A 72,089-nucleotide genomic window follows, 5' to 3' on the forward strand; every position below is an offset into this window, starting at 1 on the left:
AATGAATAAGCTTGTCCTCGATCTGGGCAAGATCTTCCACATTCAACTCATTCAAAACCGAAATGGTGGACATGGAAGAGTAGGACATGGATTTTATAGTAAGATCATCCATCACCATATACTTACTCGTCCCTTTCACATAACCTCCTTCAATAGGCCTTGCTTCCCCAGTGCCATAAACATAAGTTGAATTGGTAGTCATGGATCCACTGCATCTGGGACATTATGTGCCATATGTACTACTAATACTGGGACAAATGGTCTGGCAATGACCACTACATGAATAATAGGCCTTTGGGCTTAGGAGATTTTGCATATGCCGGTTTGGTTCAAAATAGTTGATGTGGTTCAAGGCGTCGATGCTACGGTAGAGATTTGAGAGGGGGCCAGGCACCATGGCTTGATCCGTGGAGAGAAGCTTAGTGACAGTTCCAACAGGAAGGGCAAGTACAGTAAACAGGAAGTCGATGAATTCCTTGTCGGCTTCACCTTATAGAACCCTATTTTCTTTCTTGTCTATCACAAGCTTCAAACTCACCTTCTTTGACATCACTGTTCTCTCTGCTTTCTGTGTCGCCATTTTTTTTTCTTTTTAACTCTAGAATACTTTTTGTTTCTTTGACGTTTCAATTACAAAGAATCAGAAAAGGCTGGAAAACACATTGTATATATATGTGTGTGTTATAGTTATACATATGTCATACTTATTTTTTATTTTATTTATTTATTTTTTTTGTAAAGGTATTGTAATTAAAGTGTGGAGTGGAGGAATCGAATCTTAGACCACGAGGTTGATAGTATGAACACTATGTCAATTGAACTACGACCTTGTTGGCATGCCACATTTTATGTTAATTCAATACGTATAACATCATTTAATGCCATTGACGGTCAAGTTTCATTCCAATAATGAGGGTTGTACGTAGACTTGATACTCGATTGTTTAGATAATCTCAAGCTATCGTCCAGTATACTCGAAACTATTGTATGGTCTCTTGATTAGTAATTTGATAACTTAAATCCATTGAGCTACCAAGTCCAATATACCAAAGTGATAGGTTTGTTGAGTCGGCGATCTGGCTACTCCCACTCATGCAAATCAAAGGACCACCTTCATAGGCAAGAGTTCACAACTCACTCAAGATTAAGGTCATGGTACCTATGGTCATCCTAGTGAAATGAAAGTCTCAATTATGAACGACGTTATATAACTAGACAAAACATTTCGTGGTCCGGTCTTATACAAACTTCTTTGTATAAAATATCTCCGCTCGCATGTCTAATATATGAATGATCAAGATCAGATCATTTGTAACACTTTACAACATTTGTAACATCTACAAAGCGGGTCATACTCGTAGTGTCACCAGGATAAGGTATCTCTCCTTATCCATATACTATAGACCTTTTAAGTTATCACTTAAAACACAATCCACTTGTATGTCTCCACATACATGTTTAAGTTACAACGATAACTATGGATCTTAGTTTATTAGTTTGTGCTTAATGCAACTAAAATATCTCATATTTCATAGACTGAAGTGAATAACATATCATATATTATAAATCACAAAATGTTTATTCATACAAGTGTTTACAAACTACAGAACCCTATAAGATTTAGGGCATCAATCCCAACATACGTGCTTGACTTATCGTTCTTGATCCTTGTGCTTTGATGTTTTATTAATTTATTTTTTTAATTTCAAATATTTTTAATTTTTAATCATCTAAATCCTAGATTCAAGCTGTGTTTGGAATACCTTATAGACGGTTTGGTTTAAGGTTTTTAATGATGTTTGAGAATAGAATAAAGTTGCTTGCAAACATAAACTTTTGGGTCAAACTAATTGTAAATATAGAATTAACCAAAAAATTACAAATATGGGCAAAGTTGAGTACAATCATATAAAAAGACTAAAAAGCCCATAAAAGGCCATGACCCACGATCCATAATCCTTCTTCCACGATACTACTTTTGTATCCTTCTTCCATGAGCCCATTGTCGATTTCCCTTACAGCAAACCAAAACGATCGACGATTTCTCTTCCATCACTAATTGGGATTTCCAAAAACAATCGCCGACTCGCATCCATCAGTAGTATGTTTCCCTCCATCCGTCGTTTAGTTTCATCATTTTTTGTTTTTGTTTTTTTGTTTTTTTGCTCAAAAACCCTGGCCCAACGATCTTCTTCAAAACCCTAAAATCTGCAAATAAAAAAACCTATTGATCATCCATAAAATATATGTAGATTGACGACAATCTTCTTCCAGTGAATGTGTTCCTGTTTCTGTTCAAATGTGTTTGGTTGATTGATTATTGTTTCATTACTATTTTTTTTCAAAGGTAAGAAAAAGCGTAGTTGCATGACTTTTTCTTTCTCCTTTTTTGTTATTTAGTTTATTGATGATTCATTTGTATGCTTTAAACTTCAAATGTGTTTTTTTGGGTCTATCGGTGATAGATTTCTGTCACCAATAAATTTGAAGAATGTTGAATTTGATTTTTTTTTTCATGAGTAAATAAATGCATTGGTTTACTATTTTTTCTTTGATGTTGTTGATTGGAGTCTATCAGTGATAAGTTCTATCACTGATATACAAAATGGATGTTAAATGTATTTTCATGCTATGTAAGTAAATGTACAATTTCATTGTTGTTTATTATTATTAATTTTTTTGTTGATTAGAGTTTGTTATTGATAGGTTGCTATTACTAATAGACTTGGAGCATGTTAGATTTATTTTTAAGGAAAATGAAGAAAAATTATATTTTCATTTCTATTTATTTGTTGTTTAGTCGATAGACTATTGCTAGCCTGCTTTTAGACTTTAAATATGATGTTAATTAGAGTCTATCGATGATAAGTTTCTATCACTGATAGCGTCACACACCGTTCATGATTTTCCTTCTAACCTAGAACGAAGCATGAAGACGTTAAACATCATTTCTCTTTATGACATCTAATGTCCCAATTCTTAACATATCCTGTACTCAAGATCAAATTGAGACTTCCAAATCCATTTTAAAAAATAATCTATATTTATTGATAGAGTTTAGGAATTTCATTCAGTTTAAATCACAATACTGTTTAAAAAAAATTACAGACCAACAGTGCGGATTATTTTGAACAAAACCTCACATGACATGAAACTCACAAGTTTTAACTGTTATGGAATACTCTCAAATACATGCACAAACAATACCACAGATGTTTAACAACACTAGTGGTCATTAACCACTCAGCAAGCACCATGAACTTTGTCGCTACCTGGGGGTGAGGAAAAACATAAAATATTGAAAGCATAAGCTAAAGCCTAGTGAGTAGTAGTTTAATATAAACATAAGCTATCGCTTTCTAAATCATCAATAAAGTTTACAAAATCAATCAATAAAACATTGGCAAAGTATAAAAGATTCAACAACATCTTAACTACTTGCTAGTAAAATAGTGGCATGATCAACTCTCATAAGCATATTATAAAACGTTCAGGCGTTATTAGAAAACCACATCAACTCTGTACCCAAATACTCGTTTACAACGACATGTTACTCTAGACAAAGAATGCCCAACGTGGTGTAAACTGAATCATAAGGTCATACGTGCACGTAGAGCTGCCTCAAGGCTAAACATAGATACACACCACAAGCTCAGGTTACTTTGGACTCCCCGATATACTCTGGCCACATCTAACCCCGATGATAGCCCCTTGATAACTTGGGTGGCGCTACAAGCAGGTTCCTCTAGACTTCCCGGTATACTTTGGCTACATTTGACCTCGGTAGCCCCTTGATCGCCTGACCAGTGCTACTGAAACACATTCAAATAGCATAGAAAATTAACCATCTCTCGGGTACAAGAATCAGAAGTTTAAAACCATTTCCACAACCATTCAATAACTTTGATTCCACCATCATGAGGTTTTCATAAAAACCATACCGATCACAAGTATGTAAACTCTGATTCCAAACTACATTTGGATAAATCAAAATCATATAAAACCATCGAGAGTTTAGAAATCATGATTTAAACATTTTTTAAATATCGGACAAGTAAAATAGATCATGCCATCACATTTCATAAATCATAGCATACTATAATATATAATTAGTTTCTATATCAAAACATTCGAAAGTAAACCACTCACTGTTAATTGGTTGAAGGAACTCTTATTCAAGAGTACCTACGAGCGGAAGCGGATCTTTCCAATTCATTGTGATAGAATTTCCACATATACATTCAAACATACTAAAATGCATTCATAATGCTAAAATATTGACATGCTCAAAAGAACAGTAAATAAGAGATCGAGAGATCATACCAGTTGAAGACTTCTTCTTCACAGCAAATCTCGCTTTTGTTGAGACGGTAAGCTATTGCTCAGCAAAACCTAATCGTCTACCTCGAACCGTCTCCACACAAACAGATAGAAACGGAGATGACACCACCACGCAGAACCCTCAGTATTCTTAGAGTGAGAATCCAAAGGGTGGGCTTTGTTCGAACTTGATAGAGGGAAGGAGGAAGAAAAATTGTATACAATGATCAAGCAAGTGGGAGATAGGCTCGTCTATCGTATAGACAAAATGCTTGATTGTTTAGGTGAAGTATACGATCATGTAGGAAAAGGTAAGGGATCGTCTAAATGATCGTGTAGAAAAACTAAGCGATCGTCTATACGAACGTGTAGAAAAACTAAGCGATCGTCTATACGATCGTGTAAAAAAACAAAGCAATCGTTTATACAATCGTATAGAAAAACTAAGCGATCGTCTATACGATCGCTTAGTAAATATCAGATGCTAAATGATTGCTTACAAAAAGGTAAACGATCGTTTAGTAAATAGCGTACGCAGGTGTAATTGTTAAGCGATAGCATATCACTATCGTATAGGTAAGTGGTTGTTCAGGCACTATCATATAGGCACAGATTTTCTAAGCAGTGACACACTTCAACACAATGTCTGCGCATCCCATGCTTAACACACCGTGAGCTATTTATGCGTCTCAAAGTAACTTTCAACTTACTCATATGTTATTAAAACAGAAGAGACGCCGTCCCATTACCTTTTTAACCATCCAATTAATAGACAATGAATATGATCACATCATATTCATAACTTATAAGTTAATATCATATATTAATCATAGTATTTTTCCTCCACTAGATATAAATCATATTTATATCCAATTTCCTTCAAATTAATGTATCTCATACTAAAGTTAATTATATCATATATAATCGAACTCCCTCTTGTCAAATTGAACAGTTCAAACTAACCCAAAAACTGACTCTCAACTTGTATCCAGGCTACCAAGGGGACCTTATATCATAGATGCTTTTCCGCATCTAAAAATCATATTATTAATAGAAGAGTCCTTATATGTCAACTTCAAATTTCTCAAAAGGTGTTGCAAGCAAACACAATAATCAGCGGTTGGAAAAACGTTTTGAACACCTTTTGAAATACTTAAATGTCGATTAGATATAATAACTCTCATAAACTTCTCTTTATATTATTAAAAAACCATCTCCATGATGCATCATTCTCGAACTCTACAATACTAAAGGCAAGACCTAATTGTGACCATCAATTGTTGATGCCGTCAAAAGAGTTCCACCATATTTACATTTCAAAGGTATCGTCAACTGATATGTTTGGCCTACAATATTTTCATCCCTCAATACACGATCCAATTGCCATAAAACAATACTTAAAATATCCCTCAGAGTCAGTTTCATACGCAATGAATGAACCTACAGTAAGATAAAAAAAAAAAAAAAGATATATCAAAGAATAATTACATGTTGTTTTACAATAGATCTATCGCGGATAGACCAAACATCAATGATAGACCAATGATATGCTAGACCTTTCACTGATAGACCAATATCATTGATAGACCATATCAGTTAACCAATTCTATCAAATACTGATTACGTATTCAATGAAAACTTGATTGATGATATATAAAGGATAGAAGGAAAAAATTGATTGATGATATATAAAGGATAGGAGGAAAAAACAAACCTGGATTCATTTCTTTTAGCTTTGTAAGAAATTCTAGGATCAAGGCATAAGATTCCTTTGCATCACCATTCAATGACTTCATAATATATTCTTTCACCCTCCAAGCTTTATAGTAGCTAAAATTTACCCCAAATTTAGTATGCATGTGAATCATAATATCCTCCGAAGTCAAACGACCACAAGAACTAGAATCTTTTATCATACAATCACCAATCAATGATGAAGATGCTTGTCTATGAGAAGTTCGAATAGTATTTATAGAACAACTGTGATTAGCAATATATTTCCTAAGTTTTCATAGTTCCCCACCCTTATAATGAGATGCACGAATGTACCATTGACAATATTCTTGTGAGCACTTCAACACAATTGATTTAGAATTTGATCTCACAGTCTTGAACTCAAAGTTGTTCTCTATAGCTATGTAGTAAAAAAAACTTTATACTATTTCCTTCAAATCAAATGTAGAAGACAAGTTACTAATATAAACATCCGTTAGAATGTTAAAATCATTATTAATGGGAGAAAAGAAGACACAATACACAAAAAATTATCAAATCCACTATTGAAAACTCCTTTTAAAAAAATATCAGTGGCATAAACAACTAATGAATGTCTTGTACTTTGTTCTTTAATTAAATTCAAAAACCAAGCAACATCGTTATCTTCATGAATTTCAATCATAGTTTGAATGAGATTGATACAAAAATCCAATAAGATCGATAATTGTATTGAAGAAATAGATGCATCTAATTGAATTTCCCTTAATATCAAATTCACAAAATTCTGAAAACATATAATCTCATTGACCAATAAGCCTTTAGTCCTGTAATTCAAGTAATTATGTTTATCATCCCACTGTCCAATATGAAACACCACTACTTTAGGTAAAATTATAATATTATTATGGTTTTTGAATTTTGAAGACTCGACTTCCATCCATTTTTTTTTCATTTTATTATTTTAATATTTCACCTCCTTTTTTTATTTTATCATTTATGATATTCCAGCTAACTCACTTTGTTATTATTTTTTATCACCTATCTTTTTAACTTAACTCTTAGAAATATCATAAAAAATAATATCACATTCACGCTTTCTTCCATAATTTAAAAATAATAAAGTGTAAATTAAAATATTCATATTAATACAACTATTATCTCATTCATATAAAAATAATTAAAAAAATCAATGTGTCCCACAAAGCGGACATCATCGATTTTGAGCTTGTTGTTGTTGTTGACTTCGAACTAGAGATTGCTCTGGTTCCTCTTGATGTTGCTTTGGTACATCTGCAGATGCTTCATAATATAAATATTCATTACGCTCTCCAGACCACGACCTTGTCCATGCACGTATGAAGACGATGGACCAGCATCTAAATCATAATATCCTGACCCAAATACTGACATCACCATCATCGGGCTAACATAATCAGTTTGGCTTTGCGTTTGCATCTTAAGGGGCAATTCTTTCATATTATGGGCAACCTCATCGGACTCATCTAATTCTTCTCAAACAGGTCCTCTACGTCTAGGAGCTGGTGCATGAACAATAGGTATATCGTACATATAATGTATCTACTCCATATAGCTTTGGTTGTTACTGCATATAGCAAGAACCTAGTTCGGATCATTCGCAACATCATGGAGTCTACTGTTGCTCGATCTCTGTGAATTATAAAACAATTAGATAATATTTAAAATAAACTTAAATTAAAAATAATTAGATAATATTCATTTATTTACCAGATGACCCATAATTGCTCCCGAATGTACAACGTAGTGCCTTGTGATATTATTATACCAGTTGATGTAGTTTTGAGTGACATCCCAATCAAACTACTCAATAAAAACTTCTACTACAATAAACTTTACACGATAATGTCATCGCACTACCAAATATGCAACTTTTTCGTACCAATCTCCAGTTCTTAAGTCAATGTCATGCAGTAGGGGTTCAGTATTACAAGGCGATGAAACATCCTGCTGAAAACCAAATTGTCTTATCACCCTGTCAGAAAGATGCCACTCACCAATGTGAAAACATATGAAATGACTTATCATCTGCCACATGTTTTAACCATTTGTATAGAAATTATCCTCCTACACCCTATGGTGAGGAACATGATATCTAAATTTTGATTTTACGTCGAACTGCAGTTGTTTCACGCTGATAGATGGGTTTTCTCTTACGGAATCATAAAACTCTAATGCAATCATTGATGAATCCAATTACACATGATTTTGACTCAGTTCTGAATAAAAACATGTATGTTGCTCAACATACTTAGTGATCTCGAACAAGCCATGCGATTTTTCTTTATTACACAAAGTCCCCATTTGCAACCTTCTTTCCACTTCTTACACCTAATTTGCCAAATCATCGGTGTCGATTCCACAATCTCATATGGTGCGTGATATTTAATAGCAAAACATTTGACTGCGTGTTGTAGTATTTCTTTGTCTTGACAAATCATCTTCTTATACAATTGGGTATTGTCAACATCTACAGAGGCTACAATTGAGTCGTGTTCTCAAGTCCTATGTAGTGCATTCATATCCAAATCGTTGAATGTATCTGAAGGTAACTCATGTTCACGACCATCAAAATCCAACTCTTCAAATTCATCGTCCGTTTCTGTTCTGAAATCTCTATACTGATTGTTAGCCGCCATATCTTCATCATCACATGACAATGCAACTGATTCCGGATCAAGATCAATACATCGAGTTGGATCTTCAAACTGACTAAATGGTGCATTCAAGTTTATATCCAACTCTATCCTACTTACATTTACATACAAATGCACTAAATTCGGAAGTGACATCGCGATTGAGATCATCAAGTTCATAGCTTGTTCATTCGAAATAAGGAATGACATAAACCTTAGTGATGCTGATGGTTCTAGATTTGGATGTCTATATATTATTTCTAACTAACTTATTCTCATATCTACGCTAAGTGACATCCCAACCATTTCAATGTATTAAAATAAAAATACTAAAGTATTTAAACTATAAGCATCAACTTTTAAAATATAACAATAAACTAAATTTTTTTAAACTTTTTTTTTCAAAGTTAATATTAAAAAAACCAAATATCATAAGAAAATATTAAAAAAATCACAATAAATTTGTATTAAACTAAAAATACTAAAGTTTTTAAACTATAAACATCAACTTTTAAAACATAACAATAAACTAAACTTTTTAAAATTATTTTTTCAAAGTTAATACTAGAAAAATCAAATATATAAGAAATATATTTAAAAAATCACAATAAATTTGTATTAAACTAAAAATACTAAAGTTTTTAAACTATAAACATCAACTTTTTAAACATAATAATAAATTAAACTTTTAAAAACTATTTTAAACTATTTTTTCAAAGTTAATACTAAAAAAATCAAATATGATAAAAAATATATTTAAAAAATCACAATAATTTTGTATTAAACTAAAAATATTAAACTATAAACATCTACTTTGTAAACATAACAATAAACTATATTTAAATACAAACAAAAACAAAAAAAATATATAAACAAAATATTAAAAATATTAAAAACATTAAAAACTAATAAAAAAAAAAGCTTTAAACATCAAACTTAAATACTAAAACAATCAAATATTATAAAAATATATATTAAATAAAAAAACCACTACTACACTTTTTAAAATGCACTAATACTAACAAAATCTAATATTATTTAAAATGCAGAAAAAAAAACATTAACATGACAGGTTTAACATAATATAAATAAGATTAGTAAAATATATAGAGAAAAAACTACTGATATCAATATGTAAATATTATTGAATTCAACAACTACTAAAAAATTAACATGATAAATCTACTATATATATATATATATATATATATATATATATATAAACTAATAATAAATAAAAGTAAACTCACAAATTCAATAGCGGTTTTACTTTTTTCCCTCAAAGTGACAAATGGTCCCTCTCTTTTTTTTTTTTTTTTGGCTATTTGTTATCCCACAAGAAAAAACTACGAAAAAAAATATTATGAGAATATGAATCTATAACTTAGTTTTAATTTTTCTTAAGAAAACTTAGGAATTTTTTTGAGTGAATGTTATCTCTTTTCTGTTCTTTGTTTCTCAAACAACAACGAAAACTATAAAAAGAATATAATAGTATGAGAATAAGAACAAAATTTATAATTATTTTTAAAAATTGAAATTTTGTATAGTAAATGTACAAACTTCACAATTTGATGGATGAATGTGAGGAAGAATAAGATGTAGAACCAGAAAGGGAGAATCATTTTTTTATAAGTTTTCGAAAGAGAAGAGAAACTAATAGAGAGCAAAACTTTTGAGAAGTTTTTGAAAGAGAAGAAGATGGACAGAGAGCAATAGAATGCAGAGGGAAATTGTGATTTGAGAAGCTGAAGATGGAGTTTAAGAGATTGTAGGTCGAGTTTTGAATACTCGATCTACAGATTAATATGTAGTGGCTAACAGAGAACGTTGGGAATTAAAGACTGGAATAAAGGCGAGCGTTGGGAAGATTAAAATCACTGATGATGGGACAATTCAGGTGACTGATGGGACGATTCGCTGAAGGATGTCAAGGTTTGAACCCTCGACATATGCTTTAATTAGGCTTTAATTATTTTTAGGTTGAGAGTTCAACCCTCGACATAATTTTTTAACCTTTTTTCCCCACCTCGAAATCTTAAAACAAACACAAATTTCTAAATATTTTAAAAACAACCCTATTTCATTAATTAGTTTTTCAAACCACAATATTTAAATAAAACATCCAACTACTTAAGCCTTGTGTCTATATTGGCTTATGATACTTTGAAAATTATAGGTTAAGAGCCGTTTACGTCTTGTTTCAAAACATTTTTTTCTTTAAAAATATGCCTATAAACACACAACTTCTATATACCCATTAATTTCTACGTGTTGTAATCAATTTTGTATTAATGTTTTTAAGAAAAATAAAAAAACACGTTTTTGTTAAGTTTAGACACTAGTTCAGAGTTTTCAGTCATTTCATGAAAACAATATTGAAAAATTGAAATGAAACTAGCATAAGATTCAAAAAGAAAAAAGATTAAAATGAAATCATGTTTTTTCAAAATTTTAAAAATCCACTAGTCTACTAAATACATAATTAAAAATTTAGAGACCCATATATTTTTTTTAACAATAAACAATCAAAGATAGATAAGATCAGTAGATGCACTTGAACATCTCAACTAAATTAATATATTCATAACATTTTCATCATACCATAGTCATTTCATTAAGAAAAGAGAGTACAACGATAAATTTAGAGACCTATTAGACATGTCAATAAACATTCAAAAACATTAAAATAATAATATTTTTAATAATCACACACACTTGCCTCGGACAGACGACGGCGTGCGTGTGGAACGTCTACCAAACCTACATTGGTCTTTCTCCACACTCCAAAATATAAGCACCACTTGGGGCCCAAACCCAAAGCTCGAGGTTGGAGTATATAAGGGAGACTTCTAAATCAAAGTTTTACAACGTGAAATTTTCTAACCAAAGGTTGATTCTCTCATTTTTAAAATTAAATTTTCACCCAACAATATCCAAATAAACAACCTCTTTAATCATCCCCACATCATCTACTCCAAGCTCAGCTAGAATGGAAACAGTTAACTTGACCGAAAAGGCTCCACAGTCAGATCCTCCATCACCAGGTAATTAATAGTTTCTTTCACGTTCCCTCTTTTTGCTCATGAACTTTCTTCCATTATCATTCCATCTGATGAGGGTATCTGTCTTACCTTTCTGCTCATAACGGTTAAAGGCTTCGATGCTGCCGTAAAGATTTCGAAGGGGGCCAGCTATGGCTTTGTCGGGGATGAGAACGGAGATTGAGGCGATAGGAAGAGCGAAGATGGCGAAGAGGAAGTAGATGAAGTTCTTCTCATCTTCGCCGAACAGAATCTTTCGACGAGATTTGTCTATAAAAAGCTTCAAACTTATATCTTCTTGGGAATATCTTCTTCTTTTGGTTTGGTTGCTTTTTTGCAGTTGTGTTGGATATATATATATATATATATAATGTCTTGTTTGATGCCATGGGAAAATCAAAGAGGTGGGACGAAATACGATGTAGAGGGCGATGTATTACTCCATATGTCGCCTTAAATTTGGCAATATAATTTAAAAGGATCATTTAATTTGATGAGATATCATTTATCAACATTAATTTGGGCCCGGTTGGGTAAACATTTAGTTTTTAGTTTTCTTTTTTTAAAAAAAAAAAAAAAAATTAAGTCTATAGACACTATTTCTACCTTCAAATTTGTTTATTTGTTTTCTACTTCTCACCAATGGTTTAAAAAACTAAGCCAAATTTTGAAACTAAAAAAGTCGCTTTCAGAAAGTTCTTTTTGTTTTCGGGATTTGAGTAATAATTCAACCATTGTACTTAAGAAAAATGTAAATCAGGATAAGAAATGTGAATGATATAAACTTAATTTTCAAAAATAAAAACAAAATGGTTACTGAATGAGACCTTGGTTTTTAATTTTTAAAAATAAAAACAAAAAACAAAATGTTACCAGATGAGGCATTGGTTTTTGGTTTTTGGTTTTTCAAAAACTAGAATCCATACATGTTAGATTACTCTTTCTGAAAATATATCTATACTTTGTACTTTGTGTCAAAAAAAATTTCAAAATTTCCTTTAAACTTAAAAAAAAAAATCCCTTATTGTTAGTTTTGGATAGAAACCATTAGTGTTTTATATAAAAAAAAATATATCCTCAAACTTTCAAAAATATTAAAAATTCTCTTAAACATTTTTTTTTTTTAAAAAAAACACCTTACTATTAGTTTTGGACAAAAATCATTAGTGTTTTGTGTAAAAAAATATTCTTGAATTTTAAAAAGTTCAAAAAATATTCTTTAACTAAAAATACACTTAGAGTTAATGAACAAAAATTGTTAATATCTTTCTCCTTCTCCATTTTCCCTATTTTTTCTCATTTCCCTTTTTCAATGCTCTCTTACTTCTTTTTGGTTAAGCGTTTAATATTTGTTTATCTAAAAAATTTTCACTTCAATTGTAGAATAGACTATAATAAGAAAAGAAAAAAATAACGGAAGCACTAAGGACCTTAAAACTTTAATGTATTAACAAAGATCGTACGTTAATAGTTGAGTGAGTGTCAGTAGTGCAATAAATCTTTTATTTTATTTCATTTTGTATTTGACTATTTATCATTTTGGTAATGGGAGATTTTGACTTTGAAATTTTATGGAAACTTATGTTTTGTATAAGGGGCTTGGCTTATATTTGGTGGTTGAAATTTTTGTATAAAAATTAGACAAATAGGAGAAAAATGGGAGTTCAATCTAAATGAGAAAATAAAATGATATAATTGTTTTAAAATTGATACTTTTTTAATCAATAAAACTTCAAATAAAGTGATCACTATACTAACAATAGGAGCAATTTAATACTTTTTAAAGGATAAGAGTACTATTAATGCAAATTTTTGAAAGTTTAGAGTTATTTTTGCAACGAGGTATTAATGGTTTTTGTTTATATACTAATAATAGTAAGATTATTTTTTAACATTTTTAAGGTTTAAAGGTATTTTTAAAACTTTTGAAACAAACCACTAATGGTTTGCATCCAAAACTAATGGTAATTATTTTTTTTTTAACTTTTTTTTTTTAAAGTTTGAGGGTATAAAACATAAACATTTTTTTTTATAATCTAGTTTTTTTATTTTTTGTTTAAAAAAATAAAACAAAAATGTTTGGTAATTGTTGGACGAGGAATTTTGGACTAATCACAAGTTGTCACATCGTTTACTAAATTAATGACAAATTCCTAAATCATTAAATTTGGGTCCAATTAGAAGTTGACGTATGTCCCGAATTGAATTGAAGACAGATTTCGATGACGCTATGCGGTTGAATCAGATGAGATTAAATTGGCCCAATTTGATATTATTATTGGATATTATTTAGGTGAATTGGACCCAAATTTAAAACCAGACCCAAAACCAAACCAATTGGGCCCAAGGGCTAGGCCCATGGACCAACCAAGCCCAAGCCCACGAAGCCCACCTGAGAACTCTATAAATAGAGAAGTTTTATTCATTTGTAAAGGCAGCATTTTCTTCATTTAGAGAGACCAGAGAAAATTCATCAACAAGTAGAAGACTCCCAAGACTTCTGAAGCTGCACTCCTATAAGACAGAAGACCCTTGAAGACACAAAAGACTCTTCCAAGACTTCTACTTCAAGCTTCCAAGACTTCTACTTCAAGAACGTTCGGCGCTTTTCTTCTTCAAGTCAAGCACATTCACCCAACTAAGAGAGAATCAGAGGATTAAGTCACTACAAGAAAAACGCGAACTCCCGACGCCGTTTTAAGGTGCCGGGAGTTAGGTCATCAAGAGAGACGGTCTCTCCCGTCGAAGTAAAGGACCGTCAGGAGTTCCCCAAGAACTCCCGACGCCGTAAAGGTTCGTCGGGAGTTCTCCAGGAACTCTCGATGCATTAAAGCGACGTCGGGAGTTATGGTCTTCGGGCAGCATTAAGAGAGGGGTCTAGTTTAAACCAGACCCCTTCTGCACCGAAAGATCACTTTTTTCTTTAAACAAAAACCCTAATCTTCACCGAACGGATTTCCTTCTTCTCCCTTCACGGCCCCGCCCATCTTCACGCCTGCCCTTCCCTCTTCACACTGTCGTCCGCCGTCCGCCACCGTCCCCCTTCATTGCTTGCAAATTTGTTGTTTATTTTCAAGCTTTCATCAAGGTACGTGCACATCCATTTCATTTATTTTCTCTTATTTTGTATCTTAATTTAAGCCATTATTTTTAATTTCTAACATGTTGGTAATGTTTAATTTCTAGCATGTTGGTAATCTAATGTGAATTATGAATTATGGATTGTTGATGTTATTGTGGATTGAGCTTTTTTTTTCTTTTAATTCTTAAGGTTATGGATTACTTAATTTAGAAAAAAATATTGTACTTAACACATTTAATATTTTAAAAAAGTTTAAAGAATCTACTAGACATAAAACTAAATTTTGTGTCTAATAGAAAATTGATCTTTAAAGTTTGTGTCCAATAGGCTTGTAAATTTTAGAAGAGTTGAATAGATGAAAGACCTATATTAGACACAAAATTGAAAGCTTGGAGACGTACTAAATAAAACATTTGAAAGTTGTTAAGACAATTTAAGCGGTCTAGGGACCTATGTGTTTATTTTACCTTAAGAAATGAAAATTATGGAACTTAATGCTTAATAATACTTTGTACTTTGTCCTCTAATCCAGGTTATTGTTTTGGATTATAAGTTGGTCAGAAAATATTTATTTTTAAGGATGAATAAAGAATGGATTAAACTAAGGAATAAGTTATCAGTAGAGTATAGAGAAGGAGTACCACAGTTCTTAGATATGGCAAGGTTTCATGTAAATGATTCCGGATGAATAAGATGTCCATGCAAGAATTGTATGAATTCAATTTGGGAAAAGATAGATATCATGGAACGACATCTATTAACATATGGAATATCTCCCTCATATTGTGAATGGGTATATCATGGAGAACCAATAAACTTATCTAGAAGTCATACAAGTCATTCAATAGAAGATGTTGAAGTAGATAGTATAGAGAGTAATGCTGTCGAAGAAAATGAGATGTTGAATCTTATAAACGATTTACAAGTTCCAATTGAAAACGAAAATGCAAATGAAGGAAGGATTGAGAATGAAAGAGATACCACGAACTTATTCGATGATTTAATGGCCGAAGCACGTAATGAATTATACCCTGGGTGTTCGCAATTTTCGTCCTTAAACTTTTTAGTGAAGTTGATGCATATCAAAGTTCTGAACGACTGGAGTAACAAATCGTTTGACATGCTGCTGGAATTGTTAAAAGCAGCGTTTCCAGCTGACACCTCTATACCTACTTCCTTTTATGAAGCCAAGTGAAAATTGTGTGATTTAGGCCTAGGTTATGAGTCTATTCATGCGTGCAAATACGATTGTGTATTGTATTGGAAAGAGTTTGTAGATTTACAACAATGCCCTGTTTGTGGTGAGTCTTGGTACAAAGTTAATGATGGCAAGGGTAAAAAAATATCACATAAGGTATTATGTCATTTTCCATTGATACCAAGATTAAAATGATTGTTTGCATCAAAAGAAGGTGCTTCTGACATGAGATGGCATAAAGATAAGCGAGTTGAAACGGATGATGTATTGCAACATCCAGCTGATGCAGAGGGGTGGAAATATTTTGATCGTGAATTCCCTCATTTTGCTTTAGATCCTCGAAATGTTTGTTTGGGATTAGTTTCGAATGGCTTCAATCCGTTTGGAAATATGAGCACTTCTTATAGTATGTGGCCTGTGGTGATAATTCCTTATAATTTGCCTCCTTGGAAATGCATGAAGGAAACAAACTTCTTCATGTCTTTGCTCATATCTGATCCAAAATCTCATAGAAAGGAAATTGTTTACTTGCAACTGTTGATTGAAGAGTTGAAAGAGTTGTGAACAATTGGTTTGCGAACTTATGATTCTGTTGTTGGTGAGTTTTTCAACTATATGCTACCTTATTATGGACGATTAATGACTTCCTTGCGTACGGTGACTTATCTAGGTGGAGTACAAAAGGTTATCAAGCACGTCCAAATGCAAAGAAGATAACTCGTCCTTCGGGATAAGAGGGAAAATATCATTTATAGGACATCGACGTTATCTTTCGGAGAATCATAGTTGGCGTCGAAGTAGACAACATGATGGAAAAGTTGAACGTAGACCTCCACCAGTCGTAATGAATAGAGAAGAGATATTACAACAAATAAATACGCTAAACTTTTCTGTGCTTAGCAAACATCCATCGAAGCAAGATAAAAAAAGAAAGTGAATTCTAAACTGGACTAAAATTTTTTTTTTTTCCAACTTCCATAATTGTCCAGACTATTGTTACGACATAAATTGGATGTAATACATATTGAAAAAAACATATGCGACAATTTGGTGGGCACACTGTTAAATATTGAAGGAAAGACAAAGGATACAATGAACACTCGATTGGACTTACAAGATTTGAAGATAAGAAAGGACCTACACTTGATACAGGTCGAGAACAGATTTGTAAAACCACACGCAGCATACACATTAACAAATGGTGAACGGATTTCGTTTTGTAAGTATTTGAAATTAGTGAAATTCCCTGATGGATTCATATCTAACATATCACAATGTGTGAATGACAAAGATGGAAAAATATCGGGGCTGAAAACACACGACTGTCATGTGTTGCTTCACAGATTACTCCCTATTGGTATTCGAGCAAACCTACTGAAGAATGTATCCACTGCTATTGTTGAGTTGTGTACATTCTTTCGCGACTTATGTGCAAAGACAATATGTGTAAGTGATTTGAACAGACTACAAGCAGACATCATAGTCATACTTTGTAAATTGGAGAGAATATTCCCAGCTGCCTTTTTCGATGTAATGGTACACCTTGCAGTTCATCTACCATATGAAACCAAAATCATGGGTCCAGTTAGTTACAGTTGGATGTATCCTATTGAAAGAAATTTACGAACATTAAAACAATTTGTACGGAACAAAGCACGTCTCGAGGGGTCTATAGCGGAAGCATATGCAATGAATGAATCATGGAACTTCTGCTCGCGAGATCTAAATGGGATTGAAATGAGATTCAATAGAGATGAACGAAATGATGATAGCATTCTCGATCACGAGATATTTGGTGAATTTGAATTATTTAGGCAGAAGGTACGACCATTAAGGGTGTCAACTTTACGGACGCTATTAGCGGAGGAAAAGCATATTGCACATTGGTACATTCTCAACAATTGTAAAGAAATAACAGACTATCGCAAGTACGTTTCAAACGTTTTCTTTTTCTAAATTCTAGGGTATCTCCTTTGATATAACATTTAAATGATAAATATTGTAGGCAACATTTGAGGTTAATTCATCTTAAAGCTCAAAGCGCCTCTGACTTATATATAAAACATCAAAGCAAATTTCCTGATTGGTTCAGATCTCAGGTATACATAGTCATTTTGTAGGCAACGATTAAGGGATGATTCATTTTTTGTATTCATTTTTAATGATACGTAATTATCAGGTTCTACAACGGTGTGAGAGAGAAGATATCTCCGATGATTTCTTCTCACTTGCAATGGGACCTTCGTCTGAGGTGCGCTCTTACAATGGATGCATTGTTAATGGGGTACGGTTTCACACTGTAGAGCATGATAATCGTCGAGCTACACAAAATAGTGGAGTCCTAGTAGCCGGGGAGATCAGTGAGAACACAAGTGTGGATAACAATTTCTACGGTGTTGTAGATGAAGTATTAGATTTGCAATATGCGAACAGAAGACGCGTTTTCTTGTTGAAGTGTAGATGGTTTGACACAGATAATAACAAAAGTAATAGAACATATGTGGATTTAGGATACAAATCGATCAATACATCACACTTTTGGTATGTCGACGAGCCCTTCATCTTTGTTATCCAAGCACAACAAGTCTTTTACATTGATGACATCAAACATGGTAGCAATTGGAAAGTTGTTCAAGTAGTCCAAAATAAACGAATATGGGATGTACCGGAAGTGGATGATGTTGAAAACACACAACTAGATTTACTAGAAATTGTTGGTGGCATCGGAGTGGATGAATCCATTGAAGAGGTTACTTTATGCAGAGTTGACGTTGATCCTACAGTTGTGGAAAGACCAATTACTATACATGGCGATCATGACTTCATAAACGATGATGATGAAGAATAATTATCTCCCAATAACAGTTCAATTGCCGATGAATAATTTGAATTAGATTACGATGATGAGTAATGATGTATCTACTAAATTCTCTTTTTCTCTAGCTTACACGTATTTATTGTTAATTTAATATTGTTTTCTCTCTTTTGTGTTTGTATAGAAACGATGTTAACCCCTAATAATAATTTGAATTAGATTACGATGATGAGTAATCATGTATCTACTAAATTCTCTTTTTCTCTAGCTTACACGTATTTATTGTTAATTTAATATTGTTTTCTCTCTTTTGTGTTTATATAGATACGATGTCAACCTCTAATAATAATTTGAATTAGATTACGATGATGAGTAATGATGTATCTACTAAATTCTCTTTTTCTCTAGCTTACATGTATTTATTGTTAATTTAATATTGTTTTCTCTCTTTTGTGTTTGTATAGATACGATATCAACCCCTAATAGGCAACGAGAGGCTGATGAAGATTTCTAGGAGTTATATCTAGGTAACATGGTATCTTCTGTGGGTGATACTTCAGGTTAGTATATTTTGAAATATATTCTGTTAACTGAAATACATCATAAACTGTTTTAAATTTTTTATTCTTCAGATAGTGGCTCAGCATCCAATCGAAAGAGGCGAGAGCATTCGCGGAACATCCAGTTGGAAAAATACGTACAAAAACATGGGAAGATCACAATCGTCGTAAATGAGGGGGAGACGAAACCGATATCTCAACATTCAATTCGTTTTAGTAATGCGATCGGCGTCGCCGTGAGATCCGCATTTCCAGTTCGGTGTCATACTTTTGCTGAGGTTCTAAACGAGTTCATAGAATTGGTAAAAGTCAATTATTGGTAAGTAATTATAAGTTTATTCTTTTACAGTCATGGACATCATCTATGCTAATTCTTTCCTCCCTCTTTTGTAGGCTCATTTTGATCTTGATCTGTCCAGTCAACGACAGAACCGTTTCATAGAACATCAAATGCAGAACTCGTTCAAAGAATTTAGATCAGACTTGCACTGACATTATAGAAAATGTGAAGATCCTGAGCAAACACGTGCCAGTTTGCCTAATTGGCTTAAAAATAGGCCAGAAGACTGGTACTTTTTGTGTGACCGTTTCGAGAATGAAGCGTTTCAGGTACAATATTTATGGCGTGTATCATTTGCTGCATTTACTAATACATCACACTATTGACATATTTTTTTCCTTCAAATGTATGAAATGTCTGTGACGAACCAGAAGAATAAAGAGAAATTGCCATTCGATCACGTAAGTGGATCAAAGTCATTTCTGCAAATTCAGGCAGAGTTGCAGGCAAATGAGGGTCGAGAAATAGGGCGTGTTGATCTTTTTAGGGAAACACACTCTAAAGGTGGTATGTTTGTGAACGAGGCTACTGAAAGTGCACATGTAACCTTTTTTTCTTTCTTGTCGTGTTTTTTTTTTCACTTTTAACTTTAGTCGCTCGTTCTTACTCATTTAATTATTATGTCTAGCATCAAATGTTGGAATTAGAATCCAGTCCCACTGTAGAAGGTTCTCAACCACTAACAGAGGATGAAATATGTGAGATGGTTTTGGGTAGACGACCTGATATTCAAAAGGTCTAGGTTGGGGCCCTAAGCCTAAGTCAAGAAGAAGTACCATGTCATCAAGCTCATCATCTACTCAAGGAACGGAGGTGGGAGTGGATAAATTGAGATTCAATTTCCAACAGTCTCAGTCGAGGATTAAGGAACTCGAAGATGCTCAGAGAAGAATGCAAGAGGATCATGCGAGACAAATGGAAGAAATGAAAAAGATGATTGAAGACATGGTACGATCATAGAAAGGAGACCCATGAAATTAGGTATGATTACTACATTATTTAGTTGTGTAATATGTTGCTATCCTGCAGTTATGGTAGCAAAGTTTAGTTATGTCTTAAGTAGCTTTATGCAGTTATGGTAGCAAAGTTTAGTTTAGTTATGTCTTTAGTTATGTCATTTAAAGCTGCATTTAAATTAGGTTGCAGTTATGTTGCTATTCTGCATTTAAATTAGGTATGATTACTAAAAAGATAAGCATCCCACCATGTCTTGATGTCTCAAAAGCCCAATCACAGTCCCTCAGTGTCGCTCTCTCCATGTATCTCGCTCTCTTCATATATCTCGCTCTCTCCATCAGTGTTGCTCTCTCCATCAATGTCACAGCACATGTATAACTTCATTTGATCAGCTGAAGATTCAAATATTAGGCTTCAAAAGGGTGTATTTGCTCTGATTTGGTTGTAAATATGTGTCATTTAAAGCTTCAACACTCTCATACAAATTAGATAAGTATCCCACCATGCCTTGATGTTTCAAAAGCCCAATCATAGTCCCTCAGTGTCGCTCTCTCCATGTATCTCGCTCTCTCCATCAGTGTCATTCTCTCCATATATCTCGCTCTCTCCATGAATCTCGCTCTCTTCATCAGTGTCGCTCTCTCCATGTATCTCGCTTGCAAAGATGGCCTTAGCAGCTTCACACCCTAATTGACATCCAAAGTAATGACATCCAAAGATGCCCTCAGCAGCTTCAACACTCTCAACTGTAATTAGATAAGCATCCCACCATGCCATATCATTGAATTTTGTAATGTAAGCAACGAATAAGAAATTCTCAACTGTTATATTTAATTAAGATGTGTAATTAATTGTGCATTTCCTTTTCTTTTGATCTTAATTTTATTATTAAATTAGAGGGAGCCTTAACTTATGATAACAAAGGAACTAAAAGGGAGACTTAAGCAAATTACATAGCAAAAGGGTAGTTAGCCCAATGAGCCCCAACTATGGATTGGGCTAGAATTAAGGCCCATCCTATCATCAAGAGAAATTAAATGCCTGCAACAATTGTTGTTTCAATATTCCTAAGGCCCAAACTTGCATAAATGGATATGGATTTGAATTGAAAGCTCTCCACTTGGACCCATTAGAATAAAAGAAGAAATGGTGATTGCAATAAGTGGTACTTTTAGGGGTATTAATCAAGTGAACAACAATATATTTAAAGAATTGCAAAATAAAAAAATCTATTAGTAATAGGCCAACTTGTTTCCTTTTTGAACATGTTGCTTAGAAAGTCAATAATCAATTCAAAAGATTGCCATGCCTTGTCATGTCAATAAACTAAAGTTAGGTCACCCAAATCTTATTATGGTTTTTGTTTTTGTTTCTTTCCCCCTTCCAACAATGTTTCTTTACTATTATTCTACCCCATTATCCTATGCATGCACTAATATTATTTTGAGATAAGCTAGCCCTTCTTACATACTTCTCATGCAAATTTAATTTTTACTAGATTCCAATCTAAAAGATCATATAGGACTTTCAAAAATTGAAAAATAGAGGAAATTGAATTGTTTATCCATATAACATTTCAATGTATTTGTTTTTTTGTAGAATGCTGTTCGGAGATGAGCTGGGACAATTGTTGAAGATGTTGTGCTCGAGAAGTGTTCTAGATGTTGTTCTCATTTTAGTTCTTTTATGTATTTATGAATATAATGGACAAGTGTTCTAAAGTTGGGACAACGTTTAGATATTGTAATTTTTTACTTGTTATAAAATGGACTTCATTTTATTTTATGTGAATCTTTATTTGGTATAATATGTTTCACAGGATTTTAAATCAAATTTTAAAAAATTACAAACGATATATTAAATTTTATCCATATAGGAAATTGAATTAATTGTTTATCCATATAGGATCCCCCGACGCGGCATCGGAAGTTAGGGGGAACTCCGGACGCCTATGTGGCGTCGGGAGTTAGGGGAAACTCCAGATGCCGTTTTAAGGCGTTGGGAGTTAGGGGGAACTCCAGATGCGGTGTAGCCCGTCGGGAGTTCCAAGAACTCCCGATGACGTATACTAAGCGTCGGGAGTTCCCCCCAACTCCCGACGCCACATAGGCGTCCGGAGTTCCCACTAACTCCTGACGCCGTTCAAAAGTTCATCGGGAGATCCTCTCCCGACGGATTTCTCCTGAACAAACTCCCGAAGAATTTTCCACACTCTCTCGACGATATATGGCGCCGGGAGAAGCCAGAATTCCTGTTGTGAGTATTAGAGATTGAACCACATCGTATTAAATCAACTTCAAAATCAACACTAACTAAAGTTCAACTCCACAAAGTACGTTTCTCTGAAAGCCTCGTGTGAATAAATTGGCACGCCCAATGGGACATCTCTACCTATCATCACTCTCTTAGCATCCAAACAAGCCAAATGGCACCTAAGAAGATGGCATCCAAAGCTTCCTCTACAAACGACTTGTATAGGGGACCTATCACCCGTGGCCGCTCAAGAAAATTCACGCAGGAGCAAGAGCAGAGCTCCCTCATTGCCCACAACATCTTGAGGCAAATGATGGAATGCCCCCAAAGTGGGGTTGTCATCAAGGAGAACCCCTTGTTTGACAACTCTGTTTCTGCATCCAACAGGCTGAAAAGGGATTCATCGCCAGATGTGATTTCTGTCAAGATGGCAGATGTGACAGTGGAAGCGGCCATGGCAGAAATGGAAAGGAAGATTAACTTTCTGATGAAAGTCTTCGAGGAGCGAGACCATGGGATCGCTGCCCTGAAAGAACAAATGCAGTCTCGAGAAGCTACTGAATCAAGCCAAGCACCCACGGTCAAAGTAACTGACAAGGGGAAGACCGTGCTACAAGAAAACCAATTGTAACAGTCAGCCTCGGTGGTCTCTCTGTTGGTCCAACAGCTGCAAGACATGATCATGACCTCCATAAGAGCTCAATATGGAGAGCCGGCTCAAACTTCCTTCATGTATTCCAAGCCATACACTCAGAGGATCAACAACCTGAGAATGCCTACAGGGTATCAACCCCCAAAATTCCAACAATTCAACGGAAAGGGCAACTCAAAGCAACACATCGCCCACTTCGTAGAAACATGCGAAAATATGGGAACAAGAGAAGACCTACTAGTCAAACAGTTCGTCAGAACCCTCAAAGGGAACGCTTTTGACTGGTACACAGACTTAGAGCCTGAGGTGATTGATAGCTGGGAGCAACTTAAAAGAGAGTTCTTGAATCGCTTCTACAGCACCAGGCGCACCGTCAGCATGATGGAGCTGACGAATGCCAAACAATGGAAAGAGGAGCCGGTCATCGACTATATCAACCGATGGAGAGCTCTGAGTCTGGATTGCAAAGATCGACTCACCAAATTATCTGCTGTAGCAATGTGCACGCATGGTATGCACTGGGAACTCCTCTATATCCTGCAGGGGATAAAGCCCCGTACCTTTGAAGAATTGGTGACCCGTGCTCATGACATGAAGCTAAGTATCACCAATAGAGGAACGAGGGACTTTCTGAGCCATGAACCAAGGAAAGACAAGAAGGAGGTGAAGGGCACCGAGAAAATTGTGAAGGGCGCCACAAAGGAATCAATGGTCGTTAATACAACTCTATTGAAGTTCTCCTCAAAAGGGAAAGAGAAGAAGATAAAAAAGAAAGACGAAGAAAGCGAAAGATGTCGCTCAACCCTGAAGAAGCGTCAGGAAAAAGTCTACCCGTTCCCCGACTCTGACGTGGCGGATATGCTTGAGCAACTATTAGAGAACCACCTTATCCTGCTACCAGAATGTAAACGACCGGAACAGGCCGACAAAGTGGATGATCCCAACTACTGCAAGTATCACAGGGTAATTAGCCACCAAGTCGAAAAATGTTTTATACTGAAGGAATTGATCCTCAAATTGGCCTGTGAAAGGAAAATAGAGCTGGATCTAGACGAGGTGGTCCAAACGAATCATGCTGCGGTGACGGTAACTCCAAGCTTGGCGGCACCAATCATATTTTATGAAGAAAGGGAGAGTTCGGTCCAGTTTAGGACCTTCGAACCTGTGGTAGTATGGTTTCAACAGGAGGTCCAAACTACAGATCCTCAAAATGGAGGAGAGCGCACCGACGATGAAGATAACGAAGGTTGGATCCTTGTGGCGCGCCGTAAGAAGAAAAGACTGAACTTTACCCAGAAATAACTATGCTCTCATAGAAGCTACAAGAGAGAGAGCAAGGCACAAAAAGGGAAGGGTAGAAAAAAAGGCTCGAAGGCCCAAGGTTGTTGACGGGAGAGACGAGGATGTTCCTTGTCCCAAACAACAGATGACCTTAGCAGATTTCCTCCTGAAGAACTTCTGCAATTGGGGTTCAGAGGAGATACCAGAGGCTGCTGCATCTCGTGCTGTGAGTATCAGGAAGGAAGAAGATACCATTCCAGGCCCATTAAAGTCAACAGGTGAACCAAAGGGTTTGTCACTATTTAACATAGACGACCTGCTTTCACTTCCACAAGAAGCTAAGTCAACCCTTATTGAAGCACTGTTAGAATCCAATGCCTCTGGTGCATCGACCTCTGTAGCACATGCTTATGCCTCATGTTGCACATCCATAGGCTTCTCAGACAAAGATCTGCTACTAGGATCCAAACTGCATAATAGGCCTTTGTACATATCTGGATACATTTGAGAATAGAGAGTGGGTCGAATCCTCATCGACAACAGATCTGTCGTCAATATAATGCCTAAGACGACTATGAAACAGTTGGGCATACTCATAGAAGAGCTATCAAACAACAAATTAGTAATTCAGGGTTTCAATCAAGGCAGCCAAAGGGCGATAGGCATGATACGTTTGGAGCTCCTCATTGGCGATCTGAAGGCCGATGCGCTGTTTCATGTGATAGACTCAAAGACCACCTACAAACTACTATTGGGACGCCCTTGGATTCATGGGAATGGTGTGATTACATCGACACTACATCAGTGTTTCAAACCAAGACGAGATTAAGAAGGTCGAAGCATATTCTAATCCATTTTCTAAAGCCGAGTCTCACTTCGCAAATGCAAAATTTTACCTAAAGAGCAAGAATTCTTATGAGACTATGCCGACAGAGAACTTGCTGACAAAGAAAGCGGGTGGATCCCGGTTGAGGTAGCCAGTAGACACAGAGAAAATCGCAGGTAGCAAGGTACGAGCCTCCAGCCTAAAAGAGAATAGAATGTCCCTCGGCATTGGAGAAACACCTGTGGCGAGGGGCGAAAAAGCCTCAAAACCTCTGATTCTACGCTATGTCCCTTTGTCGAGACGAAAAAAGGGTGAGTCACCTTTTACGGAATGCTCAAAAGGTTTGCAGGTCGGCGACATAGAAATTCTAAAGGAGAGTTTCATCATACCTCACATGCCGATAACAAAGCAGGAAGTCCACAAGCCGGAGGCGGAAGTAACGGGGTTAAAGCTGCCCGAGAGGCGAACTGAAGACGAATTCAATCCCAAAGCTTACAAGCTGTTGGCGAAGGCGGGCTACGACTTCACAACTCATACTGAGTTCAAAAGTTTGAAGATTTACGAGCAACCCCAACTCTTACCAACCCAAAAGAAGCTTTTGCAAGAAGAACACGCTATACCCACGTCGAGGACGGGACTCGGATATGAGCCGTTAGAGCCAGTCCGCATAATCAGAAAGGCGAAGGGGAAAGTGGCCAATAGCAATCATATCACTGTGGAAGAAGTTGATGATACAGGAGAAAAGGAGGGCAAAGATAAAAGAGCCTCAGCATTTGACCATATTAGACCGCTTGCCGCACGTGCCTTGGTCTTCGAAAGATTAAGTATGACAGAAGCAGAAAGGGGAAACCCACATACTATTCCCAGAGCCACTCGACGCTCTGTCTTTCGAAGGTTAACTCCACCAAATGAAGAAAATGAGGAAATCATCTATCAATCGCCGGTGGTGGTGCGACCGTTAGCCTTCGAAAGACTAGGCGCAGTTCCAAAGGAGAGCAAAGGAAAACCTCGCACTCCCATTTTTGATCGTTTAAAGCATGAGAGGGCTGAAGATTCCCTCGACCAATATGTCCCTAGTAAGACAAAGAAGAAGGGAAAAGCCTGTGCTGACGCCCTCGAAATGACTTCAGGAAAGAGGGGGCTGATACCCCGAGCGTCCATCTGGTGGCGAATCGACCTTAAAAATGTTGAAGCTCATCGGACCAGAAGCCATTAGAAGAGGCAAGAAGTGATGGAGAAATCCGTAGTACCGTCCTCTCACGCATGAAGAGAAACACCTTCGTTACTCTAAACACAAATGAAAGCACGCTCAAAGTAAAGAGGCGCGACGTCGTTTTCACCAATCCTCAGAATGGAAATTTAGAGTAGGAGGAAGGCAAAACTTCGTGCCACCACATCACCATCACCGAAGAATCCGAAGAAGATATGACCGAAGATGAAGTGGAGGACGCTCCGCAAGTCTCGAGGACGGTGGTCAATCCACGGTGGACGAGCTAAAATAGGTGAATCTGGGCACCATAGAAGTGTCGCGTCCGACTTTCAGTAGTGCATCCCTCTCAGAAGGGGAAGAGGACGAATACATGAGTTTTCTCACCAAATATAGAGATGTTTTCGCCTGGTCATACAAAGAGATGCCGAGACTAGATTCAAAAGTAGCAGTCCACCATCTCGCGATCAAACAGGGGTGTCGACTCGATAAGTAAGCTTAACGACGCTTTCGACCAGAATTTATCCCCCAGATTGAGGTTGAGGTCAATAAACTGATTGAGGCCAGGTTCATTCGTGAAGTTAAATATCCAACATGGATGGCCAACATTGTCTCGGTTAGAAAAAAAAATGGACAACTTTGTGTTTGCGTAGACTTTCGCGACCTAAATAGCGTATGCCCGAAAGACGATTTTCCATTGCCCATCACAGAGATCATGGTCGATGCGACAATGGGACATAAGGCCCTATCCTTCATGGATGGATCTTCTGGGTATAACCAGATACGGATGGCCCTTGAAGACGAGAAAATGTTGGCATTTCGATCCCCAAAAGGGATATATTGTTACAAGGTAATGCCCTTCGGGTTGAAGAACGCCGACGCTATTTATCAACGTGCCATGCAGAAGGTGTTTGACGATATGTTGCACAAACACGTGGAGTGTTTTGTGGATGACCTTATGGTCAAGACCAAGTGAAGATAGGACCATTTGAAAGATCTAAGGACCGTGTTCAATCGCCTGCGAAAGTACCAGTTAAAGATGAACCCCCTTAAATGCGCGATCGGCGTAACTTTAGGAAAGTTTCTGGGCTTCGTTATGAGACATCGAAGGATAGAGATAGACCAATCCAAGATTGATGCCATCCAAAAGATGCCAAGACCAAGAAATCTACATGAGTTGAGAAGTTTGCAGGGACGTCTGGCCTACATCCGTAGGTTTATTTCTAACCTGGCAGGGCGGTGTCAACCCTTTCAAAGACTGATGAGAAAGGGAGAGAAATTCGAATAGGATGAGGCCTGTCAGAATGCTTTCGATAACATAAAGAGGTACCTGATCAGCCCTCCTGTCTTAGGAGCCCCAGTAGCGGGCAAGCCGTTGATACTATACATTGCAGTGCAAGAAAGATCACTGGGGGCACTATTGGAACAAGAAAGAGAAAGGGGAAAATAATGTGCTCTTTATTACTTGAGTAGAACCCTGAATGAAGCCGAGAACAATTATTCCCTTATAGAGAAGACGTGCCTCGCGCTCTTCTTTGCCATTGATAAGTTGAGGCACTACATACAGGCCTTCACAGTCTACTTAATTGCGAAAGTTGACCCCATCAAGTACGTCCTGTCCAGGCCGATCATCTCGGGACGTTTAGCCAAATGGGCAATCATGCTTCAACAGTACGACATTGTTTATGTACTGCAAAGAGCATTAAAAAGCAGGCATTGGCCGACTTCCTGGCAGATCACTCGGTTCCATCGGATTGGGAGTTAGGTGAAGACTTGTTTGATGATGAAGTTCTCTTCACAGAAACCTCAGGGTTGTGGGTCATATTCTTTGACGGTGTGGCACGAAAAAGTGGCGCGGGGGCAGGTATCATCCTCATTTCGTTAAAAAAGCACATGTTGCCTTATAGCTTCACACTTGCCGAGTTATGCTCAAACAACGTTGTTGAATACCAAGCCTTGATAATTGGCCTCCAAATGGCCTTAGAGATTGGAGTAGCTTGTATAGAAATCTTCGGGGACTCAAAGTTGATAATCAATTAACTCTTATGCCAGTACGAGGTGAAGTATGAAGACTTGAAACCCTACTTCACTTACGCGCGCTAGTTGATGGAGAAGTTCGAAAGCGTGGCACTGGAACATGTCCCGAGGACGGAGAACAAGAAAGCAGATACCTTGGCAAACCTAGCCACTACTTTAACGAACCTGGATAATGTGCCCCTTAATATATCGCTTTGGCGGAGATGGGTTGTACCTCTGGTTGGGACTGCATATGGAGAAATGAATGCGATATAAGTCTACCTAACCGACGAGGAAGACTGACGGCAGCCCATCATAGATTACCTTGATCATGAAAGGCTCTCGGATGACCCCTGCCGTAAAACCAAGGTTCACAAGAGGGCCGCGCATTTCATTTACTACAAAGGTTCCTATACCGTCGATCCCTTGAAGGACTTTTCCTTCGATGCCTCAGAAAAGAAGAGTCGGCGAAGGCTTTGGAGGAAGCACACTCAGGTGTATGCAACGCGCATCAAGCTGGACCAAAACTACAATTCCAACTAAAAAGAATGGGTTACTATTGGCTGGGAATGATCCAGGACTCAATGGATTATGCAAAGAAATGTGAAGCCTGTCAATATCATGCGAGTTTCATTCATCAACCGCCCGAGCCTCTACATCCGACCATAGCCTCGTGGATTTTCGAAGCATGAGGGCTTGATCTAGTCGGCCCTATAACACCTAAGTCGATAGAAGGGCATTCCTACATCCTCGCAGCCATTAACTTCTCAAGATGGGCTGAGGCTGTTGCGCTAAGGGAAGCTAAGAAAGAAAACATGGTGGATTTTATATGCACTCATATCATTTATCAGTACGGTATTCCCCATCGGATCATGACGGACAATGGGAGACAATTCTTCCATATATAACGTCGCCGCAAATGGGTTAGCTGAGGCATTTAACAATACATTGTGCAACCTGCTGAAGAAAATTGTTTCCAAGTCGAAGAGAGATTGGCAGGAGAAGATCGGTGAAGCGTTGTAAGCTTATCGCACCACTCACTGTACCCCTACAGGAGTCACCCCGTACTCTCTCGTTTATGGGGTAGAATCTATCCTTCCTTTAGAAAGAGAAATTCCATCGCTAAGAATGGCAGTGCAAGAAGGGCTGATTACATAGGACAACGCCAAACTGCGGCTCCAAGAGTTGGAAGTACTGGATGAAAAACGATTAGAAGCTCAGCAAGCGCTGGAATGTTACCAAGCGCGAATGTCTAAGGCCTTCGATAAGCATGTAAAGCCTCGATCCTTTCAAGAAGGTGATCTAGTGCTCGTCGTAAGGAGACCAATTATCACGACAAGACATACGGGGAATAAGTTTACACCTAAATGGGATGGGCCCTACGTCGTCAAAGAAGTCTACACAAATGGAGCGTACAAGATAGTTGATCAGGATGGGCTAAGAATTAGCCCAATCAATGGAAAGTTTCTCAAGAAGTTTTATGCATAAAAAAAAAAAAGAAAAAAAAACCTTTGTATGAACTACGTTATGACTTGATCCCTGTCATTATAAAGGGTACGTAGGCAGCTTAAAGAAATTTAAGTTCATTCACATGATGAAAAAAAAATATATGTGCATGTACATGAGTAAAAAAAATATAGATAAATAAACAAATAAGAGAAGCAGAAATTAAAAGGAGGCTACAAGGCGCCAGAGAACATCACTGAGAAAATGACAAGAAAAACTTCCATTTAAGATATTTCAGCACTACAATAGTCGAATCCAGTAGCTATGCCTAGGAGTACGCCTAATCCAATAAGACGACCAACATCAAGTTACTGGTTCCCCAGCTCATGCTACATGGCTTCCAACACATGGCGTAGGACATCCAAAGCTTTGACATCCTTGTCAGAAAGGATTAGGGTGGTCTCGATCTTGTTTATCGGCCCCCATATCTCCGAGGCCTCAAGCTTATGCCGAGTTAAGAGGCCTTCACTGTCAGAAATCAGTAGCGATATTTCGGCCTGTTCGGCCCTGATGGCCTCCAACCTGGCTAGTAGTGTCTCTTCTTCTTGTAAGGCCCTAAAGTTGCGTTCAAGTAGCGTCTTTCGTTTAGCAAAAGCACTACTCTCATCGTACAATATCTTCTCCAGATCAGACTTAGCCTCCCTCAGACATTGCTTCTTACTTGTTTAAGTTAACTGAGAGGAATAGGATAACTGAAACTGATTATACTTCTCCACATTTCGAAAGTACTCATCGACAAGTTTTCTGAGAGAAGGGAGGTTGGCACCACAAATGTCGGAAACAACTCAGAATATCTCATGTGTTTCTTTCTCCAGATTAAGACCCTTCTCGAAAAGAGTACGCATGATCTTCTTGTGCATAGTCTCCCACATGGTTGAGGCTGCATGGCGTCAAACGTTGGAAACTACGGTGGCAGCACAGAATTCGGAAACCTCGGGGACGACCGGGGGTGGTGCCCTATCTACTTGCCTTGGGAACTCACTATCATATGGACTTGCCAAGACCCTCTACGCTTCTCCGGGTTGGAGAACCCTTCCTGCCGCAGGCACCAAGGGGAAATTAGTTTCCTTGCTACGAAATCTAAAGCCTCGATGTTCCCGATGACCACCGTCTCCTTGACATGAGGGATGTCACCGAGGATAGCACGCACTAGACAGGACCTTGGTACGAGATACACTGGCAGTGCTTTGGAAGTACCAATGCCCTCAACGGCTGAGTCAATGGCAAAAGAGCCCACCAAAGATTGTCCGCTTCGTGAGGCTTCAAGTCCTTGAAGAGAAAGGTTCAGGGGTGATTGCAAAAGGGGAGACTAAATGTAAACCGTACAGTAAAAAAAAAAGGGAGACGAGACGAGAGGACTTATATATATATAAAGGGACGACATACAAGTAGGTTGAGAGCGTTAGAAGCGACTAGATCATTATGAACCCTCTCAAGAAAATCGGCATCCGAGGCCCTGTGCTTTTTGGAGGGTCGCTTCTAACAACGATCACCAGTACTACTATGACTATCCTCCTCAACCGATTTGGAAGCGTCTTTTCGTGCGATCGCCGCCATCTCCTCAGTCAGGAAAAGTTGCTTCCCCCTATGGTTGATCCCTCTACCTTTGGGTAATCTTGGCGGCGTTAGGGGAAGAATAGCACTAGTAGCTAACAAATGATGATTCTTTTCGAAGTAGTTTCCATGCTTTGTTAACCACCAATCCTTGAACCATGGGGTAACATGAGTGTGCGGATCCAATGTACGGGCCGGCAGGAATACCCGAGACAAGGGCTTGCGTCTCGTGCATACTCTCCAGTAATGTAAAACGTTCTTCGGCGTAGGGGCGGGAGGTACTCCCTCTATATCATTCGGAATGTCCTGATGGAAGCCGAACTGTCGACCGAAGCGAAAGGAACTATACAACTCTATAGTTCGAACATTCCCACACTGGGAGGATATATAGCCTGATCGCATGCTGGAGAAATAACTCGACTTCAGAAAAGACAGGTCTCTATCATCAGTTAGGCGTTCATGTCTGCTTCTGTTCAGAATGCTTGTGTGCCATTGAATACTAGCGTCGCTATGGATCAATTCCCGTGCCTTGTACTCGTTGAAGTAAATCGAGCCACCTTCGCCAGAAAAGCAGGTCATCTTGGGATCTCGAACAGCTGCAGAAACGAGGTAATGCATATTAAAGTAATGGGCCAGCCAACTATGGACATAATGCATGGGAAAGTGAAAGTCCATGTGCCTGATCGGGTTCGAAGCCTCTGCTATAGCCCTAGGCCATGATAGATGTTGGTCAAGACCGGAACGACGAGGCTATAAACAGTCTCGTGAGCCACCAAACTAGCCATTCTGAAGACCCCAGGGCAAAGGTAACCTCCTTTCTGGGGAAATACAAAAAGGCATAACCAGCAGGATAGAAAGGCGGCCAGATAAGTTTTGTCCTTCAACTCGTCTTCGACCTCTAGCTCCCGAATAGCATGTTCTCCCTATTTGACCAATCTCAAAATGCAATCTGCGAACCGTCAGGATTTTGCATAGACCGAGACCGAGAGGCTTTCTTTTGCTTCCGTGTAACGGGTTTATCATATTTGTGAGCCCCTAAGAACCAAAAAGAGATCCAAGAGCTGATAGACATTGAGGAGTCATACTTCGAGCGAGTCGTGCGATTTTCTCTCTACAAGCACAGTATCGAAAAATACGACTGAAAAAGGTGTTCACACGTCTTCGGCAAGTACCTCTCTTTGTCATGGTGACCGGTTAGCTCTTTGAGGGAATGAACCACCTCTTCGTAAAATCTTCCTTTGACCGAAAGGCTCCCGAGCAACCAGAGGTCCCATAAAGAAATCAATGCTTCGCCCACCGCGGTATGAAGAGTGTTAGTTGAAGGGCACCAGGCTTCACAGAAAGCTCGAACTATGTCACCATTGCTATCATACGTGTACAAGGAGGCCGTCACTGTGCCAAGAAAACCGACGTCATGAAGGAATCGCTCGTTTCGACCTACTACAACCTCAAGCCACTCCCAGTAACAGTAAACGAAGCCGAATTCTCGAGGGAATTTTGTCACGACGGTCCAGCGGACTTGACCCTCAATTATGCGACGTCCAAGAGTTAGCACTCGATCGAAATTTGGGGTCTCCTCATGAGTTTAACTTCCAGCCCAAAACCTCCTATTTATAGCCGTTTCTAGCTCTTCTCTGTGTGATAACTCATCCTACAAATGGCTTCTTTAAAATTACTTAGGTTTAAGAATTTCTCTTAGTTAGACACCTAATTTTGGTTAATGTTTGCCCTTACATCTTCAACCTTTGTTTGTATTCAATTTTAGGGTTCTCCATGTATAATCTATAAGATCGTGGTCAAATTCAACGCATAATCCACGCTTCTGTCCAAATCTCGCTCTTTTTGTTCTCAGAATCTCGCTCTCTCCAACTTTCTCGCTGGTTTGGCTCTCGTGACTCTCGCTCTCGCTGGTTTGGCTCTCGTTCTCACTCTCGCTCTCTCCCACTGTCTCGCTGAGAATCTCGCTCTCTCCACTGTCGCTCTCTCCAATTTTCTCTCTAATCTCGCTAGTTTTTCACGCGTGGGTTGCCTTCACTGCTTGTGGATTCCACTTTCCATTTTTAACTCTTTCAAATTTTAAGAGTATATGGACAATTAGTTCGCCTCCAATTCTTCCAATGAGCAGTGCCCAAACAAAAAGTTATCTACTGCTCTTTGTCTCCTGAATTAACTAGCGCCCAACTTATAATTAATCCTCCCTGATTCTGCCCCCTTATTCATTATTTGTGGATAATTAATAAATTTCTTATTTTATTTTTTTTTCCAATTCTAAATTTTCACCCGATTTTCCTATTAAGTTTATATATTTTTCATTCTTAATTATATATTTTATTTGTTTTCCTGCTTTCTAAATTAGGGTTAGGGTATTACATTTACCACTCCTTTAAATAAAATTTCGTCATGCTTAACATTTGACATTTAATTTCATGTAGTGTATGCGTACAAATTTGGGTTGTTACAGCGATCGTGTAGCATTTGGTAAGCGATCGTATAACATTGGGTAGGTGATCGAATAGCATTGGGTAGGTGATCATATAGCATTTTGTTACCCAACGATCGTGTAGCAGAGCTCAGTGATCGTGTAGCAGAGCTCAGCGATCGTGTAGCATTTGGTAAGCGATCGTATAGCATTGGGTAGGCGATCGTATAGCATTTTGTTACTCAGCGATCGTGTAGCAGAGCTAAGCGATCGTGTAGTCGAGCTCAATGATAGTGTAGCATTTGGTAAGTGATCGCATAGCATTTGGTAGGCGATCGTATAGCATTTGGTAGGCGATCGTATAGGATTTTGTTACTCAGCGATCGTATAGCATTTGGTAAGCGATCGTATAGTATTTGGTAGGCGATCGTATAGCATTGGGTAGGCGATTGTGTAGTATTTTGTTACTCAGCGATTGTGTTGATAATTTAAGCGATCGTATTGTTACGAAATCAATAATTAAAGAACAAAAAAAAAAATATAGCGACAATTTCATTTTTTTTTTAATTCCTACATATTATTCCCACACATACTGGGACATTGTTTTCCCATGCACAACCAAACATAGTTATCCTTAATTCCTAGTAATTTTATTCCAGACATATAATTCCCAGACATCCTTAATTCCTGGGCATTGGGAAAACCTCAATCCAAACGCCCCAAATGGTTTATGAGGTTTCAATTTTAGTCCTTTGGGCACCAAGTACAAAATTAGTTCCTAGGTAGGTGATAGGAATGTTCGGGAGTTAAGTTGAGTTTGGGTTGAAGAACATTTTAAACCCAACCCACTTATTTGCATTTTAGACCCAAGTACAAAATTTTTTCGATTCAAATAACACTCAAAATGAATCCAACTCGGCCCAACTATGAAGCATTTGAATTGGGTTGGTTCGGGTTAATCGAGTCAGTTATTTAAATTTTGTTATAAAAAGAAGTAAAATATTAATATATAAAAATTTGATGTAATATGTAACAATATTCTACTTATCCTAAAGTCGGGAAGGAGTGAATCCATATTGTATTATTATGTTTGCAGCTCCCCACTCGATCTTGTCCCTAAAATGATATGCATATTGAGTCGGCAAATTGGCCACTCTCACCCATACAAATCAAAGGATAATCACTTGTGAACAGGAGTTCATAATTTACTCCAGATCAATAATAAGTTGTCTAGGTCATCCTTTTGGAATATAAACCTAACTAGTCAATGGAGTTACATCTAGTACTTACTATTTTACAATTCGGTCTTATGTAAACTCATTACATAGGATATCCCCAATTGTATGTTGCCTACACGAATGCGTCGAATCATTGAGTTTTTATCAAATATAAAGTGTGTCATATCAATAGCGTTATCCGGATAAGGTGTCCAACCTTATCTCTATAGCATAGATCCTTTATGGTGTATCTTAAACATTAATCCTCATATATCTCCACATACAGTTCAAGACACAAAGATATCCTAGGATGTTAGTTTATTGAATTTATGTTTATTAAGACAAAGTAAATATAATACAATCAATAAAACTTATTGAAATAATCTCGATAACTTTTTATTGATGATAATCAATTATTTACATTTTCTATCTACAAGTTTTATGACATATAACTCAACATAACTATTATCTAAAAGACGGAAAAGGGAAAACAAATGTTTTTTCCCATAACTCTTTTTAGATAGTATAGATAGATAAAAATTAAATTCTCCATAGTCCCTTCTAGATCGTATTGAAAAAAAAAGGGTTGAGAGTGTAATATATATGGTTTGAAACCAAAAATTAAATAAAGTTTTTGATGGTTGAAATTAAGTTAAAAAATAGTTATCATAAACGACAAAGAAAATATGGGTATTTAGGTCATTTCATTTATGAAGGTTGCCAGCAAATGGCCTAATCTCTTTTTCTTTTTTAATTCTTCTATTTGCATTGGGGTAAGAGCTGCCTCGTCCTCGATACAAACAGAAGAAAATCAATAACTCTGACATGGCATTTTCATTCTTCCATTTTATGGGAAACTCCACTATACGCCTTCGGAACTGCTGCATTGCGATTAATGTTTGTGTTTTTTATAAATATATTTAAAATATATGCTATAGATTACAAAGTCAAATTTTGAATTTTCCAATTCTAAAAGTAGTCGAATTAAAAAATTAATTAATAGTTAAATTATAATTTAAATACTAAAATATCAATCATGTTAAAGTATAATATAAAAGAATTAATATATCATTCAAATAAAAAAAAAAGTGCAATTAATATACCATATTTTATAAATAAAAACACTCGAACACCTATAATAAATATCAAAATTAAAAGGGTTATCATCTTAATATTTAAATTATATTTTAACTATTATTTTATTAAAATAAAATTATATAGATACTTAATTCACTAAATATACATTATTTTTGTGATATCATTGCTGTTTAAAATAAAATGAAAACATGTTCTTATGGTTTTTGTTTACAATAAATAAAATTATAAAGTTTGTTAGATATATTAATTATTACTTTTTATATATTGTCACATTAGAAATTTAAAGAGAAATAAATTTAGAATTTTTCAAGAAGTATCTAACCACATTGATATTTTTATTAATATTTTCATAAAATTACTATATTTTCATCAACATCGATAAGATAAATTAATTATAACTTATATTGTAAAAAAAAAAAAAAAATAGTGAAATTATAATATTTTGAAACCTAAGAATTAAGTTGAAACCAAGAGATCCAATTGAAACAAAATTCAAATTTGAAGGGTAAATTTGTAATATTAAGAAATTTAGTGACTGAATTGAAACTAAACTTACTCAAAATTGAATAATTAAAAATGTAATATTTTGAAATATATATATATGTATGTATGTATGTATGTTTGTAGAAAAACAATCTTCGACAATCTACGAAGAAGGAAAAACTATTTTAAAGGAAAAGGAAAAGAGGTAAACAAAAGAGTTGATAAAAAGAATTTAAAAAAAAAAAAATTGTGGAGAAGTTGAAAAAAGGAAAAAATAAAATAAAAAATAAAAAGGTGAAATACACTGAAGGACAAAGAAAGAACCCCATCGCTCTAAATAATTTTGAAACAACCCTTTTTCCCCATTTTTTTTTTCCAAAAACAGCCCTTCTTATCCAATTAACTCTTTTGTTGGTTTTGTGATTGAATCTTAAAGATGAATGATTTTATTTGTTGGGATTGAAGAAGGGCTAGTTACATAAATAGAATGCAAATCCAAAATAATAGAATATGTAGTATAAGAATAAAATAATTGCATATATAGATAAAAAAAAATGGTAAAAGACTAAAAAACCCATGTCTAGCCACCATTTTATTCGCTTCTTCCTGGTTTTCTCAAATTAAAAGCTATCACTAATAGCAGCTATCATTGATAACCATGATAACTGTTATCATCTATTATCGCTGATAGCTACTATCAATTGTTATCGATGATAATTACTATCAACGATAGCTTTCAATTTGAGAAAAATGAATACAATCTTGAAATATTAGCTTTTAATTTGCTATCAATTATTAGTAATTTTCATTGATTCATTTTCATCAATTGGAATCAACGTTGAAATATTACTACTTAAGCCTATTAGTGATTATCAATTTTAGATTCATAAATAGTTATCAACTTTGAAAGAAGACCAACAACTTTGGTTATCATAGTAGTTATCATCAATAATATTTTATCATAACTATCACTAATAACAGCAATCAGTCGTTATCACTTATAGACTTTCATCAATTATAATCAACCTTGAAATATTAACACTTAAGGCTATTAATGATAGACTTCTATAACTGGTTATCACCTTTGAAAGAAACTCAATATATAGATATCACCTAAATTTTATCACCGATATCACTAACATCACTCATATTGGTTATCAGTGATAGCTTCTTTCACTGGTAACATCACTAATAAGATGCTATCAATGATCTCACTGATATCATGCTATTGGTGATAGTTCTCTATCACTAATAACGTGCTATCAGTGGTAACTTCTATCACCGATAACGTGCTATCGGATAGCTTCTATCATCAATAACGTGCTATCAGTATTAGCTTCTATCATTGGTAACATGCTATCAGTAGTAGCTTCTATCAATCATAGCCACTAAACATGTTTTTGCCCCTTTCTTGTCATTCCCAAACATTTATAAGTCTCTTTTCTTTTCTCTGATTGCTTCTATCACTGATAAACATGCTATTAGTGATAACTTCTAAGCATTCCACTTACATTTTAGTTTGAGATTCAACTTTATTAATTAAATTCATTAAGTTGGCTATCAATGATAGATTTCTATAAGTGGTTATTAACTACGAAAGTATAATTAAAGATTAAACCATGAATGATAGAAAATATTAGTGGCTATTACTGATTGATTTTCATTTGCTATTTATATTTATAATGTTACAATAATCAAACTTGATGATTGACTTCTTGGTGTTAAATCATTTATGAATTGAGTACCTTCAAGTCATACATACGAAACTCAACTTCATAATTCTTGTGGAAAAAAAAAGGGAAGAAGGAAAATTTAAATAAAGGAAAGAAAATTTTTAAAAATAAGAGAAAGAGAAGAAGCAAAAATTGAAAAAAGGAAGCAAAAACCGGACAAATGAAAGAAAAACTAAAAAAGAAAAACAAAAGGAAGAAGCAAAAAAGAAAAAAAAGAAAAGAAAAAAAAAAGAATAAGCAAGAATCAAATAAAGAAAAAAAATAAGCAAAAATCGAAGAAAGAAAAAAATTAAAAAAAGAAAGAAAAAAAAGGAAAGGAAAGAAAATAAAAAATAAAAGAAAGAAAAAAGAAAGGGAAAAAGAAGGAAAAGAAAGGAAATAAGCAAAAATCGGATAAAAGAAAAAATAAAATAAAATAAAAAAGGGAAGAAGCAAAAACTGAGAAAGAAAATAAAAGAAAAAATAAAAAAATGGGAGGAAGGAAGCAAAAATCCAAGAAGAAAAAAATAAAATGACTAAAAAAATGTGTATAAGAAGATAAGACAAAGAAAGACGAAATTGAAAATTAAAAAAAATCAAAGATTAATTAGTCAACTCATCCATATTTACAAATATTTTAAAAATGTAATATATTTTTTTAGATTTTTTCTATTATTCTATTATGTATTATAAATATCCAATCGAGAAATTGCAGAGCGGTAGTTTATATTATATTTAATTTGTTGGTGTTGAATTCTTCCACCGTGGCGTTTTGGCCTTGCTTCTTCCATGCACAAGTTTACCTGTGGACAAAATCTTTATATATATATATATATATATATATATATATATATTTTTTTTTTTTTTTCCTCCGAAAATTTGCATCCGTGAATGCGAGAATGAGTTCCTTTTATTTGTTTCACAAGCAAAAATTAAAATATCAATGACAGAAAAAAAAATAGACCTTAATTTTATATAAAAAAAATTGATAAAAATATCGATATTTATTAAAAAAAAATTAATTAGTAATTAAATATCTTACGATTTTCAAAATAAGTTAATAGGTATATATTTATACTATATTTATATTAATGACACTTTGATTATTATTTTTAGTCTTTCGTAAGTTTTTTACGATATAATAAAAATATCGATTCATCCTTATATTGACATCAAATTCATGAAAACATGAGAATATCAACCTTTCGACAAAAATTTAATACGATGATTCTAAAATATATTTTTTGACCTAGTATTATTAAGTAATAGCTTAAATTTGTAGGGTTTAAATAAAAAATATTAAAAAAAAACTGTATAGAATTAGTGGGCACTTAAGAATAGCAATAACTCATCATAAGAATGATGGTGGTCAAATTTTGGTGACCTCACGGACGAACAAATATGGTGTTCTTCACAAAAGACTGAATTTTGTACGCTATTTTTGCAAATAGTTTCAAGACGATCTATTTTTTACAAATAATTTATGAAACAACTCTATTTTTATACTTAATCCAAATGAAAGATACGTGAAGAAAAGCGAGAGGGAAAAAAGGAGATGAAAGCCGTCGGTCTAAAAAAACATACATTTTTGGAGATTATATAATTAAAATTTAGGAAACATACATTACTTTCTCTTAATTTATAGTCTAGTAGGAGTGCTCAGATAACTAGACAATTCGAAAAGCTCAAACTATTTAATCCAAAATATAAGAGTTGGGTTAGATTATTTTTGTTCTTGAATTGAGTTGGGTTAAAATTTTTCTAATTTTGTTAGATTGGGTTGGATTGTGTGTTAAATAAAAAAATTTGTGTTGACCCAATCCAATTCAAGTTATATATATTCGTTTAAAGTTTGATTACTTTGTATTGATTAATTTGTGAGTTTTTAATATTTTTCTTTTAGAATTGTTATGATATTTGTTTTTGTTTAAAGTTTGCAATAAATATCATAGATGTATTTAATATTTGAATTTTATGAGATTTTAGTTATTAATCATGTGTTATATATTTATATATTTTTAATTAAAAACAAATTATAAGTCATAATCCGACAACCCAACCCAACATAACTCTAGTTTTATGGGTTGAGTTGGGTCGGAGATTTTATTTGGGTCCTTTGGGTTACCAACCCAACCAACTTGAATTCTCGGGTTGGTCCAAAAAACACTCCCAACCCAACTCAACTCATGTACACCCCTATGGTCTAGTCTCAATTTCATTTATAAATTTCAAAATATTACACATTTAGTCTATACAACGTAGGTAACACCTAAATATTTTTCATTAAGAGAAAAATGACATAAAGAATAAATTTCATAAAAATAACAAAGCGGTTTCTAATTAGATAGTTGTTTAGGCATAGAGATAAGTGTAGCCCAAGGATCACTTAAATATGGGAAAAAAAAAAAAAAAAAACTTTGGTGCAGCTGTTGTAGTCCAGCTAGCACCTAATAGAAATGTGTCATGTCCCATTTTTCTAAATATTTTTTTTTTTTTAGTTTTCTTTGTGTAGAGTAGAGGGAACATGAGATTAGTTGTACTAATTCTAATTATTATTTCCATCAAAAGAAATGAATGGTGACAACATATAATTTATATACCATATCTTTGTTTATTTGAAATTATGAGGTTTGAAAATTATTTCAAAATTAAATGGAATTTGGGATTTCTGATTACTTAAATGAAATGTATGATACGAATGAAATTTATGATATATAAGTATATCAAATATCTGGAGTTTCATTTTGTATATTAAATGGATGATTAGATTTACAATGACCATGATTGAGAATTGTTTGATCGTCATTCTCCGAGGCGATTTATGTTGAACGTAGAGTGATTTATATACTTATATTGAAATTGTTAAATTGATTATGAATTACATTTATGTTAGGGTGCCGTAGTTAAATCATTATTTAATGGGATTATATATAGTGTATTGTAAACAAAATTTACTAAATATACTAGGATTTATGTTGAACATTGAGTCAATTTCATAAATTGGTTAAAATAATTTCAAACACATAACATAATGTTCTAAGGTGTATTTAAAATATAACCATGAATTCGTTGGAAGAACGAAAAAAAAAAAAAAAAGCTACATACATACGTAAAATGAAAAGAAAATCACATTAATTACAAATGAAAAAATATCAACTAATTAATAATCTATAATAAATGCATATTATCTTTCCAACACACTAATTAACATATATTTGGTCAAATTCTCTTTAAATCATTAAGAATGCTTGAAAAATCTAAAAAAATTTATCTGGAAGCGTGTGAGAATGATCCAAAACAGAAGTATAAGAAAGGTTTTGAGGACTAAGGTAGGAAGTAGTGGAAGAAAATAGGAAGTAAGAACATAGAAAAGAAAAAGGATGTCAGTCCAACCCCAAATTTAAAACCAAACTCCTCAAGCTAGTAGTAAAAGAAATACCCAACCCCAAACTCAAAAGAAAATCCAAAACCAAAGCAAGACGATGATTTTGATGCTAGTTATAGACAAAAAAGGGAAAAGAATTCTGTATGCTAAAGCAAATAAAAAATTCATAGACGTACTCTCCACTATACTTTCACTCCCTATTGGAACCATCATGAAGATACTCTCCACTACCGCCACTGCCACCCTAAGCATTATTCACATGATTGGTTCCCTCCAAGTCTATAACGCGTCGACAATTTGAACATAAACTATTTCGAACCTGGAGAATATAAGTTCATACATCAACATCAAGAAGTTGTTTTCACATTTCTTTAATCTTTACAATTAGTTATTGTAACTACTTGTATCAGAAATAGTATTTAAACTCATCATTTATAAATTTTAGATACAACAATAAATACATAGCTTCAAGAAAATCTTGAGCAATTTGTAAAGAAAAAGGGGTTTGTGACTTAGCTTTATAATAAAACTCTCTCCTTCTCGTGGACGTAGCTTTCACAGTCGAACCACGTACATCGTAGTGTATTTCCTTCTTCTCTTCTCATCGTCTACAAGATCGTCCATCATTTACCTTTTCTCTTCATATCGTTTAGTAGAACAGAACGATCGTCTACCTTCCTTCGAGCAATCGTCTACACGATTGCATGAACGTTCATCTTCTTTCAAGCAATCGTCTACACGATTGCGAGATCGTCTACCTTCCTTTGAGCAATCGTCTACATGATTGCATGATCGTCTACATCTTTTCTTCTGCCATCGTCTACCCGACTGCAAGCATTCTCATCGTTCACTCATAAACAATCGCACAGATTAAACAAAAACTCATTAGGGTTAGAAGAAATAAAGAATACATAAAGGCAGTAGATTGAGAAAATCTAAAAGATAGAGAGAGAAAGAAATTTCATTTTGCACCCATCAGAAACAAAGTCTTTTCTTTTTTCCATCAGACAAAATTTTAGTGGGATCATCCACGTGTTAGCCATCAGCTGAAAAATCGTGGTCAATTCTCAATCAAGATCTCTACCAACCAAGAAATTTGGGGCATAGATCAGGGCCTCAAGAATTGGATCAAGATAAAAGGGCCTCTTTATTTTTCATCATTTAGGCTAAAAAAAATTTTCTTTTGCAGAAGCAGGCCCATCGAAGAAGAAGCAGGCCTAAGAAAGAGGTATCAGAGCATCTGGACATTCAAGATCTCTATTCTTGGAGAATCAAGACACGAATTTTCATCCAAAATGTTAGTAACAAGGTTTAAGGTGGAGAAATTCGACGGCAAAGGAGTCTTCGAACTGTGGAAGGCCAAGATCAAGGCAATACTCGGCCAGCAGAAAGCCCACAGAGCCATCCTTGATCCATCAACACGCCCTGCCACTGTGACAGCCCAAGAAAAGGAGGATTAGGAGTTGGGAGCCTACGGTACATTAGTTTCTAATCTAAGTGACAGTGCTCTTAGACAAGTATTAGATCAAGAAACTGCATATAGAATTTGGACTAAGCTAGAAAAGTTGTATGCTACTAAGGACCTTCCTAACAAAATGTATCTTAAGGAGAAGTTCTTCACATTTAAAATGGATTCATCTAAAACATTATCTGACAACTTAGATGAGTTCAAGAAGATAGTTATTGAATTTAAAACTCTAAGAGAAGTTGTAGGTGATGAAAACGAAGCCTATGTGCTCCTAAACTCTTTTCCTGAACAGTATAGAGAAATTAAGAATGCACTAAAGTATGGAAGAGATAGCATAAGCACAGACACCATAATCTCAGCCCTTAGAACTAGAGAGGTTGAGCTACAGGTTGACAAAAAGGATAAACCTAGTGGTGAAGAACTGTTTGTAAAAGGAAACTTCAAACAAAACTACTCTAAAGACAAGAAATCTCATAACCCAGAAGAAAATAAATCTAAAAAATAAAATAAAATATAAGTATTGTAAGAAGAAAGGACATCTAATAAAAGACTGTTTTATTTTAAAGAGAAAGAACCAAGAGAAAGAGAAGGATTCAAAAGGAAAACAGCCTGAGGCATCTGTTGTAGAGGGTTCTTTCATTTACTCATATGCCTTAGCCTCAACTCTAGACAGATCTAATCATATAAACCCTCTAGCTAAACATGATTGGGTTTTAGACTCCGGATGCACCTACCATATGACATCAATGAAACCCTAGTTTACCACCTTTAAGGAAATAGAAGGAGAAATGGTTTATATGGTAACAACCAAGCCTGAAAATTGAGGGCATTGGCTCTGTTTCCATGAAACTCAAAGATGGAACTATCAAACTTCTTAGGAATGTGAGATATGTTCCACTACTTAAGAGAAATCTAATCTCCTTAGGCATGTTAGATGTTATAGGGTGTAAATACAGGGGTAAAAGAGGAACTATTGAGGTACTAAAAGACTCAAAAGTAATCTTAGTTGGGAAAAAGGTAAATGACTTGTTTATGGTAAAAGAGGTAGAGATGATGACTGGAGCTTATGTAGCCACCACAAATTAGATTACCGAGGCTGATTTATGGCACAAAAGACTATCTCACATAAGTGCCAAAGGCCTAGAAGTCCTATCTAATCAAGGTATTCTCCCTAAAAGTCTTTCAAAAGAACTAACCTTTTTGTGAATATTGTGTTTTGGGGAAAGCCACTAGGAAAAGTTTCACTAAAGCACAACATACCACAAAAGTTATCCTAGATTACATACACTCTGACCTATGGGGTCTAGCTCCTACACCTAGCCTAAGTGGCTCAAGGTATTTACTTTCTTTCATTGATGATTTCTCTAGGAAAAGTTGGGTTTACTTTCTTAAAACTAAAGACCAAGTGTTTGATAGGTTTAAGGAATGGAAACTCATGATAGAGAAACAAACTTCTAAAGAAATTAAATACTTAAGAACTGATAATGGGCTGGAATTTTGTAATGAAGAGTTCAACAAATTCTGTAAAGAAATAGGAATTACTAGGCATAAAACAGTTAGGTACACTCCTCAACAAAATGAAGTTGCTGAAAGACTTAATAAGACAATCATGGAAAGAATTAGATGTCTCTTATCTGATGCAATTCTAAGTGAAAACTACTGGACAGAGGCTGCAAGCTACACAGTGTACACCTTAAATATGTGCCCACATTCCTCCCTAAATTTTTTGACTCCTGAAGAAAAATGGACCTCACATCCACCTAACCTAGATAACCTAAGGATATTCAGATGTGTTGGTTACATACATCAAAATTAGGGGAAATTAAAATCTAGGGCAGTAAAGTGTATGTTTGTAGGTTTTTCTGATGGAGTAAAAGGTTTTAAAATGTGGAACCCTATTGAAAAGAAGTTTATTATAAGTAGAGATGTCACCTTTAGAGAAAAAGAAATGTTTATGCAAAAGAAAAAGACATCCTATGAAGTTCCGAACAGCCCTAACACCACTAGGACTGAGGTGGAGTCACCTAAAGCTTCTTCCACTAACCAAAACCCTCCTATAGATTTAGAAAAAGAAGAGGATGTCTCAAATGAGACCATTGGGAATACTGAAGCTATCCCTGACCTAAGTCAGTATTCTTTAGCTAGGGATAGATAGAGAAGAGTGATAGTTCCTCCTGCTAGGTATACTGAAAATAGCTATATGAACCTAGTTCTAAATGCCACAATAGCTTCTAATGACCAAGAACCAGCTACTTTTGAAGAGGCAGTGAACTGCCCTAATGCTAGGTCTTCGATTCAAGCTATGTGTGAAAAGATGGAGTCACACACTGTAAACAAAACCTGGACCCTAGCTCCTCTTCCTAAAGGTTGTAAACCTATAGCTTCTAAATGGATATATAAACTAAAGGAAGGTTCTACCAAAGATGAAAGGACTATACAAGGCAAGGTTAATGGCTAAAGAATTTACTCAGAGAGAAGGAATAGACTATACTGAAATCTTTTCACCAATAGTGAAACAAACCTCTATTAGGCTTCTTTTATCACTAGTTGCTCAGTATAATTTAGAACTAGATCAACTAGATGTTAAAACTGCCTTCCTACATGGAAACCTAGATGAGGTAATATATATGGTTCAACCTAAAGGGTTTGAGGAAAAAGGCAAGGAAGACCTATATTGTCTCCTAAACAAATCAATATATGGTTTAAAACAATCCCCTAGATGCTGATACAGGAGGTTTAATGACTACATAGAAAGTATAGGTTTTCAAAGGAGTTCCTATGATATTTGTACTTATATCAACTCTACTTTCTATAAGGACAAAGTCTACCTATTACTCTATGTTGATGATATGCTACTAACTGGAAAGTCTACGGAGGATTTAACTCATGTCAGAAATCTCTTAAAAAGAGAATTTGACATAAAAGACTTGGGTCAGTCTAGAAAGATCCTTGAGATTGAAATTCAGAGAGACAGAACAACCTCAACCCTAACCATAAGTCAACTAAGATACTGTGAAAAGGTTATAAATAGATTCAATATGGAAAATGCAAAACCTGTTACTATTCCTATTGCTACACACTTTAAACTGTCCTCTGAGAACTCACCAAAAGAGACAGACATAGAACATTTGACTCAAACGCAATCAATTCCATACAATCAAGCAGTAGGGAGTCTAATGTACTTAATGATATCTACTAGACCAGACTTATCATACAACACTAGTTTAGTCAGTAGATACATGTCTAGCCTTGGAAAAAGACATTGGGAAGTAACAAAATGGATTTTAAGATATCTTATTTGGTCTAAACAGTCAGAATTAACATATCAAAGTACTAATGAATCAAATTTAGAACTATATGGATATGTTGATTCAGATTTTGCAGTTGACCAAGACAAAAGGAGATCTCTAACAGGTTATCTATTCTTATTTGGTCCTAATTTGTTGTGTTGGAAAGCTAATTTACAGTTAATCACAACATTGTCAACCACAGAAGCAGAGTATATGGCACTTTCAGAAGCAATAAAGGAAACTCTGTGGTTAAAAGGACTGATGAAGGACTTCGGTATTAATCAAACAGTAGTTAAAATCTACTGTGATAACCAAAACGCCATTCACCTTTCCAAAAACCCTCAGTATCATTCAAGGACCAAACATATAGACATCAAATATCACTTTGTTAGAGACAGAATAGAGAAAGGAGAAATCGAGGTGCTAAAAGTTCATACCACCGAGAACGCAGCTAATATGCTTACCAAACTTGTGAGTAAAATCAAGCTTGCAAGTTATCTTGGTCAGATCGGGTTTCTGCTTCCTGAAAAAGGGTGAAGACATGTTAAATTATGAAGGAGAAGAGGTTGCATGTTAAGCTTAAGGTGGAGATTTGAAGAATGTAAGCTCATACATTAATATCAAGAAGTTGTTTTCACATTTCTTTAATCTTTAAAGTTAGTTATTGTAACTACTTGTATCAGAAATAGTATTTAAACTCATTATTTAATTTTTTAGATACAACAACAAATACATAGCTTCAAGAAAATCTTGAGCAATCTGTAAAGAAAAAGGGGTCTGTGACTTAGCTTTATAATAAAACTCTCTCCTTCCCGTGGGCGTAGGCTTTCACAACCGAACCACGTACATTGCAGTGTATTTCCTTCTTCTCTTCTCATCGTCTACAAGATCGTCCATCGTTTACCTTTTCTCTTCATATCGTCTAGTAGAACAGAACGATCGTCTACCTTCCTTCGAGCAATTGTCTACACGATTGCGTGAATGTTCATCATCTTTCAAGAAATCGTCTACATGATTGCGCAATCGTCTACCTTCCTTTAAGCAATCATCAACACAATTGCATGATCGTCTACATCTTTTTTTCTACCATCGTCTACCCGACTGCAAGCATTCTCATCGTTCACTCATAAACAATCACACTGATTAAACAAAAACTCATTAAGGTTAGAAGAAAGAAAGAATACCGAAAGGCAGTAGATCGAGAGAATCTGAAAGATAGAGAGAGAAAGAAATTTCATTTTGCACCCATCAGAAACAAAGTCTTTTCTTTTTTCCAAAATTTCAGTGGGAACATCCACGTGTTAGCCATCAGCTGGAAAATCGTGGTCAATTCTCAACCAAGTTCTCTACCAACCAAGAAATTTGAGGCAAAGATCAGGGCCTCAAGAATTGGATCAAGGTAAAAGGGCCTCTTTATTTTTCATCATTTGGGCTAAAAGTTTTTTCTTTTGTAGAAGCAGGCCCATCGAAGAAGAAGCAGGCCTAACAAAACCAAAGTAACAAGGAAAATCTCGTAAACCCCAAACTTCCATCCAATACTCATTCCAGACTCTAGAGCCTGTTGAAACTTGCAACCCTTCGATGGTCAAGATTTGACGACAGTGAACAGTAACGAACCACGACCAGCAATGGCCAGAAGAATGGGACCTGCAAAATAGAAACTCATTACAGGCCGAGTCGCGGATCTCGCTCTCTTTAAGACGTTTCGCGGCTCTGCCCAACTGTGTTAACAGTTCATCGGAATTGCCACATCGTCCTTAAAAGAAATCAGACATGAGGATTTCCATGAGCAGCAGAATGATATTTCCAAATTCCATTCGAAATTGAACACTAACAATTAAAGTTAAGAAACGGAAACTTACAAGTCATGCACAATACAAAATTACAACATGCTTTACAATGAGATCAAGGGATAAAGTATACATACCTTTGAAGACTCATTCTTCAAACTCCCTTGATCACGAACGTTCGATTAGTCTCCAAGACGAAAATACATGAACGCTCGAACACAACGGCTGTAACACAGCACGATCAACAACAATCACCACACGAACACCGCGAACACATAACGAACGGCCTCCAAAATCTCGAACTCAGTCGAGTTGAGTGAGGACACCACCATAATGGCTACCTTGGTATTCTCGGTGTGAGAATCTAGAAGTGTGGGCTTTGTGTGGACTTGGTTAGAGGAAGAGACTGGAGGAAAAACAATCATGTAAACGATTGAGCAAATGGGAGATGAGAAGTGTTTATCGTATAGACGAATGCTCAATCGTGTAGAAAAAGACAATCTATCGTATAGAAAAAGCCTTGTGATCGTTTAGCCAGCTGAATAAACTACCGTATAGTAACACTCCATGATCATTTAGTCTCCCTTTCAGCTATCGTTTAGTGAAAACAATTCCATTTGATAGAAAACCGTGAGTTCTTTCCGATAATAGCAATTCCTCTAAATTTAGGAAAACCTTTTTCCTTTTATCTCACGGTTACCATAAAACTACCAATAACCTCCCACTTAATTGGTTATTAGAGAAAAAGAGATAATTATCCAATAATTAATATTATTATAAATATATATGATAACCAACTTACCATATTATATTTGTAACCTATAATTTTAATATTTCATCTCATGAAACATATAAACTATAGCTCTTTTTTCTATTTTATGGTACTTAATATAAATCATATTTACATTATCTCATATATCACACCGATTATATCATATATAATTGAATCTCTTCTTGTCAATTTGAACATTTCAAATCAACACCAAGAACTGATTCTCAACTTGAATCCATTGAGCTACCAAGAGGACCTGATAGACCTATAGCTTGAAGCTCCAACGGTATGTGAATAACTGACTAAACTCTTTAGTCATGGGATCCACCATCCGTTAACTGCCAAACACTCAACTAAAGACCGATAGCTGCGCTCTTCTTACTACAGATATATTTTGTGTCCATATCAACCAATCAATAGTGCGATAACTCTTCACAAATCGCTTGTGAGTACAGGTGGGCCAATAACCGTTATGTCCCTATAGTTACATCTAACTCCTTATGTACCACTGATCCCTCTAATGAATATAAGTCATAGTTCTACTATGACTAAGTCCTCTTTTCCAAAGAGAAGTTGTGTCCACTATGTTCAAGACCTGGAATCAACCCTTAAGGGAGCAATCTATCTACTTACCACTGCTTCGGGGAAGGAATGACTTCCATCTTGTGTAATCAAGTTCCTAGCTCCCAAATTAGACAAAACCCCAAAAAGGTAGGCATGTTGAGTTGACAATCTGGCCACTTTCACCCATACTAATCAAAGGACCACCTTCAAAGGCAGGAGTTTTGAAAACACTCAGGATTGAGGTTATGTCATCTATGGTCATTTAGGTGAGAAGTAAGTCTCAAGTATCAATGGTGTTATATAAAGAGACGAATCATCTCGTGGTCCAGTCTTATACAAACTTTTTGTATATGACACCCCAGCTCATTTGCCTCCACATGAATAGTCAGGATCCACCATCTGTAGTAGTTCACAACACTTGTAAATCTCTACAAAGCGAGCTATATCCGTAGTGTCACAAGGATCAAGTATCACTCCTTATCCTTATACTACATACCTTTTTAGGTTATCATTTAAGGCATGATCCACTTGTATATCTCATATACATGCTTAAGTTTACATACAATAACTATAGAGCTTTGTTTATTGGATAGAGTAAATGCCAAATAAAATAACTCTTATTTGATTCATAACAATGTGTACAGTTTACGAACTACGAGACTCCGAGAGAATTAGGACACCAATCATAACAATTTCCCACTTGTCCTAATGCCTTGAGACACTAATGTACAATACATGAAATATACAAGTACAATCTACAATAAACTAGGGCATACTCTATACCCCAGTATCATCTCCCACTTGCCCTAGACAAGATGCCGCATGTCTCGTAGACCCAGACTCTCCAGATGATCCTCGAATACTTTAGCCGTGAGAGCCTTTGTAAACGGATCAGCAACGTTGTGCTCTGACGCGATCTTTGTGACTATCACATCATCGCGATGCACAATCTTCCTGATCAAGTGGTATTTCCGTTCGATATGCTTGCCTCGACGATGACTCTGAGGTTCCTTTGAATTTGCCACAACCCCGTTATTATCACAATAAAGAGTGATCGACAAATCCAAATTCGGAACAACTTCCAAATCTGTAAGGAATTTCCTCAGCCAAACAGCCTTCTTAGCTGCTTCACAAGCGGCTACGTATTCAGCTTCCATAATGGAGTCAGCGATGAATCCTTGCTTGATGCTTTATCACAATACAGCCCCTCAATTTAGAGTGAACATTGACCCCGATGTCGATTTACGAGAATCTCTATCAGTCTGAAAGTCAGAGTCTGTGTATCTTGTAAGGATCAAATCCTTATCTCCATACACGAGCATGTAGTCCTTCATTTTCCGAAGATACTTGAGGATCGTCTTGACTGCCGTCTAGTGATCTAATCCTGGATTGGATTGATAACGACTGACAATCCCTACTGCATAGCAAATGTCAGGTCTGGTACACAAAATTGCATACATTAAGCTTCCAACAACTAAAGCATAGAGAGTCTATCTCATTTCCTCAACCTCTTGAGGTGTCTTAGGACATTGATCCTTAGATAAAACGATTCCATGCTTGAAGGGTAACAAACCCCTCTTGGAATCCTGTATTATGTACCTAATCAACATTTGATCGATGTACGATGCCTGAGACTGGGCTAACCTCTTGTTCTTACGATCCCGAATGATCTGGATCCTTAAAACATACAGTGCCTCACCCAAATCTTTCATTTGGAACTGGGTAGCTAGCCATTTCATAATGTCAGTCAAAAACCCTATATCATTCCTAATGAGTAGGATATCATCCATATATAGTACCAGGAAAGCTACTAAGCTGTTGATGATCTTCTTGTAAACACAAGGCTCATCAACATTCTGATCAAAGCCAAACAATTTGACCGCACTGCCAAACCTAATGTTCCATGACCTAGACGCTTGTTTCAGCCCATAAATAAACTTATTAAGCTTTCTATCTCTTTACTCTTGATTTGGAACTACGAACCCTTTTGGTTGAGCCATGTAGATGGTCTCCTTAAGATTACCATTAAGAAATACAGTCTTGACATCCATTTGCCATATCTCATAATCATAAAATGTGGCTATGGAAAGGAGTATCTTGGTAGATTTGAGCATGACAACAGGTTAAAAAGTTTCCTCACAGTCCACTCTCTCGACCTGGGTATAACCCTTTGCCACGAGTCTAGCCTTAAAGGTTTGCACCTTGCCATCTACACCTCGTTTTCGCTTGTAGATCCACTTACACCCTATAGGTTTTACCCCATCAGGCTGATCCACAGGTTCCCATACTTGATTGAAGTGCATAGACTCCATCTTCTGGTTCATGGCCTTAATCCACTCATCTTTGTCAACATCCTCCATTATAAAATAATAGATCTTCGACCTCATCATTAGAATGACGTTCTGGGCTTCATTCAAACCCATGTAACGTTTTGATGGGTTCATAACCCTCCCACTACGTCGAGGCAGTCTCAACTCTTGAACTGGTTGACTAGATGTAATGACCTCAATAACTCTTGTTGATCTGTCAGTCTGTTCAACAACTCTTGTTGAACCCTCAGTAGTCTCAGTCTCACTAGAAATCTCACGTAAAACAAGCTTACTTCATGGTCTATGATCCCGGATGTGATCTTCTTCCAAGGAGATAGCATTTGTAGAAACAAACACTTTGTTTTCACTTAGATCATAGAAGTATCCACCCCTCGTTTCCCTCGGGTAGCCTACAAAGAGGCAAACTTTCGAATGCGATTCCAACTTCTTCGGGTTAGTCATAAGCACGTGGGTCGGACACCTCTAATTTCTGAAGTGGCGTAAACTACCTTTACGGCCTCTCCATAACTCAAAAGGTGTTTTAGAAACACTTTTTGAGGGAATGTTGTTCAAAATGCAGCATGCAGTCTCCACTGCAAAACCCCAAAACGCGTCTGGAAGATGAGCATAACTCATTATAGACCGAACCGCGTCTAACAAGGTTCTGTTTGTCCTTTCTGATACATCATTTTGCCGAGGTGTACCTGGGGCCGAGAGTTGGGTCATATCCATGTTCTATCATATAGTTTTAGAATTAGAGGTCCATATACTCTCCACCACGATCATATCGTAGTCTTTTTATCTTTTTACCCAACAAGTTTTCAACTTTAGCCTTATACTCCTTGAACTTGTTAAGGGCTTCAAACTTACGTTGCATTAGGTAGATATACTCGTACCTTGAATAATCATCTATGAAAGAGATGAAATATTCATACCAACCTCGATCCCTAATACTCATCGGACCACAGAGGTCTGAATGTACAAGCTCCAAGGCTTCCTTGGCTCTGTAACCTTTTCCAATAAAAGGTCGTTTGGTCATCTTGCCTTCAAGGTATGATTCACACATCGGCAAGGAGTTTTTTCTAAACTCTTTAGAAGTCCACATTTCACCAACTGCTCAATCCTATTAAGGTTGATGTGACCTAACCTTAGATGTCAAAGATGAGCGTTTTCCTTAGGAGAAACCTTTGGTCTTTTAGCTGTTGTCACTGTACTGAACATTTCAGTATTAAACAAGGCTCTTATGATTAACGACCTTAGTATTATTCTCCATAGAACCAAAACTAATCTCCATCCCATTCTTGAAAATAAACACTTTACTCTAAAAAAAGGAGACGGTATAACCTTATTCAATGAAACAAGAAACCGAGATTAAGTTCCTCTTGATATGAAGAACCATAAAAACATTATCTAGTAATAGATAATGTTTCTTGTCCAAAAATAACTTCAGCCTACCTACAGCAATAACTGAAACAACCTCACAAGTACCGACTCAAAAAGTCATTTCTCTCTGTGGCAACATTTTCCAGGAACTAAATCCTTGTTAAGAGGAACTTATGTGATTAGTAGCATCCTGAATCAAGGATCCAGGCAGAATCATCATTCTTTACCAAACACGTCTCCAAGACCAGTAAATCATATTTATTGTCTTTAGACATCCTTCTCTTTTGGAGAGTAGTGAGATCAATATTAGAACCTAAATATTCTCCAAGTTCCATGTCAGAGAACACTTCTCGTCAATGAACTTCAACAGAGTCAGCAACACTTGCTTTCTTTTCCTAGAGATTAACTTGGGAATTGACACCACTTGTTTTGTCATCCATTCCTCTGTGCTCAAAAAGTAAGAACTGACGTTCAAACAATTCTTGCAACGAGTCCATGATCTCACATGCAATGACCATGTTCTCAACCCTTTTGGCCAAAGCATTAGGTATGCTAGCCAATATGTGAAGTCGGGCCAATGAATTAGCCTTCATCCACACTGTATATGCATTACGTGTTGGGTTTTATGTCCTAAAACTCGTGGTATGTAAACAATGGAGCTTATTCTGATAATTCAATAAAGGTGTTATTGAATAGATCTATTGCTTGAATAGAAATCCAATAAATCTAAAAGTCCATTGACTATTGGATGAGTACTTGAACTTTATGTGGATACATAAAGGTGAATCAGGTTCGAGAAAATAGTCAAAATGATCTATAGTACATGGATAAGTTTGGGTACCTTATTCTGGTAACACTATTGGATACGGCCTACTCTGTAGTTGTTACAAGGAGTTGTAAAGTACTACAAATGAAGTGATCCTAATTCGTTCATGTTGGACATGAGGAGTGAGGGTGTCTTTGTGCAAAATAGATTTTACAAGATTGGACCATGAAATGAGTCACTCTTACTTTATAACATTGTTTACTGTTTAAGACTGACTAATTCAAAACGATGACCTAGGTAACTTGACCTTAATCCTGAGCTAACTATGAACTCCTGTTTATCTGGGATTGCCCTTAGATTTGCATAGGTGAGGGTTGGCTCAACAGCGTCAACTCAATATGACTGTCATTTCAGAAGTAAGACCGGATAGATAGCTGAGGACATATGATGCAAGAGGGAATTCACTCCTACCCGCTTTAGGGATAGTAGAGAGGGCTTGAACAAGAGATCCTACCCTTTCATTTGGTATGAGAGGGACTCGATTTTGTGATTGGATCACAAAACAATTGTTCATTAGGGGATCAATGGGGACTTAAGGAACAAGAGATAATTTCAGGGATAAAATAGAGATTTGACCCAACCTTTATTACGAATAACCTGTGAAGGGTTAACTTACCAATCATGGTTATATCGAGTGGACTATGGGCTTTAATGGAGTGACCCATTAGTTAACGAATGGAGGTTAGATCAGTCTAATGAGTTTCGCTGATTAATCTCGGATTGTTAGAGCCCATGATCTATAGGTCCATGAGGTCCCCCTACTAGCTCGAAAATGGATTAGCTCTAGGGTAGCGTGATAAGTTAATTTGAAACGTTGAAATTAGAATCAAATGAAATTGGAGAAAATATATTTAAATATGATTTAAATATATGAAGATGAATTTGTGTAAAAATTAATTTAATACTATATATTATATTAATTAGAATTATTTAAATTATTTAAATATTTATTTATTAATTTTATTAGAAAATTAATTTATGAAATTAATTTTTAAAATTAATAAATTTTTTATTTTTGAAATAAAATATGATTTTAAAATCAAAATAGATTTTGGAAATTGAAAAATTACACAAATTTGAAAATGGGTTTTTCAAAGTTCATCTTCAACTAGCTTATAAGGAACCCACCACCTCTTCCTTTGGTTTACTCCAAGCATGAGCTACATCCCATGCAATACATCTCTTTGCATGATAGTCTGCAATATATTGAAGAGATTGGAGTGAATAAAGGGATGATGAACCGATTGAATTTTTGTTGAAAAATTCGGATGAAAAAGGTGTTCTTCAATGGGTTGATTCAGTGAGCTTTCTCCATATTTCCTTTGATTCCAGCTTATTTTGAGTCCCACAACTCAATCTAGAGCACCAAAAGGATAGTAAAGAACGTCTTGTGGTGGTCTACACAAGGATTTGGAGGATTTTTGTAGCTGGAAATAGAGATTTCGATGGTTCGGCCAAGGTATGTTCATGAAACCCATTATACTCTATTTTAGCATATTTCTTTTATGCCAAAATTAATCAATTAGAGTGCTTATGGATCATGTTCCCTTCCGCTGCGTGATGGTGTCGATCCAACATTACGAACACTTCGTGTTGCATTCAGGACTTGAGGACACTTCTCAACCATGAAAAACTGGAGGTCGTTTACCACGAAATACATTTTACAAGACTCTTTCCACTGTATGAAATCGGTCAAACTAGAGGAATTTAACGGAAAATTAAACATGTTGCTGAAAACAAAAACACATTGACCTACGTTAGGTTTTAAGCAAATACTCGTTGAAAAAACATACAACATCCAATACGGTTTAGCAAAACTAACATAACCCTGTGTGACATCTAATTTTGTAATGACGCTCCAAAGGTTTAGGACAAAAGTCGTCGAAGGGTGGTCAATTCATCCCTCCTCTGAATTGAGACATTCTCAACCAGCCATTAATACCAGGACAACTCTTGCTTCTATAATGACTAGCCATCATTTGATTTGGTCAAGAAATCATTAACTTACATAACAATTTTTCATAAGTGTGACCTGTCATTTTAGGCCCTAAAGTTCCACCCCAAGCAGCCAATCCGAAGGAAAAAAATCCGATTGGGGCAAAAACTAAAGTGATATATATTTCTGGAGTTCACCTTGATATTGACCAACTGCACAAAACCCATCCGAAGGGGGACGATCCCAGGGCGCCACGAGGGAGTACAAGAATGATCTCACAGTACGAACCAATGAAGAAGACCGTAGGACATTGACAGACACCCTTCACCAACTTACTATAAACAATCTCTCTATCCACCTTGATATTGACTCATACAAACACCATTCAAAGGGGATGCTCCCAGGACAGCATGAGGCCAAGCATGAATCTTACAGCGTGAACATTCAGGGAGAAACGTGAGTGGAATCATTGACATATCATATATATATCTTCCTTCCACTGAGTATTTTATAACCTAGGGTTTAGTTTACTTAGAAAAAAACACAGCTAAGAATTTTAACTAAGTAAATTTTTAGGTTTGCCCAAGAGTAACTTTTACCTTGGATAGTTGAACAACTTTTGATCATCATCCATTAAACTCTTTTACGGAGTCTTTGACCAACTGTCGCATACTTATAGAAAATCTATCTAATTCACCTTTCCAAGTAGGTTCCCAAGTAAGGGTGTTCCATTTCCGTCAGCTTAAGTACCCCAGCCTAGATAGAACCTGCCTTAGACAAAAGGTCCCTTATAGATAGATTTAATATAATTTTAATTTTTTATGCCAATCAATTTAATCCTATTAAACCAATTTAAAAAGATTAAACTTAGGTTGCTAATCCCATTAGAACATTGAACTTAGGTCTATCTCAATCTAATTTTAAAACCCTTTTAAAACATGAGTTCACTTAAGTCCGCATGCAACTCTTTCTTTATCGATTTTAGTTCTAATTTCTATTATAACTCTTATAATAGAAACAAGCAAAACCAACCACAACGCGAAGCAAACACATATAAGGCATTCATAATGCTTACAAATTAGTCTAAGTGTCATGCTCCATGCATTGTTCATTCATTGATATTTTTATGTAACACTTATATAACATAGCAACGAACCAAGCAAACATGCTTCCATTCACCCCTATACTATAACGATTATAATATAAAAATGATGCATGAATATTCTTACTGCATGCATAAATATAACTATTATATTTCATGATGCATGCAAATGCTTTCTTGTAATTTCATCATGCCATATTATAACACTTATAATACATGATGCATGAATAATTGTACAATCTAAGGTGGGTTTCAAATCTATATGTCATACACTATGCCATATAAACCACATACATCTCATGTATATTAAACAAAAATTGATGAATCGGGATAATTTGCTTCAAATCCTCAAAACTAAAAGCTAACTATTACAAAAGCAAAGAGTCACTAGTTCAAACAGGCGAATCAGGTCTTGAATCGTCCGATCGAAGTCCGCGTCTCCACTGATCGTGTACCAAAATTCCTTGTGATCGTCTACACGAAAAAGTAAACACTTTACTCAAACGTTTATCAACGCTTCTAGAGTTAAACGATTGTTTAGCAACGATCATGTACCTTTTACAATGTGATGAAGCATGAGGTACGTGATCGTGCAACATGCAATGCACAACGTAAGTCTTAAATGATCGTTTAAACGACAACGATGCGGTGAAGCACAATCATCTAAACGATCGCTGAGTGAGTGCCAAAGTACCATATACTGCATGATCATCTAAACGACAATGATGCGGTGAAGCACAATCGTCTAAACGATCGCTGAGAAAGTGCCAAATTATCATATACTGCGTGATCATGTAGTCAGTGACTATGCGATGAGGCATGCTAACTACACGATCGTTTAGTGCGCGTGCCTTTTATTAAACGATGAGCATGAAATGCTCTCACTCGATTGTTTACCTCTAGCATCTACGTGATCGGGTAATCAACGCTACGCGATAGAGCAAACACAGCAAATATTACACGATCGCATAGAAAAATCTACACGATCGTTTAGCCAAATCCCAACGATTGATTACCTTAGGCTACATGATACGACCAACTATTGGCCTTCTTCCTCGATGAGAACCACATCTTCATGCTTCGAAACTTCATCATGAACGACTTAACAAACTCAAACACTTTGAATTACAGACTCGATTGCTTGTTAATTATCCCCAAAAACACAGGAGCTCTTATAAATTAACACTTTGTAATCAAAAGAATGCTTTCAACAGAGACAATTAACCCATAAACATTCATCAACATCCAACCACAATCGCATTTAACACTTAAACGCAAAACAGAAAACCCACCACGACTGTAAAAGAAGTTCAAAACATAAGTGAAATTTAGAATATCAAAACAACCTGGCTCTGATACCAATTGAAGGAAATCAGACATGAGGATTTCCATGAGCAGCAGAATGATATTTCCAAATTCCATTCGAAATTGAACACTAACAATTACAGTTAAGAAACGGAAACTTACAAGTCATGCACAATACGAAATTACAACATGCTTTACAATGAGATCAAGGGATAAAGTATACATACCTTTGAAGACTCATTCTTTCAACTCCCTTGATCACGAACGTTTGATCAGTCTCCAAGATGGAAATACATGAACGCTTGAACACAACGAGTGTAACACAGCACGATCAACAACAATCACCACACGAACACCGCGAACACACAACGAACGGCCTCCAAAATCTCGAACTCAGTCGAGTTGAGTGAGGACACCACCATAATGGCTACCTTGGTATTCTCGGTGTGAGAATCTAGAAGTGTGGGCTCTGTGTAGATTTGGTTAGAGGAAGAGACTGGAATAAAAACAATCATGTAAACGATTGAGCAAATGGGAGATGAGAAGTGTTTATCGTATAGACGAATGCTCAATCGTGTATATGAAGGCAATCTATCGCATAGAAAAAGCCCTGCGATCGTTTAGCTACGACCAGTTGAGTGAACTATCGTATAATAACACTCCACGATCATTTAGTCTCTCTTTCAGCTATCGTTTAGTGAAAACAATTCCACTTGACAGCAAACTGTAAGTTCTTTCCGAGAATAGCAACTTCTTTAAATTTAGGAAAACCTTTTTCCTTTTATCTCATGATTACCATAAAACCACCAATAACCTCCCAAACAATTGGTTATTAGAGAAAAAGAGATAATTATCCAATAATTAATATTATTATAAATATATATGATAACCAACTTACCATATTATATTTATAACCTATAGTTTTAATATTTCATCACATGAAACATATAAACTATAGCTCTTTTTTCTATTTTATGGTATTTAATGTAAATCATATTTACATTAATCCTCCACTTAATGTATCTCATACATCACACCGATTATATCATATATAATCGAATCTCCTCTTGTCAATTTGAACATTTCAAATCAACACCAAGAACTGATTCTCAACTTGGATCCACTGAACTACCAATGGAACCTGATGGACCTATAGCTTGAAGCTCCAACGATACGTGAATAACTGACTAAACTCTTTAGTCACGGGATCCACCATCCGTTAACTGCCAAACACTCAACTAAAGACCGACAACTGCACTCTGCTTACTACAGATATATTTTGTGTCCATATCAACCAATCAATAGTGCGATAAACCTTCACAGATCGCTCGTAAGTACAGCTGGACCAATAACTATTATGCCCGTGTAGTTACATCTAACTCCTTATGTACCACTGATCCCTCTAATGAATATAAGTCATAGTCCTACTATGACTGATTCCTCTCTTCCAAAGAGAAGTTGTGGCCACTATGTTCAAGACCCGGAATCAGCCCTTAAGGGAGTAATCTATCTACTTACCCTGCTTTGGAGAAGGAGTGAATTTCATCTTATGTAATTGAGTTCCCAACTCCCAAATTAGACAAATCCCCAAAAAGGTAGGCATGTTGAGTTGGCAATCTGGCCACTCTTACCCATACTAATCAAAGGACCGGCCTTAAAGGCAGGAATTCCCAAACCACTTAGGATTGAGGCCATGTCACCTATGGTCGTTTAGGTGAGAAGTAAATCTCAAGTATCAATGGTGTTATATAAAGAGACGAACTATCTCGTGGTCCAGTCTTATACAAACTCTTTGTATAGGACACCCCCGCTCGCATGTCTCTACATGAATGGTCAGGATCTACCATTTGTAGTAGTTCATAACACTTGTAAACCTTTACAAAGTGGGTCGTATCCGTACTTTCTCCAGGATCAGGTATCCCTCAATAATCCTTATACTACAGACCTTTTTAGGTTATCACTTAAGGCATGATCCAGTTGTATATCTCATACACATGTTTAAGTTTATATACAATAACTATGGAGCTTTGTTTAAAAGGATATGAGTAAATGTCAAATAAAATAACTCTTATTTTATTCATAACAATGTGTACAGTTTACAAACTATGAGACTTCGAGAGAATTAGGACACCAATCCCAACAGTCCCCAGGATAAAACAACCCAAAATACAAAGACTGTCTCCGTTGGAGCTGCATAGTATCCGACTGGAAAACTCACACCCTTCAATGCTTGGAAAACAAAAAAAATTAGTGAGTGGAACAGAAGAAATCAGGAGAGAATTGTGAGAAATTTTTTGTGTTTTGAAACTGCTGAAGGCTTGCACCTTTTATAGGTCTCGAAGACGAAATGCAGTGTGAAACTATGGGAGAGAAATTCGTGCCTAGCAATATAATGTGTGTGCACGTAAGGTACAACTGGGAAGATTGGAAAAGGCGACACAAACGAAAGACTGACTAACTCACGACACGTGTTGAAGGAGTTGAATGAAGGCAACTAAAAAGTAATAAAATAAGGAAATAATATTTTTAATAAAAGATAATCCCACACACACATGCGCCTCGCACGACCAGACGACGGCGGTGGCAGCGCTCGCATGTGCGATGTCCACCATATCCACATTGTCCTATCTCCTCACTCCTTTTAAAACATGGTACCCCTTAGGGCCCAAACCCACAATTTGAGGTAGAAGCATATGAATGAGACTTCTTCTTCAAACCCAAGCAATTTGGGATTCTCAACAATTGTGTTTTCTTTTTCTTTTTAGAAACTCAAATTTTCACCAGCAATCCCATTTGAAAATTTAAAAACATAAGAAAAGCATTTTTCATCGAGCATATCAGCCTATACAACACCGTGCATAAATAAAGGTGTCTTATGACTTGAACCTTTACATAGTGTAGATGATTCAGAATAAACTAGAGTAATCCTTAGTTTTGAACTCTATCTCTAACAACATCTCACACACAAATATCATTAGGGTGTAGTCCGAAAGCTCGTACTTTAAGGTCTAGCCTGTGTATCCTGGTTTAGTGAATGCTCTAGAGAGTTTGCCTAAAAACTCCATAGGAAGTGACCCTCGTTTCAACATTCACATAGGTGAATCTATCAAGAGTACTCCTATAACCAAGTACTTCACTTGACATCAAGTATAGATCTCATTAAGAAATAAGTTCAACCTTTCTTACGCTTTAGGATATCATGCTCAGATTCTAGGTCATAGGAAGGGAACTTCGTGTTCGTTTTAGTATGATTCACTACATATCATTTGTGATTAGTTATTACCCATTGAACCTGTTTCTTGGGATCTTCAGTCTACAGTTTAGGTTTTCTTCATAGTGATTCAACTCTCTATAGTCATGAGTCCCACCCTTTCTCAAGTTTTGAAAACCTTCTCTCTAGCCAGTCTTTTCATCAAAAGATCTGCTAAGTTTTCATCAATCCATATATAATCCACTTCAACTACACTAGTAGTAAGGAATTCTTTAATGGTACTATGCTTACGATGTATTGGTCATCTCTTTCCGTTGTAATAACAGTTTTGAACTTTTGTTGTTGTTGCAGTACTATCACAATGGATCAATGTAGCTGGTATCGACTTTTTCCATTGGGGAATCTCTGATAGCAGACTTCTAAGCTAGCCTTCTTTTTCACTAGCTGCCGCTAGTGCTATCATTTCTAACTTCATCATAGATTGGGCTAAAATAGTATTCTTGGATTTCTATTAAAGATGTAAACACTTGTAGCCTTTGAATCATCCGAGAGAGAGTTCCAGTCAGCATAGCTGAATCCTTCCAAGACAGCAGGAAACTTCTGATAATATAATCCTAGGTTCTGGGTTTTCTTCAAGTACTTCATAACCTTTTCTATAGCATTCCAATGCTCTATACTAGGTCTGCTTGTAAACCTACAAAGTAATCCTACAACATAAGCTATATTAGGCCTAGTGCAGTCAGCATCGTACCTAAGACTGCCTATGATGCTCGCATACTAAGATTTATTAACACTATCATCGGTGTTCTTGAACAACTTAAGACTAGGGTCATAAAGAGTACATGCTAGTTTACATTCAAAGTAATCATATTTCCTTAGAATAATTTCTACATAGTGAGATTGATCCAAATAAATTCCCTTTTCAGACATAGTCACTTTTATGCCTAAGATTAAACTTTCTTCTTTTAAGTCTTTCATGTCAAAGTTTGCACCCAATGTAGACTTTACACCACTTATGACATGCAAGTTCGATCCAAATATTAATAAATCATCTACATACAGACACAAGATAATGCAAAAATTATTTTCAAACTTATAGTAGATGTATTTGTCACTTTCATTAACCTTGAAACCTTTAGATAGGATTAGGTTATCAAAATTTTTATGTCATTTCTTAGAAGCTTGTTTTAGACCATACAGAGATTTATCTAGCATATAAACCTTATTTTCTTAACCATGGACTATAAAGCCCTCAAGTTGTTCCAGTTATCTCTTCTTCAAGTTCACCGTTTAGGAAGGCGGTGTTTAAATCCATCTGATGTACTACGAGGTTATAAAGGACAATAAGAGAAAAAAAAAACACGTAGTGAGGTAATTCTATTGATAGAGGAGAAGGGATCAAGAAGTCTATGTTTTCTCTTTGTCTAAAGCTCTTTGCCACTAACCTGGCTTTAAACTTATCAATTGTTCCATCAGGAGCTTATTCTTTAGGATCCATTTGTTGGGTTTTATGTCCTAAAACTCGTGGTTTGTAAACAATAAACTTATTTTGTTAATCAATAAAGATGTTATTGAAGTTTGATTCAATAAAGTAGTTATTGAATATATGAATTGCTCATTTTCTTTAAGAAATAAATCTAATAAACTTAAGATCCATGGCTATTACATGAGTACTTGAACTTTATGTGAAGGAATAAGAGTAGATCGGATTCGAGTAAATAGCCAAAATGGTCTATAGTATACGAATAAGGCTTGGTACCTTATTCTGGTAACACTATCGGATACAACCCATTTTGTAAATATTACAAATATTGTAAAGTGCTCAAACGAAGTGATCCCGATTCGTTCATGTGGAGACATGAGGAGTGGGAGCATCCTATGTAAAGAGTTTGTATAAGATCATATCAAAAAATAAGTCACTCTTACTTTATAACGTTGTTTACTGTTTAAGAATGACTATTTCTAAGCGATGACCTAGGTAACTTAACCTTAGTCCTGAGCTAATTGTGAACTCCAGTTTATTCGAAATTATCCTTAAATTTGCATGAGTGAGAGTTGGCTCAACAACATTGGCTTAATAAGCCCCTCATTTTAGGGGTAAGATCGGATAGATAACTAGGGATATAGGGTGCAAGATGGAACTTACTCCTACCCGCTTTTAGGGATAGTAGAGAGGTTGTTCCTTTAAGTGCTGACTCCGAGCCTTGAACAAGGAACCCTACCTTCTCATTTGCCCAACAGGGACTTAGTTTGTTGATTGGATCAAAAATCAATTGTTCATTAGAAGATCAGTTGAACTTAAGAAACAAGAGGTAATCTCGAGGGTAAAACAACTATTGACCAAGTCGTTATTACGAACAACCTGTGAAGGGTTAACTTACTAATCATGGTTATATCGAGTGGACACAATATATCTAAAGTGAGGGGAGTGCAACTACTAGGCTTTTGTGGAGTGACCCAGTAGTTAACGAATAATGGTTAATTCAATTTGAAAAGCTTAGTCGATTAATCTCGGAACGTTAGACCCTATGATCTGTAGGTCCATTAGATCCCCCTGCTAGCTCACAGAGAAAATAAACTTTAGAATAGCGTGATGATTTAATTTGAAATGTTCAAATGCGAATTAAGAGAATTAGTAATTATATACGATATAATTACACATTTAATTGATGAATTAAATAAAATTGGAGAATATGTTGATATTTAAATTCAATTTAAATATCAAATTACATGATCAGGGATCCATGATAATGGAACTGGTGTGAGATTAATTTAATATTTGATATTAAATTAATAGAATTAATTAAATCAAATTAAATTTAAAATTGAAATTTGGATTTTGTGAAAATTCAAATCAATTTTGTTTTAATTTAATTTTTGGAAATTAATTTAAAAATTGAATATTAAAGAAAATTCAATTAATTCTTTTTAAATATTTTTTTAAAATCAATTTGGTTTTTTGATTTTTTTCAAAATTATGGAAAATTGATTTTGATTTTGTAAAATCAAAATTGTGGGAAAAACCACATTACTCATCTAATTCCACTTTAATCACCAAGTAGGTGATGTCTTCTTAGTATGCATTGTGATTGCATGACTGAATAGATAAAAACCTTATTGCTTCAGCTGAGGGTAGGTATACAAACTTGTGATTTCTGGAATCAAAAGCTTGAAGAAGGATTCTTCAAGGTTGCAGAAAAACCAGTTGTTCTCCTCTCAAATTCTTCCTTAATCTCAACTCATTTTTAGTCCCACAACTCAATCTAAGATCCTAAAGAATAGTAGAAAAAATCTATTGGTGGTATACACCTTGTAGGTGAGGAGATTACAAACAATTTCGTGGATTGAAGTCTTCAAAGATGAGTTATTCTGAAACCCCTTTTAATTTGATGAACATGCTTGATTTGATGGTAAAATTAATGAATTAGGATACTTAATGATCCTTATTCTTTCGCTATTTGCTTGCTTAAACCAACAATCGGTATTAGAGCAGGATTTAAGCACTCAATTCGTGATAATTTTAGCTTGGTGAGTTTTTTTCATAAGATGTATGAAAATGGTGGACTGATATGATTTTTCTCAATTTTGTCATTAAATTCTCTTCAATTATATTGTAATTCTTGTAATTGACTCTTGTTTGATGAGCCTTAATGTGTGTTTAAGTATCTATAGTTTTATTAGAGTCAATAAAGTTGAATTTAGGATGTAATTGAAGAAAGATGCAAAGGTGCTCAACAGCAGAATTCTGGAGATGAAGCTTCTGTTAGGCAGCATTGCGACACTACCCCTAAAGCGTTGCAACACTGCTCTTCTTGAAGACCAGCCTGTGGCATTGTAATGTTGAGATGAAGCGTTGCGACTGTTCATCCCAGCCCAGAAAGCGTGCACAAGCCCAAACTGACAGTTCTAGTCAAATGGTTCAACCGGTTCGAGTCAAGGAGGACCGGTTCAATCTTTTCCAAACTGATTCAACCCATTTTGATGCTTTAGAGGTTCGGTTCGGGTGGTCCAAGTCTGGTTTGGGTCGGTTCATGTGATCTAGAAGTGTTTTGGAGTCGATTTTGTTTATTATTGCAATAATTTAGGCTTTTTGCTTGTTTAAAATGCCAAAACTGGTCCATATCAGTTTTTGTTTAATTATTTATGCATGTGATGTATGTTATAATTAAATAAATCTTGTATGTGCATATAGTATGCCATGTAGATTTGAAAGCCCACCATAGGAAGCATGTTACATGCTTTGAAAGTATATTATAAGGAGTTATAATATATAGTATGCATGTTTAGGGTTTCAAGTGTTTTAATAAAAGTGTTATATTAAATCATGAAATATTTGATGAATATTATGGAACCAAACCACGTCTAAAAGTTTTAAAAGTTGTTATAAAATTGGGTTAGACATTTAAAATCCATAACAAAGATAAGTTGCATGCTCACGTAGGTTAACCACTTATTTTTAAAAAAGTTAAAATAGATCGTTAACTTGTAAAACTATGGCTACAAACTCAACTGGTACATAATCCTATCTAAGACTGGAGGTACTTAAATTGACAATCTACAGAACACCTCCTACCTGGGGATTATGGCCGAATAATTGAGCGATGTTAACTTGGTTTTATGAGCATACGTGAGCGGTATGAGGTTTTAAAACTGGTTTAATAGGTTAATTCTAAATATAATCGTTATACTTGATAAGACTTATGTTGTTTTAATTAACCAAAACATACCTACGTAAAAATTTACCCAAAAAACAAATAGAACACTTCAGTAGGAGATTAATAACATATGGGATATGTTGTTCTTAGATTTCACGTCCCTAAGAGTTCACACTGTGAGATCCATGCAACGCTTCGCGTCAATTATACCTCGACTGTTCCATTCGAAAAGTGTTTGCATGGGTCAATATCAAGGTGAATAGGGAAAGTAGTTCATATTAAGTAGGTGAAGGATATGTGTCAACGTGTCCTGTGGCCTCTTCCATTAGTTTGGACCATGAGATTCTTATGTTGTGCCTGCTTGTCTACTTTATGTGATCTATGCTAGTCGTTTTACAGTTACTATCTCCTTGGAGGGTTGTAACATAGGATTTGGAACAACACAAACTCCAGGAATGGATAGGATTTCATAGGTTGATTCCTAACCTTGACTCTCTAATTCGGTAGTATCATTGGGGCTACTAACCTTTGATATTTGAAAATGGAGGGTGACACTTACAGAATTACTAATTGTTAGTAACTTCTTGATCGAAAATGGTAACTAAATGACTATCGGAATATGAATTATTCTTGAGGTAGTATTTAGTCAAATTGTCTTGCTTTAGTGAAGGAGTATTTGATTGCTCCTCTATAGCACTTATTTTGACTCATTATAGTATCGTTGCGAATAAAATAATGAAATTTGGGTACATTATTACTTTACTAAAATTAGATTGAGTTTGAATTCAATTTATTAATAAAATTTGTTTATTTTTTCAGAATGACTAGCTCATTAATTCAGTTGTTGACTTCTGATAAACTTACTGGGGACAATTATGCTACATGGAAATCAAGTTTGAATAAGATACTGGTAATATATGATTTAAGGTTCGTTTTAACTGAGGAATGTCCTCCAAACCCCAGCTCAAACGTAAACCAAACTGTTCAAGAAGCATATGACGAGTGGATAAAGGTAAATGAAAAAGCATGAGCCTATATTCTTGCTAGCGAATGAAAAAGTAAACGGAGTTATCATAGACGAGAAAAGTTAGGTCAGTTTTATTCTAGAATCTCTTCCAAATAGTTTCTTACAGTTCCACACCAATGCAATGATGAACAAAATAGAATACAACTTGATCACTCTTCTAAATGAGCTATAGCCTTTTGAGTCCCTCTTGAAAACTAAGGGATAGGAAGTAGAGGTAAATGTCGCCACTACAGATAAAAGAGGATCGTCCTCTAAAATAAAGTCGGACTCTACTTCTTCATCGAAAAATAAAAGTATTCCAGTGAAAAAGAATAAAGGGGAAAAAAAGGCTTCTACTGACCACAAAGGCAAGGACAAAATTGTAAATAAAGGAAAATATTTCTACTGCAGCAAAGTTGGGCACTGGAAGAGAAATTGCGTGAAGTACCTTCGGAAAAGAAATCGGAGAAAGCAAAATAAGGAATTAGTTCCTGAAGATTGCTTGCAGAAGAAGAGATAATTCTCCAAGTTGTGAACGACTATCTTAGAAAAACCAGTGCGAGATCTTGAAGTTGATATCAGAAGATAAACCTATGTACTTTTGTTAATGTAATAAAAGGGTTTGTATCTATCTTTTGTGAGGAACAAATTGTACAAAAATATCCATCTATCTTTTATGAAGAACAAATTGTATAAAAATATCCTTTTGTTATGAAATGTTCATTAGCAAAAGAAGTACTTTATTTGTTTTACTATAAACTAACTTCTATGTTAAAACCAACCAAATTAAAGACTGTTTTAAATATTTAGATATTTAAACAACTAATAAATAAAAGGAAACAGTTTCTTCAGGTACTTATCTTTGGCAAATTAAAATTTGAACACATAAGTCTTAATAGGATTAAGGACAAGGTTAAAAGTGGTCATCTAAATAAGTTAGAAGACAACCTTTTAACACTATGAGTGTTTTATCTTAGAGATAAGATGACCAAAAGATTTTTTATAAGAAAAAATATTCAGAGCCAAAGAACCCTGAGAGCTTGAACATTCCTATTGGTCCACATGCATTTAGAGTGGGTTGATGTATCAAAGAAACCCGATGCATATTTATGGAAGCCTACATCTAAGATGACATGTATTGAATAAGCTTTGGGCAGTACAGTTGCATGACCATCTGATAAAGTGATTATTAATATGTTATTTTCTAAGCTTATTTATCTATATTTATTAAAAGATTTTCTATATTTACTTAATATTCACTATTGTTGGTGTATACAAATCTGTATATTATATAGATTTTATAAATTTATGTAGGTGAATGAAATGATGCTTTATCAGACGAAAAAAGAACCAACGATGACAGCTCAACTACGTATTTTTGAACACTTGGTGAATTTTGAACACTTTGTATTTTGAGAGCTAACTTATGTTGTTGGTACATTCACTAAATACTTTATCTAGCTTGTATCATTTAGACACAACTTTATTCTAGAAAATTATTGAATATTTTATTTTGTAATGTTAATAGATTATGAATAGAAGTTATTAGTATTTATTATGTTATGAAGTATTTGGTATGTGTATATTTTAACTAAAATTGAGTACTTGAGCTAAAATTTATCGACATTTAATTAATTAAAAAATTATTTTTGAAAAAAAAAGTTACCTCTTTTATAGCCATGAGCTTGCTATAGAAAGAATTATATAGAAAAAACAAACTGAGAAGGAACTTCCTTATTCACTAAAATTTCTGTGTGAAAGAGCCAAAATGATTTAGCGTAAACAACATCAAATCTGTTAAATGGATAGTACGAAACAAAATGATAGAAAATGGATTCCATGCACACTTTCACCATCGTACATCTCCAAGCTGTAAAACGCATCTTACGACTATTAAAAGGTTATTATAATAAATATAATAATTGGAAAAGATTAAATAACATTACTATAGCATGCAATTACAGTTAAAAATACTATATTATAGTCTTGGAAAAAGACTATTATATGTTAAAGATAACACATTATTTTAGCTATACAAACATGTTATAGCTCTAATAAAAAATAAAAAAAAACTCTATCAAATTTTTTTATAGCATCGTATATAAGCCGTATCTTCATACTTTATAATAGCATCCATTATAGCTTTAGAAAAACACTATAAAAAGTCCCAAACTTTTAATAACATAGGCTGTCAGAACTTTCGAAAAAAGGCTATAAAAAGTCAATTATAACTTTTTTCGTTAGCTATCGTATATATTATTTATTGTAGTGATTGTGTACCAAATATAGCAATGAAATTAGAACCACAACATGTGTAATAATTGGTTGGTGAAGCTGAAGATGAAGAATAAGAGGGTTGATCAATTTGGAAAAGGGTATCAAGTTGAGATTTGGGGTTAAGGAGATTTTGCTTGGTTTGGTTTGGTTTGAAATATTTGATGTCTAAGGTTTCTACACCGTGAAACACATTTCCAAGAGACAAAACATGCTCATGCTAATTGGGGAGACAAAGGAAAGTTTCATTACAATTACAAAAGGAAGTGAAAGTATAGTGAAGAGAAAGTTTATGATTGTCTTATCAGCTTCACCATAGATAATTCTCTTCCCTTTTTTGCTATCACTAGCTTCAAACTCAACTTGCTTTGCCATTGGCTTTGGCCTTGAGCTTTAGGTTGAGTATGGGTTGACATGGTTTTTCTTTTGAGGTGTTTAGTAAGGGAAATTGTCAATTTTGACCTAAAAAGATTTTTCTAATTCAAAAGTTACCTCATTTTTAAAATCTACTTTTTTAACCACTTTTCCATCTTTTCAGACTTTAAATGGGGGAACCCACCACGTGAAAATTACCATTTTGCCTCTTAATTTAGATCAGTCTATTCATCTTCTCGTGGAGGTTAAGGTTTTTCGACTTCTTTTCTTCTTCTTGTTGAGTTCAATCTATTCATCTTCATTCGATTCATCTTCCCGTGAAAACTTCAACCATTGTTTGACTCACTTCTCGCAAAGAAGACCCATCTTTTGTGGTCGTTGGACATATTTTGTTTCCTCTTCACTCAATTTGGATTTTAACAAAAGGTACAAAGTACCTTTTCCATTTTCTTTCTTTCTAAATGATTAATCGATTGTATTGTTTATGTAGGGGGAGTCTTTGTGATTTCTGATAGGAATGTGTAGTGAAAAAATAAAAACCCTTTTTCATCCTTTGAACTTTAATGAATTTAAAGGAACTTCACGAGAAAAATATCCAATGTGGGGTAAGGGGGTAAATATTCGTTTGGGTTTGATTTCACATTTTTTAGGGTATATTGAACTTCATGAGACAAATATCTCGTGAATTTGTTAGGGATATTTGTCTCGTGGGAGTATTCGCAATAGTGGGAAGCTTGTAAAATAGCTTGAAAGTTCTCTATCGTTTGTCTCGTAATGTTTTAAGTTTGTCTCGTGAAGTTACTTCACAAGACAAAAGATAAAAATGAACTCAACTTTAGGAAAGATAAAAGTCAGTCTTATGTCTCGTAAAGTCGAGTTCATTTTTGTCTTTTGTCTTGTGAAGTAACTTTATAAGATAAACTTATAACTTTACAAGACAAACGACGAACTACCTCGTTTGTCTCGTAATGTTTGTAAATTTGTCTTGTGAAGTTACTTCACGAGACAAAAGACAAATGAACTCAACTTTACGAGAGAACAAAGTCAGAAATGAACTCAACTTTATAAGAGACAAAAGTCTTTTTCCTCTTATAAAGTTGAGTTCATTTCAGTCTTTTGTCTCGTGAAGTAACTTCATAAGATAAACTTATAACTTTACGTGACAAAAGATAGACTATCTCTTTTGTCTCGTAATGTTATATTGTCTTGTGAAGTTACTTCATGAAACAAAAGAATTACTTACAAACTCAACTTTACAAGACAATAGACAATCTATTGTCTTGTAAAGTTGAGTTCATTCCTATCTTTTGTCTCATTAAGTAACTTCACAAGGCGTTATGGCTCTCTAGCTTCTTTCTCGTGAAGTTATTCCCTTTTAAGGTCTTTTCTTTCACTAGGGATTTTAACATTGTACCATGTTTTGTGACTCATATAGGTAATTATTATGTAGTCGAGGATCGAGCCAGCAGGATTCTTTAAGACTTCGTTATCTTCGTGTTCTCATCTGCCT

General features: G+C 35.4%; 2 protein-coding genes and 4 pseudogenes across 2 annotated transcripts; 5 read left to right on the forward strand and 1 right to left on the reverse strand.

Annotated features, from left to right (window-relative positions):
• The window catches only part of LOC150035172 (uncharacterized), a 4,262-nt pseudogene extending 3,682 nt beyond the window's left edge, over positions 1-580 (reverse strand).
• A 15,677-nt stretch (positions 581-16,257) lies between these two features.
• LOC150035173 (uncharacterized) lies at positions 16,258-18,880 on the forward strand. The gene is made up of 4 exons (XM_090315258.1): positions 16,258-16,412; positions 17,022-17,960; positions 18,038-18,131; positions 18,212-18,880. Exons 1-4 carry the CDS (start codon positions 16,258-16,260, stop codon positions 18,878-18,880), a joined length of 1,857 nt encoding a protein of 618 aa, XP_090171384.1.
• A 499-nt stretch (positions 18,881-19,379) lies between these two features.
• Positions 19,380-22,813, forward strand: LOC150035174 (uncharacterized; annotated as a pseudogene).
• Positions 22,814-24,200: 1,387 nt separating this feature from the next.
• Positions 24,201-24,911, forward strand: LOC150035175 (uncharacterized). Its single transcript, XM_090315259.1, has one exon. The coding sequence runs from the start codon at positions 24,201-24,203 to the stop codon at positions 24,909-24,911; it is 711 nt and encodes a 236-aa protein (XP_090171385.1).
• Positions 24,912-25,035: 124 nt separating this feature from the next.
• Positions 25,036-25,867, forward strand: LOC150035176 (uncharacterized; annotated as a pseudogene).
• A 63-nt stretch (positions 25,868-25,930) lies between these two features.
• On the forward strand, positions 25,931-28,211 carry LOC150035177 (uncharacterized; annotated as a pseudogene).
• Positions 28,212-72,089: the final 43,878 nt, after the last annotated feature.

Source organism: Benincasa hispida, chromosome 7 (genome assembly GCF_027475165.1).
Source record: "Benincasa hispida cultivar pf3 chromosome 7, pf3_genome.v1.1, whole genome shotgun sequence".
In the NCBI taxonomy this organism is placed as follows: domain Eukaryota; kingdom Viridiplantae; phylum Streptophyta; class Magnoliopsida; order Cucurbitales; family Cucurbitaceae; genus Benincasa; species Benincasa hispida.

What these genes read in the sequence shown, in the direction of transcription:
- LOC150035173 (XM_090315258.1), top strand. Translation starts at nt 16,258, where the DNA reads ATGAGATGGCATAAAGATAAGCGAGTTGAAACGGATGATGTATTGCAA. An exon ending in GTTTCGAATGGCTTCAATCC is followed by an intron (nt 16,413 to 17,021) that starts GTTTGGAAATAT and finishes ATAATTGTCCAG; the next exon opens with ACTATTGTTACGACATAAAT. An exon ending in CTGATTGGTTCAGATCTCAG is followed by an intron (nt 18,132 to 18,211) that starts GTATACATAGTC and finishes CGTAATTATCAG; the next exon opens with GTTCTACAACGGTGTGAGAG.
- LOC150035175 (XM_090315259.1), top strand. Translation starts at nt 24,201, where the DNA reads ATGAAGCTAAGTATCACCAATAGAGGAACGAGGGACTTTCTGAGCCAT.